Genomic DNA, 72,089 nt, shown 5'->3' with positions numbered 1-72,089 from the left:
CACCTTACTGATCAGGTATATTACTGTAGGAATGATTCCTCAGTTTGTATCATTTGATATAATGATTGGAACTTCTGCATCTGCAATCAACAGGACAAGGACCACCTTGAGCATAAAGAACATATTGAACACTATCCTGTACCTCAAGGCCTAAGAAATGCCATTGCATGAGCAATAATCCCAGTTATGGGGGTTGGTTTGAATTGTAAATCTATTGTAGTATTAGGTGACTGGACAGAGGAAATGTTTAACCACACCATATAGGCTTTTACACAATTCAATAAGGAACAGGGAGAAATAAGGGAAGCAGTGTTACAGAATCACCAAACATTAGATATGGTACTAGCAGCAAAAGGAGCGGTGTGTGCTTTGGTCCACTCAGATTTTTCCCCACTGATTATCAAGTTAATATTAGTCACACCATCCATCGCATGGAAGGAGGAATCAAGAATCGCCCTAAGGATCTGGAGATTTTCACTGATGCTGTATGGGGAGTATATTCTCATTCCTTACCGGTTGGTTCCCGGGATGGGGATGATTTAGGGAACTATTTATTGGTCTTCACTTTGGGGTGTTCCTTGTTATCTTTTTCTATTACATCTTTCAGTACTTGCCCCTACTCACCTCTTCCTGTCCTCAACAATGTGGCCCACATACTGCAGAAGCTTATCCTGTGTCTCTCCAGTTTGATGATCATACTTCTGCGCACTGCTCAAAGTATGAAAGGGGGGATTATGTTGATCTGGAATTAGGGGACAGCATAGGAAGTATCAATTTTGAATATGTGCAAATGGCGATGCTGTCTTTGGGCAATTGCAGAGTCATGGATACGGGGTCATGAAAGGACAGCAAGGAAAACACCCAATGTCCTAACCCACCCGGGAATGTAGGATGTCTTTAGGGAAATACCCAAAAGGGAGCATTTTTAGCTACTTCTGCTTTCTTCCTTCTTATCTTTAGTGTGCCAGACTGGGTGAAATCTTTATCTTATGTGTGTCAGCTTTGCTGGGTGGATTGCTTATGTAATCAGAAAGAATAAATACAAGGGCTTCTGGTTCCGTATCTTGACACTGGTAGATTGCTCCTCCCAACGTCTGGCTTTCTTTCTCCGGGGGACCCCTGAAAGGGGGTCAAAAGTCACCTTGGAGGGGTGACAAGCGGGAAAGAAGATTCTCTGATCGATTGTGGGAGGACAGCGCCCCCCCCTTTGACTTGGAACAGCTCTTTGGACCAACAAAGAAAGGATTGGCCACTCCCATGGCCCATCGTTAATGCCATTTCCAGCTGAGACCAAACTAACAACTTTGCACTTAAAAGCACAGCGGAGGAACTGGGTGAGACCTGCCTTCTCCCCCTCCCAACTTTCTTTTCTTTGCTTCCCCCTGCGAGGAGAGAGGGAAGGGAATTCTTTCTTCTCCCACCCTCTTAAATGGCAGCATTTGAATACATTGGAAAAAAAGCACCCTGAAAAAATATAATTAACTAATTGGACTTACATCCCTCTTACATTTGGCGACCTAAAAAGCTCCTATCTTCATGGGATCTGGCTATTTTATGCATTTGACAAAAAAGTAAAAAAAAAAGACGAAGACGAACTTAAATTTGATAAAAGCCTACTCTTTCTCAAAAGGATTTTAAATAACACTGGGGACATCTTGTAGTTAAGCCTGGTACAGCAAGCAAATATCCCTGGCAAATAAATCTATTTATAACTCAGATCTGTCCTTGGCATTAGCTAAAGATAAAAACTTGAATCAGCTGGGAGATTAATTTGGCTTCTAAGAACTGTGGAGGTGAATATTTACTGACTCTTGTTTAAAAATTAGCCTCCACTAAAAAACTATCTATAACTATACCAGAAATGGAGTGAAACCAGCTACAAACTTTGATTGACTATAAGCTTATACTTGAAAAAATTCTTGAAGCCACTGAGATAATTAATTCTAGATTGAAAGATAAAGGTGCTAGCTTGAAATCACAAATTGAAACCCAGACTCCAACTAAAGAACTTATAACCTAGAAAACAACAAAACTGGAAGGAACCACTACTAAGACAAAGGACTCTAAGGAACTACAACAAGATATTGAAAAACTTAACATCCAAATTTTGACTCCAGCTAAAGAACTTACAACTCCAAAAGTACATGAAGTGGAAAAAAGTAATACCAAAATAGAGGATGCTAGAGATCAACAAAGACAACTTATTGAAAACCTGGACAACCAAGCAATAAATTGACCTTCTACTTAAATCAAGATACCAGAGGAAGAGACCAGACTGAAGAGAAGATAAAGATATTAGAGCAAATACAGATATTTCAACCATCAGCGCAACAATTCAATGATTATAAATGGTTTAGCTTTCCTGGATCATTGATGGCTAGACGGTCTCCCTTGATTCAAGCAATATGTGCTGGAATGAAGGGAGACCTATCTGATAACTCAAAGTTTTGGGTCTGGAAACCTGGTTGGCAGAAAAAGAAAGCTAGTTAGGTTTTTAAAAAAAGAACTGTTAGAGAGCTACTAAAGGCTATTCTTTTAGTAAGGTGTGATCTATTAGGTTATGAAATAGAAAATATCTATGAGATAAAACTAGAATATGTTTATCTATTTGCTAGGCTTATTTTAGATATTATAATTTGTGTAATGAAACAATGGAAATTTGGGTTATGGATGCTATTATGGATGTTAAAGATTAAATTTGAATGCTTTAACTAAAAATTAAGAATTAGATAGAATTCAAAACAGAACATGGATATGCATAAGTAAAAATAGATTGACAAATCTAGGTTATTGTATTAGTAAGTTGTGATGTATCAGGATGAGAATTAGAAATGTTTATGAAATAAAACTAGAAGTTACCTATATAGGTATTAGGTTTATATTAGATTTATATTTATATTAAATTTTGTGTAGTGAAACAATGGAAATTTGGGTTATGGATGCTATTATGGATGTTAGAGGCTAAACTTGAATACTATAATCAAAATTAAAAATTAGGAAAAACTTTAAAACAGGATATGGATATGTATAACTAAAAATAGACTGATAATTGTTTTAACTGAGCATGTTATTGTTAGAAATTTTCTAGTTTAAGCATGTCATATTAAATGTTAAGGGAAATAGGGAAGGATGTTCTGATAATGTAACCTGAGATAGGTACTAAAAACTCTGTTATTGAACCTTTGATTACCCAGTCACCATGATTCTTTCTAAATATTTTGATGTTAAATTGGATAACTAATAAAGCTAATAAAAAGTTTGATGTTAAATTGGATAACTAATAAAGCTAATAAAAAGTTATGCTCATTCCTGGATAGGGAGGCTATCCACTTGGCCACTCATGCCCTGGTCATCTCCTGTTTGACTATTGCAATGCACTCTATATGGGAATATCCTTGAAAAGTATCCAGAAGCTTCAGATAGTACAAAATGCAGATTTTGTATGCCCCAATAACGGCACACATAAACCCTCTGCAATGTAACCTGTATTGGATGCCGTTTTGCTTCTGGGTCCAAATCAAGGTGTTGGTTATGACCTTTAAAACCCTACATGACATGGAGGCAGGTTACTACAGCACCATCTTCATCCTGTTATATCAACCTGTCCCACCCGGTTGGTCAAGGAAAGTATGTTTTGGACCCCGTCAGCCAAAGCATTCCAACTGGTAGAGTCCAGGAAGAAAACCTTCTCTGCTATTGCCCCAGTCCTGTATAACATGCTTCCAACTGGAGGTGTGCACTCTCCTAGCCTTCCACAAAGATCTAAAAACATGGCTCTGTACCCTTGCTTGGGGTGTGCAGATGAGCCTGCAGTGGTGGGGCTGGTTGGTATCCTGAAAGCCCTCCCCTGCCTTTTAAATAATTCTTAACATCTAACCCTAGTCCTTGCCTCTTTTAATTTTACATTTTAATAAAATGTTTTCATGCTTTTAATAGTTTATTGTACACTGTGCAGAGTCCCTCTGTGAGGAAGATGAGCAGTTCTTAAATATGACAAAATAAATAAAATAAATTTATATTTTAGGTCTTTTGCTTGAATACCACAGCAGGTGGCAGCACCTTGTCAACATTGGCTGATCTTGAAAAAGCTAGAAAGAATCAGAGCCAGTCAGTTATTTGCAGGAAAGACAACCGAGGAAATTGTAAGGCCTTGGGCTGATCTTAGAAGTGAGCAAAAAACATCTTGGAAAAAGGAAATGAGAAACCATCATTGCCAAGGGAGGAAGCAAGGCCATATCCATTGAAATACCAGGAGTCGATACCAATTCAAAGGAAACCTTGACTTCTTTAACTTTAAACAAAACATCACAAAATAAGTTTCTGAATGTAATATAATTTACGGAATAGGAATCCCAAGTTACTTCAAAGTGATAGTTTTGTAAAAGAATACATACAACAAGAAATAAATCATATATTTGAATTTATTTTATATGTTCAAATTTTAAATACATTAGTTCAACTGATATATAAATAAACCATATTTTAGAATTAAACAAGCACAATAAATATTAAATTAAATAGTTAGAAGGACACAAGAGTGCAGGTAGCATCCAATGCATGCTAATCTATATTGAAATACCTGCTGATAAATTATTATTGTTATCATAAACAAATATATAATCTTCCGTAGGAATAAATTATTTTCCATTATTTGCCACAGTGCAAATTTTCATCAGCTCCCTGTCTTTTGCAACCTGTTCTCAGCAAATGATATTAAAAGATAATCTAAAGTGATTTGAATTTGATCAAGTGCGTTCTTGCTGTCTTGTTAGCTTTCATTTGTGCCTGACATAAATAGCATTACCCAAAACTAAAAGAAGAACGTCTTTCTCTATGGCTGCAAAATGTCCAAAGTGGTATGTCTACATTTATATTAATTTACTTGATAGACTGAAACTATACATTTTGATAGATTATTTCAATAATTTCATTTAGGCAGCCCATTGGCTTATACACAGGTTTCGCAAAATTGACTCATAAAAAAAATCATGGCATTAAACTGAATATATGGTCATAATGGCATACACTTGGGAAGAACTCTGGGTATAAACCCTGACTTAGAACATAGCCTCATTTACTCAGACTTCCTACCAGGTCTTGCTCCGTAGTAAATAAGTACTAGGATGTAGCTGTGACTATTGCTTTACTATTAATGTGGTCTATAACATGGAAAAACATTAATATTCTTTAAGAATCAAAATCTGCTCTATTAAAAACTAATATAGTCTATGATTTTATTTTAATGGGAAAATATATTAGCCTCAGGAAAGACAACAAGGGAGAAGTAAGAAAGGATTTTCATCTGGATGGGATTTAGTTTATGCTACTTTTAAAATAAGAAAAAATAGCTGAATATGCAATGCATGTCATTGTGGATATTTAATTAATGTTAGTAATTACAGATGGAAATCTATAGTGATTTTTTATCAAAAGGTATACATAGGAAAATGCAATGGGAACATGCACATTTGTGCCCAGTATACCTACTCAAGGTGGATAGCTAATGAAGAAGAAAGACTAAATTTGAATATTCCTTACATTTCTTAACCATTATTATTAATAGAAACTTAAGCAATATTTTGTACACAAAAATGATCAATGTTATAGCTGACTTCAAATACTTGCATAGCTTATTGTTCAAGGTATTGAATGGATACTTCAATACATTTAAAAAATGAAATAGCACATCCCCATAGAATGATTAATTAATCCAAGTTTTTAAATATACTGTATGTGAAACTGAATTTCTTTTCAATGAATTCAAATTGTTTGTTTTTACATAATTTTCATGTACATGTTAGATCCTTAAAAAGAAGTGCTTCATCTAGCATATGTAGATGAAGCACTTATTAAGCAGCTGCAGATTTTTTTCACACTGATGTGACAAACCCTGAAAAAATTCTACTCACATAATTAAAAAACAACAACCCACCCTCAACTTGAAACAACAAATGTATTAGAATGAAAATTTGAGGAATAGATGTTATGTTGCCTTCATTTCATAAAAGTCCTTTGATAGAGCTGTAAAAAATGAAAAGAATTTAAAATGTTAAATTACCATAACAAAATATTTATATAGAAACTATAAGAGAAAATATTAATAAGAATAAAAATAAATCATTACCCTTTGTAGCAAAGTTTTAAAATCCTTCAAAAAATCTGTTTCTGATTTTTTTAGATAATTCCCACAAGGATAACAATTCTGGAAGACAAATAAAGTGATCTTACTAACAGTATTGGTAACATAAATCAATATAACTCATTGTAACACATTTTTGAAGATTTAAGAAAATAACATTTTTGTATCACAAATGGCAAATACAACCATAAATAAATGGCTATGTTCCAATATCATTCATTCATTGTTTTCTAACATTAGCTGAATGACATCCTTGCCCCAGTGTTAATCTTTAGAAATATTACAGCATCTTTCTGAATCTATCAGCCTGTGATGTAGAAGACATTCTCTGTCAGAGAATCTAATGTCTATTAGAAGTTCCAGAATCAAGCCAGACACTAAAAATAGACACAGGTCTATTTCTAGGACAAATGAAAACATGTCAAAAACTTACAGCACATCGCCTTTTCTTTTACATAAAATCAGGAGCTTGATTTAAAAACTAAAATAAATGTGGGAATAGTTGGAATAGATTCTACTACCAAGTTTTTAGAATGAAAACATTATTCATAATGTCAATTCATATCTTAGATACAGTGCTCAGCAATATAATATTGTGTCTGGGATATTTTTAGAAAGTAACATTTCTCATAATATTTCTCTCAGCATTGTTATTGGATTATAGCATTTTTTAAATCAAAATCACTCCAGTTAATAGAACTTGTAGAAGTATGTTAAAAATATGCTAAAACTAGAGATGCTTATAAAATTCGTAAGATTATTATTTTGCATAAAAATACTGTATTGCTTTAGTGTCAGCAGTACTAATTTACCTAAGGCCAGGCTTTCAGTAGCCACAAAAAGTCTCATGTTTTCAAGGCTTCTTATTATGACCTCATGCCACACCAAATATTGCTGATTAATTAAGAGCTCTTTTGAAACATATTCACAAATTAGCAATAAACATGTGTTAAAAGTGATCTCATGATTGCTTGCATGTTTACTGATATTGTGGATGAGCGTCTGAAGAATAGCCAAAAAACACACTAGACCAAGGCAAGGAAAAATGTTTTTCATATTGGTGCCAATAAACCTGCATTGACTGGAGTTGAATTTAAATTGAAGGAAATTTTCCTTTTTATAATGTAGTGGATTTAAGAAGACTGTATCTGTTGTCTGTGAAGCTATTAACCAATTTATTATAAAATATACTGTAAATATAAACCATACCTTGTCAGAACCACAAGCAGAATTAGAACCACAAAGAAAGAGCTGAACATTACGCTGAGAAGAATGGATGCGAGAAACAGTGGTGTTGAAAAGTTTCTCCTTTTGACTATCTGCTGGCTTTAAAAGTAAGGTTTCATTTACAAAGCATTTAAATGCAGACCAGAGACAAGGCTCCTGGAACAAAAATCACATAGATTAGTGTTGCATGGTCTTTCTGAACAATAAATTTTCAATAACAGAGCAAGCAACTTCATACATGTTCTGTGCCACCATTCTGGCAGCTTTCAGATCCTTTGAGCAAATGTGATTATTACTGTGCATAGTAAGAAGTGATTTTTCAACATTCAAAGGCATTATTTTTTCTTCTTCTGATGTTCATATCAGTTAAAATTTAACTTTAACAGATTTGTCTATGGTCAACTATATTTGAAAGAAATCATTCAAAATAAATAAGGGTTCTGCTGAATGTCTCCATAATCATCACCAAAAAAGTCAAAAAGTCTGTCCCATGACTATCACTCTTTAAAACTTGCATTCTGTTTTGCAGTGCTCCAAGAAGGCCTCTCCTGATGCTTTTGCTGGCATACTCATATCACTTAATAGTATGGTGTTTATTTTTAATAGTATTCTGGTACTCTAAGGAAAAAGCATTTAGCATTTGGATAAAAATTAAAACTCTATTCTCAAGAAGTAGCAGACAGCTCATAAGGTGCAGGACAGCAAACATTCTTTATTATCACTGAATGTTGTAAATATGTAAAGTTTAATATCTAGTAGGGATCTGCATTGCTTTGGAAATTAAGAAAAGATGTTCAGAGTGCAGAGGACCACAAATATGGTATTTATGTGCTGCTCTTTAAAGCATCTTCTCCAGGGATTTCATGGGTAGTTCTATTTATCTATATTAATTATTTAGATTAGTAATGTAAAGTAAGGGTATCTATTTCCATTTTTCTATTTTAAGCTAAGATAAAGAAGAAATTCTACCAACATACATTTTTAAAAACGCTGGGGGCAGTATATCAGTATTTAAATTTATTCTTCTGTCACTTGCCATATTATAATCAGTTATTTATTTGGTGAAATGAAAAATTAGTTCCAATCTTTCCATTTTCCAGATAAACTGAGAATATTTTAGTTACTTCTGAGATACATAAACAGTTGTATATTTATCATGTAAAGCTTCACGTATATTAGCTTCATCAATTAGATTTAGATGTGCTAAAAACTGACTCAGCAATTATGTCACTGCACTGTAAATGTACATAGTTGAGTTATATAACTGTTGTGGTCAATAGTTAGAGATATTATCTCAATAGTATCTTGATTTTAACCAATTATACTATGTACTTGCAATATCCTTTCACAAAGCTTTTTTTTTAAAAAAGTCTTCTGAAGGAAATCTATTTTAGAACATAGTATACTTAAGCAAATAGTTCCATATTGCTTACTCTAGCAAACCATGTTCACTGATGTGAAGCAATGCCAAAGAGATAAAAGATTATATTATCTTTGGCTTTAAATTGAATGGGGGGAGGAGGAACTCTGATGATAGACAATTATATTAGGGGTTCTTGGTGCTCTCTGAGGTTGGTTGTTTTCTTGCAGATGTTTCATTACTGAAACTAGATAACATGATCAATGCACAATGTGAATATCTTCATATAAATATTTCACATTTTGAATTGCATGTTTAATGCTGTCTTTAAAGATAGCTCCATGTGGGCATTGACACAATCTAATTCTGTATAAAGATAAAACTAAAGTCTCTCAGCGGTTGAGCTCAACTTTGGTGACTTCACAGACATACTATATCGATGTAGAATTTTTTGGCAATGTTATGAACCTTTTTGCTATTGCCATAACTGATGAGCTGTTGAAAAGAGTGCAGCTACATTAGCCAAGGATAACAAAAGCAGTTTAGCAATGTAAAAGTGCACATACATTAAAATAATACTCCAGGAAGTGTCTACTGTGCTGAAGAAAAGTTGGCCAGATCTTTAAAAGATGTTTGCATGTGTGTGAAACCACTAATTTCCTGAACTTGGCAGACATATTTGTTGAGAAGTTATGATTAAGCAATTAGTTGCTAGCTGTAGATGTTTTGTCTGTGGAACACTGGCAATTTTTAAAAAGTGATAAACAAGACTATTTGATGCAAACACTGGAGCATTCATAGAATGCAATTCTGTTTAAAGATTCTTAAGTTAAAAAAGAAGCATGTCCAACAAAGAAGTGGGATATATATTTTGGTCATATTAGCACCAAAAATAACAACTCTGTAATAATGAATATACTAAAACAGAAGGAGCAGGTGAGTGGAAATTGTTTATCTTGTTTTTTAACTTGCAATTAGATTACAATTCTGAATATAAAGCAATTGCCATGTACTACTGAAATGTCAGCGCATGGAACCAATGATTTTGCATTTTTCAGATTTCAGAAATATCCTTTCTTTTAACATTTCTTTTGATGTTAACAGGAAATTTGCAGGTTTATGGGGCAATGCTATTCTGTTACATGTAATTATCTATGAAACATGTTCAAAACTTCCAGTAAACGTTTTTACCTGCTTCAGAATTCTTGTTACATGGAATTGTTTACTCCATAAAAGCAAACTTTATGAGCTAATGCCATAGTGCTGCCTAATTAGGAGTTTCTATCAGGGCCATTTGTCTGATAAAGCACAACCGGTGTTGACTTAGCAAGATATGTTGTAGATATCTATCACTTCAGAATATTATACTTTGTGATACACACTCTTCAAAATCTTTTATATGTGCCTATAATAAAAAAAAGTTATAGCAAATTTTGAAAAACTCTTACCGGGATATTTCTGGGTGAATGTAGACTTTGCATACCCTAAATAAACGCAAAAGTAAACACATATTATTCTTTGCAATTTCATACATTGTTTAGTATTTCAGTTTTCAGTATTCTAGAAGTGACTTTTCACATAATAATTACAAGTAATTTATAATAAAAAATATAGATATTATACTTACCACTTCCATAATTTTATTCAGAATTTCTATAGTTGTAATGAGTTCATCACACATAACAGCCTCTTTAATGGGTGTAGTGTTTATCAAACTGAATGAAAAGGCACAAAACAAAAAGCAAGCAATCAGTTTCATATCTGCAGGACTTTAAGTGTTCTCTGATGAGTTCAATTAATTTAACTATCCTCAAGTACACTACCTATTTATTAACATTTTATGGAGAGATAAGAAAAAAACCACGCATTTCAGTTTGGAAAGCTTTATTTCATGGATTAATGAGTAACTCTTTTTCTTTTCCACTGGGCAGATGAATATAGGCAAGTGAGTTTGTGCGTAGGAGCTAGGATTTATGAAGCTAGTGAAAATGTGTCCCATTCGCACATTAAAAAGGAAAAAAAGTGAGAGGGTAATTCCCATTTTCAGTATGAGTCAGACACTATAATACAACACATTTGTACACATATCTTGATGTAACAAATCTACTAGCAAAACAAACTTTGCATCAACTTCTAAACTTGAAGGTGGGTAAATGGTTTTGGGATTTTTTCTGCTACTTATGAACACTTAAGTTGGTATGGAAGGAAGCATTAGAGATGGGATATTCCAATATTACTCATAATTACAAATTGATCATTTATATTTTAAGGGGTGGTTTAAATCACCTAAGATATTGAAAAGGAGTCTTCTGCAACTGGTGTCAGATTATTTTTAAAAAAATATAGACTTGAAATGGTCCCATTAGAATTCAGTATCATATCAAACGTTTATAGATCAGAGAGAAGTACAGTAGGCTATTTGCATGTGTTTAATGAATGTTTTGCTCCATTCAAAAAGGTGGTAAATATTGTCACTTATTATTTTACTCACCCAATAATCCTGTAAAGCAGGTTGTGAGGTATTGTGACAGGCCCATAATTGGACTTGAACTCCATTGTGAGCAATCTGGAATTGAAAAGAAATTACCTGAGGGGATAGGGCAGTCACACTCTTTCTTTCTTTCTTTCTTTCTTTCTTTCTTTCTTTCTTTCTTTCTTTCTTTCTTTCTTTCTTTCTTTCTTTCTTTCTTTCTTTCTTTCTTTCTTTCTTTCTTTCTTCCTTCCTTCCTTCCTTTCTTTCTTTTCTTTCTTTCTTTCATCAACCTCACAGGTTATTGTTATGGGAATAAAATGAATACCGTAGAAACAACCTTATAGGATACTATGATGACATGAAGAAAAAGAACATAAATCCAATAAATAAGGAAATAGATAAGCAAACAAAAAACAAATAAACAGGAAAGGCCTAAGTGCCTAAAAAAGGCCTTCACATAGCTACTGTGTGGATATCTGGAAAGATAATTGAATCAAAGAGCATTTTTCATAGCAAATGTGCTTATCAGAAGACACTGTCAATATTTCTTAATATCTATACTCTATCTGAATTTCAGTTTGTTCACTATGTCTAGTTCATCAAGCTTCCTTGTCTATGAGTTGATGACACATGAGCCCCAGTCATTGCAAATATTTGAATCTTGAACTTTTCAAATAATTTCAGCCACCAGTTATAAATATTGAATAGCATGAAAAACAAGATGAATACTTGAAGATTTCTGTAAGATCTTGTCTAAGAAAGATTAGAACAGTAATCCTATTTCTAAGTCCGGAAACTGCTGGGACCATATAAATATGATATAAATCTAATAGTTTTGCAGCATAATACCTAAAATTGTTGGGTGTATAGAATGTTTTCATTTCTCCTCCCCTCAATTCTTCTTTATATTTCACTATATATAATCCACTAGAACAGGGGTTCCCAACCAGGGGGGCTTGCAGCCCCTGGGGGTGTGAGACAATATTTCAGGGGGTATGAAAACTTGGGTTTAGAAGTTTCAAAATTATAGTGTATATGCATAATTCAGGCAAATGAGCAAGTGGGTAGGCAAACACAGGGCGGCAGTAGACAGGGCTTTCCGTTTTCACACCCCGTGCTGCTGCCGCCACTGCTGCCACACCGAACTTCGGGCTGTTTGAAATTCAGGCCATTCAGTGGCAGTGGTGATGTTCAGGCTGTTTGATGGCAGTGGGTGTCAGTGAGGGGTATGCTGGGCGAGGGTATCCCATTTTCACATTTACCCCTGTTGCAGCTGCCACAGGCCATTCAGCATCAGCAATGCTGATTTGGCTGTTTTGGTGGCAGTGACAGTATTCAGGCTGTTTGGCAGTGGTGGCAGTGGGCAGGTCAAGCAACAGGAAGTAGCAATGGCTGGGCACGTCCTATTTTCACACACCCAGCTGCCACTGCTGTGCCAAGCTCTGGGAGTTCAGCACTATGGCAAGTCATATGAAAATATAAAATCCACAGCAGCTTCTGCCACTCTGTGTTCTACCCACCTGCTCACTTGCCCACTATTCAGCTCTCTCTGGCTGACCCCGGCAAGTTGGCCATGTGCAGTGACTTGGCTGCTGTGAGTTGACAGAGGCGACTTGGTGGTGGCAAGATGGCTCACAAGATGAGGTCAGAAGTCAGTTACATGCCCATTCAAGCATCAGTATTTATATTCATTAAGAATTTTAAAGTTCCAAACAAGTGCCTTAAAAGACAAGAATGGGACATAAACTAGCACATGTTTACAATTCTTTAAAGCAGTGACATCTTTTCCTAAGATCATGTGGGAGACAGAAGGGAGGCAGAAGGGAGACAGAGAATTCTAGGAAAGGAGGCAGCTGTTTTAAAAAGTTTCAAAAAAAGAACTACGTCCACTCACCTTGCCTTCACAGTCTTGGTAGTAAATAAGACTAAGGAATGAATTGAGAAAAATACAGGATAAGTCTGCTTACTAATAACCTCCTGGATTTCTTTCATTGAACTGCTGTAACTTTTTTTCATTTTCAGTTCTATGAAACAGTTTTCACTGGTTTAAAATGATGTTGTGGTCACAGTCTTATATGTGTTAGGATTTCTAGACATCCTACAGATTCCCAAGGTGGCTTGCAAAAGTTAAGACATATCAATGTGTTGGAATTAAGACCATTCTGAATGGTGACACCTTTATTATAAAATAAGCACAGCCCATCATTTTGTCTCTCACACATTACTCTCATGCAAGCATACTGAAAATATACATACCTGGGTTACCATATCTAAGCTTTCGGACCCTTGCCAACCTCTAGAAAGCACCAAAGCATTGCAGTTTATGGTATCTCTTTGCTTTCATCTAAAGGTCTCCCATTTTCTGTAAGTCCAATGTGGAAATACCATTATACAGTTACTGGCCAAGCATTTCAAAAACTCATAGTGTACCTTATTTTCTCATGCTGTGTTTACCCAAAAATAAGCTTGGGTCTTATTTATTCTTTTGGACCAAAAGACTCATTAGGGCTTATTTTCAGGGGGGATGTCTTATTTTGCAGCCGCACGCCCACTCCATTCCACCGTCTCATTGCTCGCAGCTACAATGGGGCAGGAGAGTGCACATTGCACTGGTGCGGCTGCCATGAGTTAAGGCAAGATGGGTAGGCAGGGGGGTGGAGCTGCCCTATGTGCCCTGTACCTACCCACCCGCCTGCCTGCCTGCCTATTCTCTTTCACTCCCCTGCCAAGCCAGACTGCCATGCTACGGAGGATTGGTGGAGGAAGCTCAGTCACCTTACCCTGTCCTGCTTCGTTGTTTTGGAGGCAGGGGGAAGCGACAGCGAAAGGCTTCACTGCTTCTGCACAACAGCCATGTCCACCACTGGAGGGGCTTTCTTCGGTCCCAGCTGCCCCTGCTTCACTCTGCAGATCACCTGCCCGGCGGCAGCTTCCTTCTCCTCCACCAACTCTCCCGTGGCTTGTGCCATGATGGGGCAGTGCAAGCCTCTTCTGCTGCCTCCCTTCACCAGCCTGGGTATAATTGCTCCAGCTGCCGCCATCCCCGCCAAGGAGAGAACTGAGAATGGGGAATGGCTTTTGCTGTGGAGGTGGCTGAAGTTTTTAATCCAGACAAATGCAGGTCTCCAGGAGTTAGGATAGAGCCTGAAGAGTGACTTAAAGACACGTAAAGGCACAGGCAGTTTTCTGCCTCTCCCTCTCCCTCATGCAGCTTACTCCACCCCCCTTTACTTTTAGCATTCAGGGAAGCCCATGTCTTTATGTGTCCTTAAGTTGCTCTTTCCCCTTCATGGATTACTGCCTTGTCGTGGCAAAGCGGCTTGCGTAATTCAATGAAGCTATGAGCTATGCCGTGCAGGGCCACCCAAGACGGACAGGTCATAGCCGAGAGTTCTGACAAAACGTGATCCACTGGAGAAGGAAATGGCAACCCACTCCAGTATCTTTGCCATGAAAACCCTATGGACAGTACCAAAAGGCAAAAGGATATGACGCTGGAAGATGAGCCCCTCAGGTCGGAAGGCGTCCAATATGCTACTGGGGAAGAGCAGAGGGCTAGTATTAGTAGCGCCAGAAAGAATGAAGCGACTGGGCCAAAGCCGAAAGGACGCTGAGCTGTGGATGTGTCTGGTGGTGAAAGGAAAGTCCGATGCTGTAAAGATTTTTTCTCCATAGGAACCTGGAATGTAAGATCCATGAATCAAGGCAAGCTGGACGTGGTCAAACAAGAGATGACAAGACTAAACATTGACATCTTAGGTATCAGCGAACTAAAATGGACAGGAATGGGTGAATTTAATTCAGATGACCATCAGGTATACTACTGCGGGCAAGAATCCCTCAGAAGAAATGGAGTAGCCTTCATAGTCAATAAAAGAGTAGGAAAAGCAATACTGGGATACAATCCTCAAAATGACAGAATGATCTCAGTTCGAATCCAAGGCAAACCATTCAATATCACAGTAGTCCAAGTCTATGCCCCAACCACCGGTGCTGAAGAGGATGAAATTGACCAGTTCTATGAAGCCCTACAGCACCTTATAGAACTAACACCAAAAAATGATGTCCTTATCATCATGGGGATTGGAATGCTAAAGTAGGAAGCCAAAAGATAACTGGAATAACAGGCAAGTTTGGCCTTGGAGTACAAAATGAAGCAGGGCACAGGCTGATAGAATTTTGTCAAGAGAATACGATGGTCATAGCAAACACTCTTTTCCAACAACCCAAGAGATGGCTCTACACATGGACATCACCAGGCGGTCAACACAGAAATCAGATTGACTATATGCTCTGCAGCCAAAGATGGAGAAGCTCTATACAGTCAGTAAAAACAAGACCAGGAGCTGACTGTGGCTCAGACCATGAGCTTCTCCTTGCAAAGTTTAGGCTTAAACTGAAGAAAGTAGGGAAAAGCACTAGACCACTCAGGTATGAATTAAATCATATCCCTGTTGAATATACAGTAGAGGTGACAAATAGATTTAAGGAATTAGATCTGATAGACAGAGTTCCTGAAGAACTATGGACAGAGGTTTGCGACATTGTACAACAGGTAGCAACCAAAACCATCCCAAAAAAAAAGAAATGCAAGAAAGCAAAATGGCTGTCTGAGGAAGCTTTGCAAATAGCTGAGGAAAGGAGGGAAGCGAAAGGCAAGGGAGAAAAACATAGATATGACCAATTGAATGCAGAATTCCAGAGAATAGCTAGAAGAGATAAGAATGCCTTCTTAAATGAACAGTGCAAAGAAATAGAAGAAAACAATAGAATAGGGAGGACCAGAGATCTTTTCAAGAAAATTGGAGAGCTGAAAGGAACATTTAATGCAAAAATGGGCATGATAAAGGACCAAAATGGCAGGGACCTAACAGAGGCAGAAGAGATTAAGAAGAGGTGGCAAAATTACACAGAAGAACTATACAAGAATGAGCTTAACGTCCCAGATAATCACAATGAGGTGGTCACTGACCTTGAGCCAGACATCCTAGAATGTGAAGTGAAGTGGGCCTTAGAAAAGCTGAGCAACAACAAAGCTAGTGGAGGTGACAGTATTCCAGCTGAGCTATTCAAAATCTTAAAAGACAGTGCAGTAAAAGTGCTACACTCAATTTGCCAGCAAATTTGGAAAACTCAACAGTGGCCACAGGATTGGAAAAGATCAGTTTACATCCCAATTCCAAAGAAAGGCAGTGCCAAAGAATGTTCAAACTATCGCACCATTGCACTCATTTCTCATGCTAGTAAAGTCATGCTTAAAATCCTACAAGCTAGACTTCAGCAGTATGTGGATCGAGAACTACCAGAAGTACAGGCAGTATTTCGAAGAGGCAGAGGAACTAGAGATCAAATTGCCAACATACACTGGATCATGGAGAAAGCTAGGGAGTTCCAGAAAAACATCTACTTCTGCTTCATTGACTATGCTAAAGCCTTTGATTGTGTGGATCATAACAAACTGTGGCAAGTTCTTAAAGAGATGGGAGTACCAGACCATCTTATTTGTCTCTTGAGAAACCTATATGCGGGTCAAGAAGCAACAGTGAGAACTGGACATGGAACCACTGATTGGTTCAAAATTGGGAAAGGAGTCCGGCAAGGCTGTATACTGTCGCCCTGCCTATTTAACTTATATGCAGAGCACATCATGAGAAAGGCAGGGCTAGATGAATCAAAAGTTGGAATTAAGATTGCTGGAAGAAATATCAACAACCTAAGATACGCAGATGATACCACTCTAATGGCAGAAAGTGAAGAAGAACTAAAGAGCCTCTTGTTGCGGGTGAAGAAGGAGAGTGCAAAACTTGGGTTGAAACTTAACATTAAGAAAACCAAGATCATGGCATCTGGCCCTCTCAATTCCTGGCAAATAGATGGGGAAGAAATGGAGGTAGTGACAGATTTTATTTTCCTGGGCTCCAAGATCACTGCAGATGGGGACTGTAGCCAAGAAATTAAAAGACGCTTGCTCCTGGGGAGGAAAGCCATGGCAAATCTAGACAGCACACTAAAAAGCAGAGACATCACCCTGTCAACAAAAGTGCGTATAGTCAAGGCTATGGTCTTCCCAGTTGCAATGTATGGCAGTGAAAGTTGGACCATAAGAAAGGCTGAGCGCCAAAGAATTGAGGCCTTTGAACTGTGGTGCTGGAGAAGACTCCTGCGAGTCCCTTGGACTGCAAGGCGATCAAACCGGTCAGTCCTAGAGGAGATCAATCTTGACTGCTCTTTAGAAGGCCAGATCCTGAAGCTAAAACTCAAATACTTTGGCCACCTAATGAGAAGGAAGGACTCACTGGAGAAGAGCCTAATGCTGGGAAAGATCGAGGGCAATAGAAGAAGGGGACGACAGAGAATGAGGTGGCTGGATGGAGTGACTGAAGCAGTAGGCGTGAGCCTAAATGGACTCCAGAAGATGGTAGAGGACAGGAAGGCCTGGAGGAATGTTGTCCATAGGGTCGCGATGGGTCGGACATGACTTCGCAGCTAACAACAACAAAGTTGCTCTTTTGGCTTTATCCTAACCCACGGAGACCGGCGTTTGTCTGGCATAAAAACGTTGGTCAGCCCCACAGCAAAAGCCTCCCTGTTTTCCATTCTCTCCAGTGGTGGTGACTGCAGTAGCCAGAGCAGTTATACCAGGGCTGGCGGAGGCAAGCAGCAGCGGAGGCTTGCACTGCCCGGTCACAGCACAAGCCATGGGAAAGTTGGTGGAGGAGAAGGACATGGTGCCTGCTGCTGGGCAGGTGATCTGTGGGATGAAGCAGGGGCAGCTGAGACTGAAGAAAGCCCCTCTAGTAGCAAATGTGGATGTTGTGCAGTGGCAGCAGTGGCAGCAGCAGAACCTTTCACTCCCCCCTGGCTCCAAAATGGTGGCAACCAAGCCTTCCTTGCCCATCTTCCATAGCATGGCAGTCCGGCTCAGGAGCGGAGTAAAAGGGAAGAGGTAGGTGGGCAGCCAGATCATTGAAAAGGCAGGTGGACATTGCTGAGTGGAGAGTGACTTAGCTGTAGCTCCATTCCCCCCCCCAACCTGTCTCACCTCAACTCCTGGCGGTGGCACCGGTGCGATGCATGCTCTCCTGCCCTGTTGCGGCAGCAAGCAACCTGATAGTGGGGTGGAGTGGGCAGGTTCTTAACTAGGGATTATTTTGGGAGGTAGGGCTTATACTAGGAGCACGCCAAAAATCAGGCCAGGGCTTATTTTCTGGGTGGGTCTTATTTTTGGGAAAACGCGGTTTGTTAAAGAGGTCAGTGTTAGCTAAATTTGCACATTCATTAAAGCCATAAATCTTGGCTTACAAATCATAATAGTAGCTAGATTCTAACAGTATACTAAGCCAAATCATTAACCCATATGCAGAAATTCAGTCATAGATCTTAATCTATGCATGAGTAACACATATGTAGTTGTATCAATTTCTATAACTTTAGTTTAATGTATTTATGTTGTATGTGAATTTAATACTTCTGAAATAATTTTACTTTTGTATTTAATAGCCTTCTTTGGTATTTCCAGGGCAATATCCAAACATCCCTCTTTGCAAGATGGGCAACGTATAAATTTAATAATAATAATAATAATAATAATAATAATAATAATAATAATAATAATAATAATAATAATAATAATAATAATAATAATAAATAATAATAATAATAATAATAATAATAATAATAATAAAAATAATAAAAATAATAATAACAATGTTTTTATTTTAAAATCAAGTCTAAACATCAGTTATAAGTACACAAAATATAACCAAAAATCATTCAATAAATATTCAGATAAAGTAGAAATAGATTTAAAACTCTGAATACACACACACACAACTTATTCAGATTGGCAATGGATGTTGTTAGCAATGACTTCCTAGGAACTGGGTTCCCAGAGGGGGTGTCAGTACTGATTTAAAGTAGTACAACAACTCCATAATCCCCTATGTCATACTTTCTGATATACATCTCATCTGATAACAGCAAATGCTTTTTCTAACCTGTATCTTGGAAACATGCTGAATCAACAATTTTCATGCTTTGAAGTTTAATTCCACTCTGGAAAGCTCAGGCAATTTTACTTCACTCCTCCCATTTACTCTCCGTCTCTTACTTCCTGGTTATCTTACCGTCTAACGTTATAATTCATATCTAATTTTCCCCACCCACCCATTTTTAATCTTAAGAAATTATTTTCCTATAGTTTAGTCATTACTGGGTTAGATGCAGTTCATCTGTTAAAAATAACGAAGGGGAAGACTTGCTTTCAAAGAATGTGACCAAATTAGCTTGTGAAATTTCAGTTCCCCTGTGAAGCCAAGTACATTATAATTGTGGACTGTAGATCTCAAGAGATAGTTGGAGGCTTTATTTGAGAGTTTCACCTGTGCATGTCTTGTGCTCATGAATTATGTAAGTGCCAAAGAAAAATGCTTCGGAAATAGATGATTCACCCTTTCTCCCCAGAGCACTAAAAACCAAACAGGTATGATTAACTATCTCATTGTTGAAATTGTCATTGTGTTCCCTCCCTATTTGCATGATCATAAGCATTGCAATTTTGAGGTTACTATTCTGGCAATGTGGTTGCATTTTACTTGAAACTGGTATGCTGTGTTTAGGGACTTTTTTTTTTGGTGTTTTGCTGGTTACCTCAGTTCTCATGACATCAATGAAAACTAAGCTGTTTTTCTTAGTAAAAATTTTCCACAGAATATGCTAAGACTTTAAAAAAATGACATCCTGCAGTTAAAACAAAAATATATAAAAAAATCTATTCATAATTTTTACATTCATACTATTTCCTATCAGTATTTTAGATCAGATATCTGAGGCACATACATTTAAATGGGAACACTAATCAGTATAAACAGCTAGATAAATCTGTGTGAAAGATGAAAATATATTTTCTCCTAGGAAATAGTTACCTTTGGAATCTGCTAAGTACATAAAAAAGAAGACTTATTCAATCAATTCAGTAGTATGGAAATATTTTCAATAAGAGCAAAAATACAAAATGAGTGGCTTTTATATTAAATGCCACAGCATGATTTTAAATAATACTGAATTCCTAATTGTTCCCCTTTTGCTCCCTGCCTATCACCTGTGAATTAAGAAGCTTAATTTGTCTTAAACTGGATGGGCAATTGAATGTCTGGTTGGCATGTGAATGTGACTCAGAGTGCTGAGCAATTCAGAGTCAGAAGGAAGTTTGGAAGGCTGAAAAAATCTTATTTTAAAGAATAAAATAAGATTTTACTAAATCATACTGTATCTAGATCTGAACCAAATATGTCCCTCAACTCTCCTTGTTGTTGTTGCCCTCCACCATTACCAAATGCCTTTCTCTCTTCTAAGATATACTTCCCCTTTCCTTTCTAAGGGTGAATAGGTGTGACCAGAGAAATCTGAACAAAAGGAATGAGGTGAGGATACCTCTAGTTATTTGATAGCCTGAATTCATCTGAAGGCTAAGATCCTATATTATTCAGGAGCCTGTTTTCGGATCATACTATACAATCATTCACCATATGCTATAATAATTTACACAGCACACTAAACCATAAACTCAGATTAACAAAACAGTTCTGCATTCATGTAACAAGCTATATCCAAATACATAAACCACAGAATGATTTAATTCCCTGGTTTCCACATTATACACAGAATACATAGAAGACAACCTAGCCAAGCTGGTGAAAATTCAGTTTTCCTACTAAAATTTAATATTTAACATTTATTTGTTATGTATATGTAGGGGTGTGGGTCTATACATATGTGTATATTGTATGGTTAGGGGTGTGTCATGTATGTGTTCCACTTTGAGAGCGGGCAACTAAATTTCATTTTTGATGTGTGCTGTTGTGCCCACATTAAAAAAATGACAATAAAGGTTATTTTATCTTATCTTATCTTATCTTATCTTATCATCTTATCTTATCTTATCTTATCTTATCTTATCTTATCTTATCTTATCTTATCTTATCTTATCTTATCTTATCATCTTATCTTATCTTATCATCTTATCTTATCATCTTATCATCTTATCATCTTATCATCTTATCTTAAAATGGAAAATAAGAATCCCACTATAGACAAAGGAAGAAAATTTGTCTTTAAAAAAATCAAAAGTTCTCAAACATTTAAAAATAAGAGAAATTTCCAGGGCAAACAATGCAGCACCATCTTTCACAACTTCAAAGATTACCATTTTCTATCTAAAATGAAAAATTGTACAAAGCAATCATCCCCAGCCATTTACTTTTTAGATCACCATGCTGTGAATTCTGCAATTTTATCATTAAATTAAAAAAATGAAATAAAATTTACATAATTGTCAAAACAAAACTTATCAAATATGTTTTCTTTTCAAGAAATGCACATACCAGAGAAAATATAAATACTTGGCAAAACTTAATATTTGTATTATTATTTAATTAGAATAAAATTATAACTTAACAAATATAATAGGAAGAAGAAAATAGGAGACATTCCATATGAACTATGATATTACAGTGCTAATCTGTTAAAACACTGTAATAAAGACAATAGAAGAGCCTTTTCTGCTGCTGCTCCGCCTTCTGGAATATGCTCCCATCAGAGATGAAGTCCATCCCCATAGAAGAGCCTAAAAAACTTGGGCTGGAGGTGTGTGCGACCTACGGGGTAAGGAGATTCTCACCCTGAGGCTGCCCATCACGTTGATTTTTAATTTTTGACTTTTCTATTCAATTTTAACTTATACACTGCTCAGAGCCATCGTATCAGTGATATGGGCGGCATAGAATTAGAAAGAAAGAAAGAAAGAAAGAAAGAAAGAAAGAAAGAAAGAAAGAAAGAAAGAAAGGAAGGAAGGAAGGAAGGAAGGAAGGAAGGAAGGAAGGGAGAGAGAGAGAGAGAGAGAGAGAGAGAGAGAGAGAAAGAAAGAAAGAAAGAAAGAAAGAAAGAAAGAAAGAAAGAAAGAAAGAAAGAAAGAAAGAAAGAAAGAAAGAAAGAAAGAAAGAAAGAAAATGAAAAACGACCCTGGAATTGAATGGAATATACAGTCATAACAATGCATGCATACTTTTTCTAATGAATAGGTATGACTGAAATTTTCTTTCTACATCTCTGTTTGCTTAGAAGAGGATATTATAAAAACTATTCTTTATAATCTCATTCCTACTCCTTTCTTATGATAATTGTTTGATCCAGGCAAATAATATTATATAATATTAGATCAAAAGCCTTACTTAGACAATAAGATTTACATATAATCATAATAAAAAGATAGGAGAAGAAATAACAGACATTTCTATTAGGATAGAAAGCACAATTCTCCCAGAGGTAACATTTTAGAACAAAGACTGCAGTCATGCTGTTAATTTATTCACAATTTTTAGATCATTTTTCTTAAAAGATTATTTGAAGGATTTGTTTCAGCATCGTAAAGGTAAAAGCTAGAAAACAAAAAAAGTTTTAAAATATTCCTACTATTCACGAATATATTGGATTAATTATTGCTGAGAAGGAATGGAAAAAATATTTGAAATGGTTTTTTTTCCAAGTTAGTATTAACCAAAATAACATTTTCAGATATGGTAGGAATGTAAAATGATAGAGTTATAATAAATATTCTAAATGTAATTATAATAATCATATTATATAAAGAAAATAAAAAATCACACAAAGAAGTTTCTTTTTATAATAATAAAGTCAAACAGATTGCAATGAAGTACTAGAAAAAAATCAGTGGAACATTAATAAAATATTGGAAAGAAGAAATGAAAACAACTTGATAGGCATTTTTTTATTATACATGGAAACAGACAATGCTTTGAAATCACCTATGACATGTGGAACATTGTAGAAAGACATCATAACATGATTCTTATTCTATTCATATTATCTAATATTTGCTGAATTGTTGATGACAGTGGAGTCTTAACTTGTCAGATTCTCTTTTAAAGAGAGTGTGATTTGTCATGAATTCTGCTGACAAGCTAATAGTAGGCTACAATGCAATCAGTGACTGAATACTGCCAATTAGACTTTGCAGACAACTTGTTAATATGCCAGTTATCTAAATTTATGCTTCAACTACTGATGTAGAAGAGGTTGTTGAAGATTTTTTTTAAAAGCATGACTTAGATATAAAGGTAAACATTTCCCTTGTCCTGTCTGACTGTAGATGGTCACGTCTGTTTCTTAGCTGAGGGAGCCAGCATTATCCAAAGACATTTCTGTGGTCATGTGGCCAGCATGACTATATGCTGAGGTGCACAGAACCCTAGCTTCAGATATTGCAACCTCAGATATGGAAGAAAATATTTAACTACTTATGGTCATTTTCTATACATGGACTGAAGAATAAGAATGGGACATTTTTTTCCCTCTTTGGGCAGCAAAGGAGACATAAAGAGGGAAAAAAGAGGAAATACTAAGTATGGAAATAAAAGAAATTTTGGCTATTAAATTTAAGGTTCTAAGATATTTGAGAATTACTAGAAAAATAAGAATATGACTTTGTATTATTAATTGGTTGATGCAGATGGTGAGAATCATGTATAGATAAGAGGTGTATGCAGAACTTTAGACTGGGGGAATCGTGATAGAAATTGGGGTCATTTAAAATTTGGAAATGATAAAGATTAAACATTAAATTTAAAATATCAATGGGAAATTAAAGTTAAGAAAAAATTATTAGGTCATGGATTGTCTAAAAGATGGAATGTCAAATTAATTAAGATATGTATAAACTGAAGATTATTGATGAATGCTAGAAAGTTATTTTTTGTTTGATTGATAGAATAAAAACTATGTTGGTTCGAATATGAGACAGTATATATTACGGGGGAAAGAGAGGGAATTAGTTGTTGTAATACTTTGAGATTTGTATTGATAATATTTAAATGTAATGGAATTATTGTACCCAGCCGCCATGTTACTTTTCAAATATGTAAATGTAATATTGAGAAATTAATAAAAAAAAACTTGGGGGAAAAAAGAAAAACGCAAGGAGGTTATCAGTGAAAGATGAAAATTTCTTATTTCCTACTACCCATAAAATTATGTGAATGAGCAAAATGATTTCACAGTAAAAACCTTGATAGAAAGCATCTCTAATCATTTTATCTGGGTACCCTAAATAGAACTAGAATGAGAAATTTTTATAAATTATTAACTAGTTAAAAACAAAGCAAAAACTAGTGAATAAGGATAATTGAGCAATTTGCTTAATGGAAAAAATTAAAAACTAGAGTACGTCAAAGAGCTGTTTTGGGACCAAAGCTTTTTAACTTGTTAATGAATTATCTTGAATTGAAGAGAATGAAAATGCAAAAAGGGAGTGAAAAGAAAACTGTCAACATTTTTATACAAATATATATGTGTTCACTTCTAGTTATCTCAAAAAAGATGCAACAGAACTGGAAAAAGTACAGAACGCACTCTCTAGCTTGGAAAAAAGGCAACAGAATGGGGACATAATCAAGCTGTACAAAGTTATGCATAGCAAACAGAAAGTGTTTCTATCCCTCTCATATAATATTGAGACCAGGAGTCATCCAATGATTGGAAGGAGATTGAGAATACAGCCTATCACTCCCTTTCCACTCTGCCTAAATAATGCTGCCTGTGGAATGATGTGATGACCACTGACTTGGATGCCTTGAAAGGGCATTGGAAAAATTAATGGAGGACAGGTGTACCTATTAATTTTACCTACAGGCTGAGGAAAACTACCACCAAATTCCAGTTGCAGGGGAACAGGAGTGGAGGTATAACTCTTTCCTGCTTATGATGGCTCCCAAAGCTACTATTTAACTTGTGTGAAAAACACAGGGTTAACACAATCCTGATCCAGCAGAGGTATTCCTATGATAGGCAAAATAGCTGCCTGTGTTGCTTTTTATATACTCTTCTTGGAGCCAGCTTTCCTCAGCCCAGGTTACTTTACAAGGCTGTTGCTAGAGGATGGAGCACTAGGTAAAAATTGGATATAAATTTAAGGAAATCTATTAATGACTCAATCAGTTTACTAAGTTATGGGGCAGATTGAATGAAAATATTATACAGGCTTTAGTGAATTATGTTTAATTGTAATTAAACTTCTTTATTAAGAAATCCTTTTTAAGAATTCTTAATTGAATTGTAGCCTTGATTTAGCATTGTCAAAAGCAGCAAAGTCCAGGATATTAATTTCATTAATTAGAAGTAATAGTACTTCTATTACTTCTAGAAGTAATATTTCTAATTACATTCCTGCCAAATATGTTCAGGTTTTACCTCAGTAGTATTTTAACTGGGATTTTGTAAGCTGTTCTAGGTAAATAACGACAATAAATGTGTAAAACATAGAAAGCCAGTGATATTAGGATTTAATTTTTAATTAATTACCCATATATTTCTGCTAAAAAATAGTTCAATTGAGTTAATCTCATTAATTGCAGCTGCGGTATAAATCTATTGCATGTCAAACTTTCCTATCAATCAGTGTATGCAGAAAATGGCCACCTCAGAGTCTCATCTTCCTGTGCTGCATAAGATGTATTTAGTATGAATAAAAGTGACAATAGAGTCATACTCTCTCAAATTCAAAGAGTTCTTACATGCAAATGAACATGAACAGAAATTCCAATCAGAACTTTTTATCCAGTGAATTCCCTGCACTCACCAAGATTTTCTTCCGAATAAAAACATAGGGAACCAAGCTATTCTTGCCATTAAAACCTAATTTAATTTACCGGTACTCTAAAATAATCCTATAAACTGAGTGGGATTTATTACTCTGAAATCATTGGTTATAGGGATTGCTACCTAAATTTTACAGCAGATTTCCTCTTTTGCTACTTGAAATTTCTGTTATGAAGAGATTTAGCATATACTGATTTTCTTTCTTCGTCCATTCAAGAAAATGGCTGCTGCTTTTTGAGCTCCTATACCAAGCTTGGACTTTGATTTATGCCTTTTTTTCTTGAACATTTAAGTCTGCATTTAGTGCTAAATATCTAATTGTGGTTAGTGATTAGCATGGCCTTCTTTACCGGTAGCCCTTCAGTTACAACTGGTCACACAGCAACCGTTCAAAGATACAACAGACCTCCCCACAAAAGTACTTATGATCCATTCTTGAAGTTACGTACACTGCAGCACCCCTGCATTTGTTCGCACTGCGCTTGTTCACACTTCGAAACTACTGCAAAGATGCTGTGTGTATCCTCTGCCTATTTCCCTTCCATCCTGCCCCACTGGATCCCCACAGGCACTGGTCCTGCTTTGTCCTCCCACCATGTTCCACAAGCTTCTCCCCAACCTCTTGCCACTGATTGCTCACTTACCTTTCAAAGCTCAGGAGGTTGGGGTAGGGAAGGAAGACAGGCTGCTCCATTGCTGGGCCACATGGCAGAATCCCACAAGTAGACATCTTTGTCTGAGCAAATAATAATGCTTGTGAAGCTCTCAGTTCACCTTTCCTCACTAAACAATAGCTTTAATTCCCCCAGCGTTAGCAAAATCCTCACTGTACTAGCACTGATTATGTTACTTAGTTTGGGTAATGAAGTATCCGCAAGAAAAGAAACAAGTTCATAGTACCAAGGGCCCATCAAAGAGAAGCATGTTAATTTATACTAACTCAATTCTGCTTTTGTGATAAAAATTAAATTGATCTTTGGAGGTCTCTGAAGTCTTTGTCCAGTTTTGCAATGAAGAGCACTTGCAAATAAACTCATGAGAAAGCAAGATAATAGTTTGTGCCACCATGAGTATATGAAATGGAACAAACTAAATTTCTAAAATTTAAATATAACATAGCAAATTTTGGGTAACCACATGCAGTCTACCAGGAGACAATATTTAGATTATGTTGGCTAATGACTAAAAGCTGATCATAATTTAATTCCCATGTAGAATTGTGTGCTTTGTCATAATCAATTCAATAATGTATTAATATCAAAGTATTATCTAATAAAGTTTGATATTCGACTGGGTTTTGGCTATAAAAATAATAAAGAACTACATTTCTTTGCTGCCAGTTTTTTTGGGTAAGGTGTTGCTGTATGAAGGAGTACAAAGTATTTGATGATTGAATTTATTTTCCTTTATTAGATTTTTGGTAATTTTATAAAATTCTAGTCATCTGATATTATTTTTTCTTCATATTTCAATATCTGTATTATTATTATTGTTTATTTTTTGCACTTTTATGAACTGATTCATAATTTCCTTTCTCTTCATTTGAATCTTTGTGTTTTATATTTGATTTGTACAAAATACTGGTCAGTGACCAAAATAAAGGACTTTTTTGTTTTGCTTTATCAAGGCATGGTTAAGATTAAATGAAAGGAAAAAAAATAAAGAGCAATTTTGATGGACCTAAAGAACTGTTTTGGAAATGGAGGTAAACAAGAACCTTCCGCAGAATGAAGGGTATTAAGAATAAAAGTGATTTGGGGGGGAATGAAACTGGAACAAGAGAATATTAGCAGTATTTTAAAGATTAGTACAGGAAAGGTACCAATATGTCCAAGAGTAGATTAAAATAAATTCCATCATGTTAATGTCCATGAAAAAGAAGTCCTAAATACTGAATCTAGGAAAAAAGATCTGCACATGTAAGTAGTGCAAAAATGGAGAAATGTTTGTGGATGTGGTTTGCTTATACTGTAGTATAGCAACTTGTAGGACATATATAAAATGTCAGTGTCCGTGCTTGGTAATTGGAAGAATACCACATCCACATTTATTCCATTTGCAAAGTGAAAGTTAATAGCAATGTATGAAAAAATAGAAGTAATTAATTTCTTAAATACACCTGAGCAAATGCTGACAGTGAATATTAGATTGTTTGATACAGCAAGCATTATCAATCTAAAAAAATTATCAAAAGACTAAGATAATTGTGTTTGACAGAAAAAGTAAATGATTATATATTATACTAAGGCAGTATGATGTAATGATCACACCAGGAAACTACAAACCATGAGACTATGTATTGTAGTCCTGCCATAGGCATGAGAGTGGGCTGTCAACGCTGCAACAAATTTGGCTGAACCCATTTCCACTTCATTTTCAGTTGCCACAGTATTAGGAGGGGGGATGGGTACTTTTAAGTTTAGACAAAACAATAAATTGTCCTGTGGGAACCAAGGTCATTGCTGCTGGGGTTTTGCTAGGCTGAGGCTTCCATTAGAAAGCCCGCTAAAGTAGTTTATTGGGGAATGTGATTAATGACATATTACTGGGGTGGGAAGTTCAACTTTGTAACCTTTGGGAGGAAACTTCAGTCTTAGTTTCACTTTTGATAGTGCCAATACTTTGTAGCCAATAAATACGTTCTTTAAGGAAACCTCTTGCCTTGGAATTCTGTTTTTACTGGTCTTATCTATAGGAACCATGACACTGGCTGGGAGATTTTGGGCCAGTCACACTCAGCCCAACCCACCTTATAGAGTTATTGTTGTGGGGAAAATAGGAGGGAGGAATATTAGGTATGTTTGCTGCCTTGAGTTGCTAATGAAGTAATAAAGGCAGAATAAAAATAAATGGCAAAAAATAAGAGCAAGTAGATGTGTATTTTTAGTATGTTAATTGTGGAAAGCAGGTGAAGAAATTTGAAGATATGCAAATTCTGGAAGCACAGTGCTGAATAGCGTGTAATTTGTTAAAAAGAATGCATCTTTGTCAAAGGATGTGAAAATAATTATATGTAAGATTGCAATTTCTGCCTGTATCTTGTATACAAGTTGAGAATGTCAGGAGAAATGAAGAAGTTGAAGATAGTGAGAAAGATTAGTAGTGTGTGTTGGTGATTAAAGAAAGATGTAATCAAAAATGGATACTGAATAAATGTGAAGGTAAAAGATAGGACTAGTTGTTGAGGTGGTTTGCACATATAGGGAATGACAATTGGGATGCAAATATTTGACAAGAAAATGAATGTAGAAGACATTGTCAGATGTTGTTCATGAACTCAAAGAGGTGAGAACAAAAACATTACATAGGAAATAATATATGGATAGAGTAGAAGGATTTCTAAGGGTAGAAAGATATGAAAAGGCATGATGAATTGAGTTGTTATAAACAAAGTTGGTATCCATTTTTTCCTTACTGCTTGTCTTCCATTTCTATTACTTTCTGTTTCATATTTTATGCATTTTGTATTTCATGGCTTAATCTTAACAGGAGACTGGGGAGTATGTACTTACTGTACATAGAATAAAATCAAAAGTTATTTAGGTTCAACAGTACTATTTTCAAATAGTTCTACAGAGGAGTTTTGTGTTTTATGTTTTGAATGATAAAGCTGATAATTTTATGCTGTAAATGTAAATAAATGTTTAGAAAAATAATCCAGAGTTGCACGTAAACTTTTAATCAAGCTCAGTTTCGCTATGAATTGCAAAATGAAACTTTAAAAAATGTTCTGTATTGTTACTGTAAACCTAAAGAAAAAATGTAGGTGGGAATCATCTTTCTGAAGTTATCCTTTAATCTTATGTGAAACCACTATATTAGTAGAAATCCCCTTTCGTCTTTGGCAGAGTCCTTATCTTGTATTATGCTTCTTTCCCTGGAGCATCTGGTTATTATTCCACATGATGTGTTCTGATGCACAATCTTCTCCATATTTTCATCTCTATTTATCTAATTTAGAAAAAGGTGGAATAAACAACATCACCACCAGGTGGATTTGTAACTGGCTGACAAACCGTACTAAACAAGTAGTCCTCAATGGTACTACATCCACATGGGGAGAAGTAAGCAGTGGGGTACCACAAGGCTCCATCTTAGGCCCAGTACTCTTCAATATCTTCATCAATGACCTAGATGAGGGAATAGAAGAGGAACTCATCAAATTTGCAGATGACATTAAACTGGCCGGAATAGCCAACACCCCAGAAGAGAAGCTCAAGATTCAAAAAGATCTTGACAAACTGGAACAATGGGCCCCATAAAAAAATGAGTTTTAATGTTGAGAAAAGCAAAGTTTTACATTTAGGCAGGAAAGTTCAAAGATATAAGTACAGATTAGGTGAAACCTGGCTCAAAAAGAGTAACTGTGAGAGGGTCCTTGGGGTTCTAATGGACGATAACTTGACTATGAGCCAGCAATGCAAGCAGCAGCCAAAAAAACTAATACAATCCTGGGACCTTGAAAAACGTTCAGAGAAGAGAAACTAAGATGATCCAAGGCCTGTAGACTAAAACATATGAAAAATGGCTGCAGGACTTGGGCTTGGCTAGTCTAAAGAAAAGAAGAAATAGGAGTGACATGATAGCAGCATGTAATATTTGAGAGGCTGCCACAAAGATGAGGGGGTCACATTATTCTCCAAAGCACCAGACGGCGGGACAAGAAACAATGGTTGGAAATTGATTTAAGGACAAAGTTCCTAACAGTGAAGACAATTAACCAATGGAACAGCTTCCCTTCAGAAATCGTGGGTACGGTACTCCATCACTGGAGATTTTTAAGAAGAGATTGGACAGTCACTTGTCTGAGATGGTATAGGTCCGTGGTGGCGAACCTATGGCACGGGTGCCAAAGGTGGCACACAGAGCCCTCTCTGTGGGCATGCACATCGTCGCCCCAGTCCTAAGCCTTCAGCTAGGTTTTATAAAACCTTTTTGCTTTAGGCCTCCACTGCCATGTGCAAGAAAAAAAAAGGTTCAATCAATTTCAACTTCTCACGGAGAAAAAAAAGATCTCACAAAGATGAAATTGATTGAACTTTTTAGTCCCACCCAGTCTGCTGTTACCACTACAGCCACACCCACCCAATGGGCCACGCCCACCTATAGGGCCATGCCCACCCAGCACCCAATGATACATAAGTGGGTTTGGGGTTGCAGTTTGGGCACTCGGTCTCTAAAAGGTTCGCCATCACTGGTATAGGTTCTTCTGCTTGAGGAGGGGGCTGGACTAGAAGACCTCAAAGGTCCTTCCAGCTCTATTCTGTTCTAATTTCCAGTCTGCCCCAGATGGGTCTAATTTCTGGCAACATAGATCATGATTTTTGTTCTTTGATGGCCATTTCAAGAAGAGAAAATCTGTTTGCCTTAATAATAGATTAGAAACAAAATAGTATACAATCTAATACAAAGTTAAAATAGTTTAGTCTGTGTTAAACATACATATACTTAGGCAGCCAAAAGAATTATGAATACGTTGGACATTATGAATACAGCACACAGATCACCTTTCATAGAATAAATGATTCATACAATCTTAGTGATGAGAGTTTGCTTTCGGCACGATAAGCACAGTCAGAATCTATTATGCTATTTGGAAATCAAAAGCACATTAACTGAATCACCAAATTGCAGATCACATCTATTTTTGATATCACTATTGCATTATTATTGCCACGTATTTGGTTATGCTCCCAAATTAATTTCTTTTAATATTATGCTTATATCTTCAGAGCTATTAGAAAATTCTGAACTTCTGAATTGTCAAGATTTATGAATGGGTTACTAAGTATCAGTTATCTGGTGGAATAGCATTCCTTTTGACTTGTCAATAGAAGACCTGTTATAAAGAATCAGTTTCTTGGGCATAGGGGTCTGTTATGTTAACAGCATGTTTGAAATGCAGAAAAAAATATTAAAGTCACCCTTTGATGTTTGCCATTATATATTAATTCTGATAATCTGTAAAAATATTAACACGTATTTGTAGAAATGAAGACCTTGTATAGCAAATGTATTGAATTATATTAACATCTAACATTAAAAAAAAATCAGAAATGTAAACATGCCTCCTACAAAGATGTTTAATTTTTTTTAATCAAGTTGAAAGACAATAGATACAAAAATTCAAATGCTGTAATAGTTTTGCAAATACACACTTTCCATATGGAGCGGCATGCAAGCTAAGTCCCAGAAGTGGCTTAAACCAACCTGAGAGAACTAAGCAAAATTTGGCATCAAATATAGCAAGTGCAATGTAGATATAAGTGGTCAGAACAGTGAGATTTTTAAAAATTATTTTCATATTGAAACATTGTACTGTCTTATCCATTATAGTTACTACAGTAGGTTTTCATTGTAAAGCAAGAACCGAAATCAAGGAAGGCAGTTCTTTAGCTTCATAGTAAGATCACAGTAAGACAATGCATTGGCAATCCTTCGCAAACTAAGTTTTGCTGCTCAACTATCTGCTAAAGGACACAATGAAAAAATAGTCAAAAGATACATGCTAAATTCAGTTTTTGAATCATTCTTTCAGTGAAAGTTGTTTTCCACTGTTTGGCAGATAATTGTTTAGCTCTGTGTTTTGGTGTTGAAATTTTTCTTTAGGAATTTTCTTCTAATAGAAAAAGCAGTTTGAGTGCGATTGGACAGGAAATTTGTAAGAAAAAAAGTGAAAGACTCTCTGCCACGGGGTTTAATAACAGCCCTTCTCCTGCCAGTTTAAAATACAAAATACAAATACAAAAACTAATCATTTGGGAGACTTCTAGTCTTTTTTCTCACTTATAGCATCAGGTAGTTTGATTATTAAACAGGTGAGTAGGCACTTGAATAACCAAGTGCCAACATATTTTCCTTAAAACTGACTTCACAATTGTCAAAGATTTACTATGTTTTTGAAAACAAAGCTGAAATAGATCTACGAGGACTATTCAGACATATAAAGCAGTTTGGGAAATATTTTATAACTAATGGTAGAGAAAACACAACACGTATTTCAGGTTGCCACATGGATAATGCTGCTAGGGAAGAAAATATTATCAGCATTACACAAATATGAGAAATGTTGCAGATCTTAATTTAATATCCTTTAATTACACATCAGCTAACAAGATCTTGAATGAAACAGCACTATGCTATAGATGCATCAGGAGAAAAAAATCTGATTGGTTTTTATAATTTACATAAGGAACTTTTAGGCTAAACATACTAGTTCCCTTTGCTGTCCATCATACAGTTTAGGCTCCAAATCCACCATCTTTGTTGCTCTTTTCTGCAATCTTTCTAGGGCCTCAGCATCTATTTTGTATCATGGTGACCAGAACTGGAAACAGTGGTTCAAGTGTGGCTTTATTACTGCAGTATAGAATGGTATCACTTCCTGTGATCTTGTTGATGCAGGATAGGACTGCATTGGTTTTTTAGCATCTGCAGCAACTGCTGGCTCAAACCCAGGTGGCCATCAACTAGGACATCAGGATCCTTCTGTTACTGCTGTTGAGCCAGGCACCACCTATTCTATACCTCTGCATTTGACTTTTCTTGCCTAAGGGTAAAATCTTACTTTTCTCACCACTAAATTGCATTTTGTTGGATAGAGTCCAGTGTTCAAGTCTGTCAAATTCCTTATGAATCTTATCTTCTAAAACGTGAGCAATTTCTCACAGCTTGGTGGTGTCTGTAAATTTGATGAGCACCCCTTGTATTCCCCCATCTAGATCATTTATGAAGATGTTGAAGAGCACTGAGCCTAAGACAAAACCTTGAGATACTCCACTGCGTGCTTCCTTCCGTGTAGTTCTGATGAGGACTACATGCTGAGTGCATTTGGTCAGCCAACTGCAAACCCATCTGGTGGTGATTCAGTCTATCCCACACTGTCCTATCTTACCAACAAGTAGGCTGTGATCTGCATTACCAAATGCCTTACTGAAATCTAAGTTTACTATATCCACAGCATTTGCCTGGTCCACTAATGTAGTCATTATCAACAAAGAGAGTAAGGTTTGTTAAAAGCAGGTCATGCCAAACATGATCATGCTGGCTTCTAGTAATCACTTTGTTCATTTCTAGGTGTGCACAAATCCACTGTTTATCTTTTCCAGGATTTTCTCAGGAATCGATGACAGGATGATTGGCCTGTAGTTTCCTCTTTTTGAAGGCGTCTGAAAATATTGCTAAGATAACTGCAGGGACTTGTTCAGCAGTCATCAGGAGTAAACACTGACTTAAAGGGATTCAGACACAGACAGACATATACACATTTACCTAATGTTCCCTAATTTCCTCTCACTATACTTTTTCATAAAATTAGACTCGATGCTTATAGCAATACAAAACAGAAAAACTACTACAGGTACTCCTCGACTTATGACACAATTGAGCCTAAAATTTCAGTTAAATGAGATATTTGTTAAGTGAGTTTTGCCCCATTTTACGACATTTCTTCCCACAGTTGTTAAATGAATTACTGCAGATAAGTTGGTACTACGGTTGTTAAGTGAATCTGGCTTCCCCACTGATTTTGTTTATCAAAAGGTTGCAAAAAGTGATCACATGATCCTGGGATACTGCAACCGTCATAAGTATGAGTCAGTTGCCAAGCATCTGAATTTTAATCACATGATCATGGGGCTGCTACAAAGGTCATAAGTGTGAAAAATGGTCATAAGTCACTTTCTCAAGTGCCATTGTAACTTTGAATTGTTACTAAATGAACTGTTGTAAACTGTAGATTAGTCATTTTCTAAACTTTTCATGGCCGGGTAAAGCAAATTTTTATTCAATTGTAAGTGCCAAGTATGATCCAATGGATGCATATTACAATGTAACTTTATTCTCAAAATAGTTTTATCATGTCCTTCAAATTAAGGAAATAACAGGCCTGGTTTCTTAGGTGCTACAAGCTTTCTAGCATGCATGAATCATTACTTTATCACAATGATATAAACTATAAATTTCTGATTTAAAAAATCCCTCCCGACCAGATACCCTTTTGTACATTATAAAACAGTAAACACGTTTATAACTTTCAAGTCATTGTTAAAGATAAAGAACCATTAATATAGATTCGTCTTCTTCATGATTTTCAAGAATTCTTCCTCATTTATTTCTCCATCTCCATCACGATCAGCTTCATCTATCATTTCCTGGGAAGTAAGGGGAGGAGAACCACTGAAGATTAGGCACTGTTCTAGAAGCATCTGACACTACGTTCATGAAACAGACTTTCAGTGTTAACTTATAACTTTTATGTTTAAACTTCACGTTATAGGAGTTATATATACTGTAAGAAGTTACAGTTATATGTAAAGTTATATGTAAGAATGAATTTATAAGTATTTGTATCACTTAACATATGAAAAATGGCACCACCCTTCTACCAGTGACAGAGACATTAGGCTTGATAAAATCCTCTGTCTGTAGAAATAGTCATATTATTCAGGAAAAACTGTCTAAGGAGGAGGGATAAATACAGGCTATTTTTCACAGAATATATACAATGACCTTGGAATGTTGAATACCACACAGGAGAAAGAAAAAAATAGAAAACTGTCCGGATGGAGTTCATTCTGTAACAGTGTATCGTCTCTAAATGCACACTAAACATGCTCGTTTTGTGTAAGGCATCACATGCTCTTTTTTATTATTCTATAAACTCTGATAAAGCATAACTGAACAACAATATTTAAGCAGGTTATAAGCTTCTGTAATTCTTAACTTGTTGAAAACCTATTAAAATATCAACTCCTGGGACTTCCGGTTTTTTGCCCGCAGCACATGGCCGAGCGAGAGTGGATCTGCTCCCCACAGCTACTTTCTTCCTGCTTGGGGGACCCTAGAAAGGTCCGAAGTTGCCCCGAAGAGATGACCGTGAAGGAGGGGTGCCCCACTGATCACAAAGTGATGGCAATTGCTTCGTTTGATCCGGGGAAAGCACTTCGAACCTGACAGGAGAAAGGCTAGCGTGAGATCAGCGTCTAGCCCAAGCTGCTTGCAGCCAAAGTCCCAGAGCACGAACCCGAACATCAATGAACGTGTTTGGAATTGGTGAGAGTACTGATCTTCTTTCTTCTATCTAATATCTAAATCCTTGAAAAGATCCCCAAAGCAAAAAAACCTCCAGAAGTGAAGGAAGGGGACTATATCCTCCTTCCGACAGAAGCGGCAAATTAATATTAAAGGAGGAAAGATATATGCTAAAATTTGATTTAAAATACTTCACTGGACAAATCTAGGAACTAAAAAATTGTCAAGATTATACCCTAAATTTTTTTTGATGGAATTATAAAAATATATAACAAAAATAACTTTTTGATTGAAAGAAAAACTGAAAAAAGAAATAACTGCTGACATCTAGTGGAGAATCAGAGAATAGAACACTAACAATAAGGACTCAGAAATTGGCAGAATGCCTAGAAACAAAGAAAAAGTTGTTCTTTGCATTGCAAATAACCTTGAAGACAGCTGGGAACAAAGAAAGAGCCAGCTATAAGATTAAAAAGTTTTTGAAACAGAAAAAAACACTTGGAATGTTGCTTAAATCTAAGAACTGTTTATGGAAAAGAAAAACTTTGGCTTTTTGGCTAATCTTTTAGAGGAGAATCTGCAGGAAGGATTTAAAGTGGCTTAACTCACTGAACTGTAACTTTGACTGACTGATAAATTGACTTTTGAATTAAAACAATGATGAAAGATTATTTGAAGGGGGAGACAACATGGATATCACATATGTATTGAAAAATGAAAGGATGTCACATTCAATATTTTCTCCTGAAGGACTTAGCCTGGAAAATCAAGGGCCTCCAGAAGCAATACTTCAAGGCTACATAAATACTTTCCAGGAGGAAATATATGTAATGTTAGGACAAATAAAAATGACAATAGACTCAAACCATGAGGAAATCTGAAACAACTTTGATGATGTAAATAAGCATATTTCCAATCTAAATCTACAGTTAAAGAACACCCAGGAAATAACAACAAATGAACAAATAAATCAGACAGCAGACTACTAATTACAAGAGTATGATCAAATTGACAAAATAACAAAGGAAAAGAATTACAATTTGACACAAGCAGGAAAAAATCCACAAGGTTCTGATACAACAAGAAAAATGGAAATATCAAGAGCACCATCAAAGTTTGGGAGACAGAAAGTCTTTATCTTACTTACTTCATCGTTTGTATTCCCAACAAAATTGGTAAAAATACAAGAACTGCTGGGTAAGTGGATTACATCAACTTGGAAAATTACTCGGCAAAAGACGACAAGAGACAGATACAAGAGATTTGACTCGCCCTACCAGATGGACCATTACCTGAATAAACATTTGTTTGAATATGGCTAAAAGAACATTTGTTTGAATATGGCTAAAAGGGGCCTTATAAGAAGGATAAAAGATTTAAGTAATATAGTATGTTTTATAATCTATGAAATGTTAAAATAGTATGTTATATCTAGATACTATAAGATAGATAAAAGTATAGTATTTCTATAATACATGATATAAAATATTGCGATGATGTACCTAAATGGGAAAAATTGGAGTTAGATGACTAATATGAAGAAATTATGACTGATAAGAATTGGATTGAATATAAGGGAATTTAAGAGAACAAAAATTATAAAAATAGGATGCATGCGGAACTAAAGAAATGATGATTATGAGAATAAAATAAGCTGGAAAAAAGGTTTTATTTATAGAGATTATTATTTGTATAAATATAAAAAATGCCTATATCTAATTATTTATATATTGAAAATATTAATTATATTTTGGCTAATGTTGAAGAAGGAGAATACAAATGGGAGAAGGGAAGATCAAAGAAATGTATCATCAATCAATATATTAATTATGGAATTATCAAATTTAGTTATTATTGTTAATTAATCGTTATTGTCCTTTTTTTGTTAAAATATAAACCAAGACAACACGCTGTACACCAGGCACTGGAGATTGTTAGTTTAAAAACAAATAAAATATCTATTTTTTAAAAAAATAAAGTATCAACTCCTTACTGAGGTGCCCCAATCTAATTTCAGACTCTTCAATGGAACTAACAAGATGTAGATCAGTAACACAGCGTATCAAGAAGATATCAAGAAGATTCCACCTCTACTCCATCTATGCACGAGTTCCTTTTATCAACTTTTATTAATTTCAATATTTTAATTTAGCACCCAATGTTTTGATGTTTTTAATCTTAAGTGTTTTATTCTGTTATTTATGGCATTATAACCTACCCAGTTATTTGATAGAGGGCATATAAATTTAATAAATAAAGCTAAAACTGATTTATATCTTTTTAATTATTCTCTCTTTTTGTTTTGCTTTTATTCACTTTTTAAGTTCTGGTCACATTTTGAATTGTCTTCCACTTTGTAAACTGAAGGATTAAAATAATAAAATTTGCATTAAAAAACACAAATTGTCTATTAGCAGCTAATTCAGAACTTAAGGGAAGTGTACTGAAAAAGTAAATAAAATAAGACTCAATAGTTTAACAACACAGGAAAACAACACTGGAAAGACCAATCACTAAAAATGAATCAAAGGCTGAAGATAAACTTTTATTAGAAACCAATAAAGAGGACGAATTACAACTCTTAGATGGCATGATATAAAAGCCCAATATGCTATGCAAAGCTGAACAGTTACCTGCAGTTCTTCATCTGTTAAATTTTCCCCAAGTTCTTTGGAAACTCGCTTTAGGTTTTTAAAGGAAATCTTGCCTGTACCATCATCATCAAACAGTCGGAAAGCTTTCAGAATTTCTTCTTTAGAATCTTTTTCATTCTTACAAAAACAAAGGTAAGAAAGTTAAAAAAAAAACAAAAAACCAAAACACCCCTAAGCATCTTACATCTCTCTATAATGATAGTAAAATCATGTTACCATTTTTGTGGTCATCATTTTTAAAAAGTCTTCAAAGTTTAGGGTGCTGCTTCCATCTTTCCCAATGTCTGCTATCATCTTTTTAATTTCTTCTTTCTTTGGCTCAAAACCAAGAGCACGCATTGCAACCTGCAATATAAAAGCTAATAACTTGTATATCCAATACACACTTGAAAATTACCTACAAGCCTGTCTGCCTAAAAAAGTTGCTCCTGATTAAAGAAGTGTTAGTCCCATTAGTGTCCCAGGAATTCTATAGGTTCTTAACGTGGTATGCTCCGCCAAATTGAGTTCCACCAGACGTAGAGATCTTTGCAAAGCTTTATTCCACACAGAATAATGTATTCATTTATTTATTTGTTAACTTTATTTGCTGCCTATTTTGCTGTGGGAATTACTCTAGCCTATGCTAAACATCTGTCTGTATCTTTTACACAGTTTTTATACAGTTCTTACAAAGCACATCCCATTAAAGGAATATACAGCCATAAATAATTCTTAAATCTTTTACTGCTTTTACTCCTCGATTCTCACTGTAGGGATAGGGATCTGCAATTAGCTTGTTTTCGGTTTATCTCTAATCCATGGAAATTGTCCTATTGTTATTATATTTCTTATTCTGTTGGTTTAATAATTTCCATGCAATTTCATTTCCCTATATTTTACAAACTCTAATTTACGATTTTCTGTTGCTTCCCTGAGACTGCTGTCTCCCTCTCCCTTTCTCTCCAAAAAGATAGCTGCATCAAGGCTGGGAAAACAGCACATGCTTGCCATTTTGTTGTTGTTCGTGTGTGTGTGTGTATGTAAATTTTTTGGCTTGCTAACAAAGAATAAAGGGAGACAGATATGATCATTTCAAACTTATTTGTTCTCATCAGTCAGCCATACCCTTCTGAGATTTACACAAATATGAGCTGCCACTGCTGTGGCTACTGCCTGTGGATGGCCTTGGGTTAGGCTGAAACAGGAAATAAGATTTGTCCCGTGTTTGGGACCTAAGCAAGTACATTGTTGTTCGTTGGGAAGTCATGTCCGACCCATCGCGCCCCCATGGACAACGTTGCTCCAGGCCTTCCTGTCGTCTACCATCTTCTGGAGTCCATTTAAGCTCACGCCTACTGCTTCAGTGACTCCATCCAGCCACCTCATTCTCTGTTGTCCCCTTCTTCTATTGCCCTCAACCTTTCCCAGCATTAGGGTCTTCTCCAGGGAGTCCTTCCTTCTCATTAGGTGGCCAAAGTATTTGAGTTTTAGCTTCAGGATCTGGCCTTCTAAAGAGCAGTCAGGGTTGATCTCCTCTAGGACTGACTGGTTTGATCGCCTTGCAGTCCAAGGGACTCACAGGAGTCTTCTCCAGCACCATAGTTCAAAGGCTTCAATTCTTTGACGCTCAGCCTTTCTTATGGTCCAAATTTCACAGCCATACATTGCAACTGGGAAGACCACAGCCTTGACTAATACGCACTTTTGTTGGCAGGGTGATGTCTCTGCTTTTTAGTGTGCTGTCTAGATTTGCCATGGCTTTCCTACCCAGGAGCAAGCGTCTTTTAATTTCTTGGCTGCAGTCCCCATCTGAGGTGATCTTGGAGCCCAGGAAAACAAAATCTGTCACTAGCTTGCCATTTACTGTTTTATAAAGTGTTCTATGTTCCAACATGCAACATCAGATTAAGATTAAAAACTTTTAATCTCTGAAACAACAATACCTACAGTATTTCTCCAGGCCAGGGGTAGGCAACCTTGGCTCTTTTATGACTCGTGGACTTCAACTCCCAGAATTCCTGAGCCAGCTGGCTTAGGAATTCTGGGAGTTGAAGTCCACAAGTCATAAAAGAGCCAAGGTTGCCTACCCCTGCTCCAGGCACTCCTGAATATATTTGTAACTGGTAGAACTCAAGATTCAAATAAGAAACAAGAGTTGATCCAGAAAGCACAAAATGTATGGTATGCTCCCTCCATAAGAGGCCATTGTGGACCCAACAGTTTTTGACAATTACTAACCAATCTTCATCCTTCTCTTACTGAAGTATGACCTATGCTTTGTACTATTTTCTTATCGCAGTTAACACAAAGCTTATTTAAGCAATGAAGCTGCAAAATAAAATAAGACAACCTGTATAATGGGCTTCCATGGGCACGATGAACTGCAAAGTTGGATTTTGCAAGCTAGTCCTGATGTAACGCTTAATAGACCACTTTGGGTAATATCATAGGTTTGTAAGAAAATATTGCAGCATAAAAAAACCCAAAGCAAACTAAATTGTTAAAGAAGACAAAGAAAATTAATACATACCTTCAGCTCTTTGATATCAATGCTACCACACCCCTCAGTATCAAACAAATCAAAAGCTTCTCTGATCTCCTGCTTCTGATCTTCAGAAAGCTCATGTTTTAACCCACTACTTCTCCGACGATGGGAGCCACTCATACTTGGTTTCTTGGATCCAGATGCCTTCAGTAAATGCAAGTTAAAATAGAGTTTGAAATATTTATTTCACGGAAGTTATATTCCATATTGCCGAACAAACAGTAAACAGCTCTAAGACAGCCCCACCAACACTGCCAGGGGAAACCACTAGAAAAGGGGTGTCAAATTCAATTTCATTGAGGGCTGCATCAGCATTGTGGTGCCCTCAGGGAGGCCGGGTGGTCACAGCCAATTGGGTGAGCATGGCCACCTCGACGTTGCTAGTGGGGGAGGATGCCTGTGGGGGTAGAGCAGGTTGGGGGAGATCCAGAGGGTCTCTGGTGGGTGGGGCGGTGGGCAGGAGGCTCATCCTGAGGGGTGAGGCGAGGCGAGGCAGGGGCCGGGGCAGCTACCTGACACCATCAGCCCCCGCACACAGAGCCCAGCGAACACATGGGAGCTGATGGTGTCAGTCAGCAGTCACAGCTTGCCGGCCCCTCGACTGAACAGTCTGGGGCTGTGCAGCCAGCTGCAAATACTGGGCCAGTAGCAGGCGGAGATAGGACAGAGTAGGCGTGTCCGGTGGTCCACATCATGTGCCGCCAACCCCGATTGCACATGCTGCTGGGTGCTGCCGCAATGCTGCATATGGAGGGCTGGCCCGATATTCACCACGGGCTACGCAGGTCCTGCTGCCAGACGCCGTCGGCCCCCGCACATTCACTACCTCCTGTGCACGTGCCTTGGGGGCTGCCCAGGTGGCTCAGGCTAGGTTGGTAGGGGACAGTCCCTCACCATCTCCAGGGCATCCCAGGGGCCAAATATCAACCTTGTGTTTGACATGTCTGCATTAGAATATAAACTTACTCCTTACTAGCATTGATGATGTTACCTAGTTTGGGTAATGAAACATCTGCAAGTAAACAACCGAGATGAGACCAAAGACCCTTCATTTCAACCTACAAATATTCTTCTTTATTAATACCACATTGCTTTGAAGCGTATATATTCACTACTATGTGGTACTTATACAGTTCATTTGTACTGCACTCAAGATATAAGCAGAATCAAAAATATTAGTAGGCAAAAACAATTTTCCCCCTTAAAACTATATTTCAATTACTTTTAGCTGACTACATGCAGATGTCATTTGTATGCCCTCTCAAGGGGAACAAATTGACAGATGTGAATAAACTGCAAAAATTTGCAATTTTTAATAAGACTGGGAAACTGGAATAATACATGGCACTAAGCCATGTTTACTTTTAATTGAGCGTGTTGCGGAAATACACACGTTTTATAAACCATGATTTTCAGCCCGCTGGAGTGTAGTCAGCAAGTTATGGCTGAAATCCACGCATGCAGTGCCTTTTTACTACAAGTATTACAACTGCAAAGAGAAAACAAAATCCACTGTATTACTACAATAAATGTTATTTAAATCGCCCCTAGTTTCTTCATAACCCATTTCTTGATTTACGGTATTTATGACTCACGTATACTCACTGGCAAAAAGACACCAGTTCTCTGCACATTTATTCAGGAATAAGTAGAGAAACTTCCCCCCCCCCAGCAGAAATTCAGAAGATCGAGATACAACACTTGCTTTTTAAAAATCTGATCAGTTCTAAAAATATCCGCGAGTAAAATAGGGCATAGATTTACTACAGCCAATCAGGCTGGATTTGGCGCGAAAAATATGCCGAAAAGTCACTGGTTCAGGTTGAATCACTAGAGATTTAATGACGCTGTAACTTAATTCGGTTAACTAGATCCAGAGAGGCTACAAAAAGATTAACAAATATTATTTCCTTTACCAAAATCTGGAGAAAGAAACACTCACCATTATCTTACAATAGCTGGGTTCACTTATTCAAGAAACCACACAAGCCAAACCACCTGCAAAAATTGATTACGTTCCGCCTCCATGTGGCTGGATTGTCCAATGACAGAAAAGATTCCCGCGAAAACTCGCGTCTATTCGTTACCAAGGCCAATCAAGAAACGCGAGTGACGGCCGGGCTTTGTGACGCCATTCGGAGCTCGTGTTGCCGTTTCCGCTGGATACACAACAAACGAGGTGCTGGCGTCCTAGTAACCAGAGGCGCTCCCGAGGACGCTAGGAGGTTGAGTGTTGGTTTCCCTGGGTAGCTGCTGGTTGACGAATTATTTTGCAATAAGCCAAGGAAGTACGTGGTAGCAGGGTGGATTCAATCTGGGCTGAGATTATTGCGGTAGGAATATTCGGAATAAGACGTTGGTTTTTGACCACTTCATGGGATACTTTTCATTAACGAAACAACAAGGTAGCCAAATTGGCCCAGCAGGAACACCAAACAAACCCTCATAGGTAACAACGCAGGGTTCTTGGTGTCTTAACTCTAGCCATTTACCAGAAGCAGGCAGTGAAAATAAATTTATCAAGGTCTCAGCAGGATCAGAACAATAATATTGGAAACTATTGCGATTTCACGAGACTTATTTCTAAAAGTTTTTTTTTTGGCTCCAGCCTTTCATAAAATCCTCCAGAATCATTACTAAGGGTTGTAAAGCCTCTTGTTTATATATATATACTTTTCTATAAGGATCGTACTAAACTGAAGGATTATCGGAAATAATAAAAAGCTCAAGCAAGTGTATGAACTGAAAGCAAAGATTTGGGAAATAATTATTGACATGAATGAGTTCCTAGATGAAATAACCGACAGATAAAGCAAAAGTATATTTTTAAGAGGATCACAGAATAACATTGATTAGTGAACTTCCTGTCGTTTTTTTGCTATTTTTTGCTATTTCACATAATTTACGATTTTCAATGAGCTGACCTGAACATATCAGTACTTTTTGAAGCAAATATTAAAACTACACAACAAAAGATTAAAACATTTAAAATGTAACAGAAAAAAAATATACACCTTTTTCTGAGCTCTTGCTTAGAATGTATTTAAATAATATTGTAGACTTCAAAAATAATTTTCAAAATAATAGGAAAGTAGTGGAAGCCAATGCTGTCATTAGGATCCCACTCCCTGCTTTTATTTAGATCTTTGGAACTTAAGCTGCAGTAGAATTATATTAATGCTTATTCTCCTGTTGGAAAAACTTCCCATGGTCTCAAACCCGAATGACCAAAGATCTATATATATATCTATATCTATCTATCTCTATCTATCTATCTATCTATCTATCTATCTATCTATCTATCTATCTATCTATCTATCTATCTATCTATCTATCTATCTATCTAATCTATATCTATATCTATCTATCTATCTATCTATCTATATCTATATCTATATCTATATATATATATATATATATATATATATATATATATATATATATATATATATATATATATATATATATATATATATATATATATATATCTATCTATCTATCTATCTATCTATCTATCTATCTATCTATCTATCTATATATATATATATATATATATATATAGAGAGAGAGAGAGAGAGAGAGAGAGAGAGAGAGAGAGAGAGAGAGAGAGAGAGAGAGAGAGAAATATATATGTTTCATTTCCATCCCAGAATTCGAAAAATCTTTTCGCTCAGGTAAGGGCAGAATGCGGGCAAAAGCTTCAGATGCTACCGAGCATGCTCAGAAGACATTTCCGTCCGGGTCAAGCATCAAGCATCACAGAGACCGTGATTGCTCGGAATGTCACCGGTGGCGCCTCCTTTGCAAAGAGAGGCAAGATTGGGGCCCTCATGGAAGAAGGATTAGTATAGTTTCTCGGGTTCAAGGCGCGGATTCTAACATTCACAAGGAAACTAAAGCTGAGCAGGTAATTGCTTTAAAGCCGATTCAGTTCGCGGGAGATATTTGGCGCGCTCCTTTGGGAAAACCTCCACCCCAGTTCTTCCCAACTTCTCCCCCACCTTACTGGGCGAAGGGTGCCCGGGGGTGGGGGGGGGGGAGGAAAGAGCAGCAGGTGTTGCTGATTGACACTCTCGCGCTGCGCTGTCCCTCCCTCTGGTGACGCGAGAGGGCTCTGCCTCGACCACGTCTCTGCTTCCCCAGAGGCGGCGTTGAGAAGAAGGAAGGGAGCTTCCCGCGCTATATTATCCTGAATCTGGGGCGACGAAACGCAAGAATTGGGAGCGGGTCTGGACGCGGTCCGAATCGTTGGCTTGTCGCCTCGAGGAAAGAGGGGTCGGGCAAGGCAAGAGCAGAGCAGACGGGACGAAATAGCTGCTTGCTTGGGGATTTCTCGCTTGCCGCGCGGAGAAGCGAGCAGCCAACCCGAGAGTCTCGCCGAGCTCTTGGATTGGCAGGAGGAAGGTTGTGGAGGGCAAGGGGATAGATTTAAGCCAGCGTTTTCCAACCTTAGGAACTTGAAGATGCGTGGACTTCAACTCCCAGAATTCCCCAGCCAGCATAGCTGGCTGGGGAATTCTGGGAGTTGAAGTCCACGCATCTTCAAGTTCCTAAGGTTGGAAAACGCTGATTTAAGCAGCTAACAAGGGCGTTGCGGCGCTCATCTGGGTGAGCTAAGAGGGCGAAGAGCTCTTCCAGGTGGCAGCCAGCAGCTACTTGTTCCTCGGGCAGAAAGTGAAGCCAACTGAAGAAATCCTTTCCCGGATTTCTGCCTTTTCCGTCCCCTGGGCTATGGTGATGGACGACTGTTCTGTCTCAATAGTGGTTGACAAGGCCTTAAGTCAGGGGTCTTCAAACTTGGCCCTTTTATGACTTGTGGACTTCAACTCCCAGAATTCCTCAGCCAGCGTGCCTGGCTGAGGAATTTTGGGAGTTGAAGTCCACAAGTCATAAAAGGGCCAAGTTTGAAGACCCCTGCCTTAAGTGGTAGATTTCCCGGCTTCTGTAGCCCTCCCTTCGCCTGCCCAGGGGGAAGCAAGCAGGCTTTCTTTTTCTTTCTGGAAAGGGACTTTCTGTTATCTATGGGGATTAATAAAATACAAGCTGCGGCTCGCTATTATACCATCAGGTGGTGCTGTACTGTGCCAGGATTGGCGGATAAGTGCCTGGCGGGAAAACCATGTAAAGGGATTGGCTATCTGTGTACCTGGCCAGGTATATAAGGGGGTACAGGTAGCCCCTATTGTCGTCTTCAGTACGTCCACCAATAAAGAGCTGTTATGCTGAACCTTTGTCCTTCATACTGCCATGCGGTCAAAACCCACTACACAATACTTTCCTTTTGTGGAGGGTGGGGGGAACACAATTTGGGTTAAAAGGGAATTGGTCAGTTTCACCTTGTTGGTGGGGAAAAAGGTCCTTGCACTGCTGGCCTTTTTCTCTCTATATATTAAAGTTTGCCCTTTCATACCAGTGGATCATTTGACCAGTGAAACAAGATAATGCCATTTTCTCGTCCACTGATCAAATAAGCAAAAGTGCAATCCAAGGTTCTGAAGCAGATTTTGTAGATCAATCCTGAAATGTTTCCTACTGTGTCAGCAGAAAAAGTTTTAGCAAGTGAGAATTGTGCCCTGCTGACCCTCCCCGAGGACTTTTTATACCAGAGCACCACACGCTTCAGGACCCACTTTAGACCTGTTTGATCTCAAATTGCCTGTTTTGGGGTGCTGAGTTTGTTGGTGACTCTGCTTTAATATATTTGTAATCACAGCATAGCTAGTTTCCTGTGCACCATTGGGTTCTGTGGACCCTAGTGATATCATTCCGTTGCCTGACTAGGGATTTCTGGGAATGGAAGTCCACGCATTTTAAAATTACTGAGGTTGAAATATGCTGTTCCAGAGAGTATAGCATCTGGTCTCTTCCTTATTTAGAACTTCCCTGAACAAGTCACTATAGAAGCATGCAGCCATGGTCTCATCTATTGGAAAAAGTACTTGGTTACAAAATTGCCAACATGCTGACATATCATCATCAGAACTCATAGAACTTTGAAAAGCAACTGAGGAATGGCAATCAAAGCCTTTGAAACATTTCAGTATGGTCCTTTACATAATTTACAGTCAATCCTAACCTTTGGAAATTCCCTACCATAATGACCATCAGATTTTATTCTGCCAGCATAAGATCTGAAATTCAAATAAAATACATGTACAAACTATGACTAAGGTTATCAATTTGTTTTCTTTTGTGTGGAGTGGAGATGAGTCTTTTTTACTGCAGGACTATTGGCAGGTAGGAGATAGAGACAATGGAGGATGATTTTCTGTTGATCAGTTGGGAGAAAGGAGAGTAAGCACTGCACATCTCAGGATGTTCTTTCTATTCATGGCCTGCTGAACTGAAGACAATTAGGTAAAGTTTACATTGTTTTCTAAAGGATTGAAGGGAAGGGGTAGAAATTCAGATGATGTGGATGAGCCCAAGTGGTGATGAGTAGGTCTTACTGTTGCTATGCAACACCAATAGTGGGACATAAACCTTTCCAATCTAGACACTTCTGCACCTTTGCAACAGCTGACAGTACTCTTGTACAGCTGCTTTCTTACGTGAATAATATTTCAGTTATTCAGCTCTCCCCAATATAGAGAAAGTTTCTTCTCATATACTATAATGCATAAAGTGCTAGTCCTGGTTAATGAAATTATTTACCCAGTGCTTCAAGTCATGCAGCCACCACAATGGATTTTTACAACACACTGAGCCACAAACTAGCTGATTGCATTTCAGTGTAGTGTGTTCTGGGAACCCAGGCTAAATGTTGTTTCTTGTATATTCTTTGAAAAGTTTTGTTGGTTCTAAAAAGAGCAATGTAATTTCGTTATTTTTATGTGAAATTAAGACAATTGCATTGACGATTCTGTTTTAAAAAGTTGTCTAGGGAAAAGACTGATAGTACACAGATAGCCAAACAAATCTAGATTATGAGCAAAGAAAGTTGCCAAGAAAAAATGCTAGAAGAACTAACCAGTTTTGTGCTGTATATTTTTTCTTCCTTCTGTATTCATGCATATATCTAAGAACCTTCCAAGCTAATAAAGATGTTGATTACTTTAAAAATATGTCCAAAGCATTTATTAGCAAATGCAATAGATATGACCATGCATAATTCTAATTTTTGGAAGGCTCTACAGGCCTACTCTATTCATCTGCCAGAAGAATGGGAGAAAGAGACTGCACTAACTTTGATTTTAGTACAAAGAGAATCTGCTTGCATGCCTACTCAGAGCAAAACCAGAAATCAAAGCAGCTTTTTTTTCATTTGAGTTAACTGTAACACCATGCATGTATAAATTGTTTGGTTTTTGTTTTTTTAAAAAAGATGGCAGTGTTCTGGAAGCAGTTCTTCCTCTTTGTCTTAGAAAAAGAAATAACTATTTAATTTTTGATGGAGTCTAATTATCTTGTGGTTTAGAGCCATGAAGAGATAGAAACAAAATCATTCATACAGTATATTTCTTCTATAAGCAAATTGTATTGCAGGGATCTTGGTGGCCCAAGATTACATAGGGCTCTTGTAAAGTCCCCAGAGTCTAAGTTAAAAAGGGACATTAAAATTGTGACAGAAGAGGAGAAATAAAGGTGAAATAATCGTATTAGTCTTATTAAATTAACAGCAAATCAAATTTAGTTTTGTCTGGTCCCACCTTGCTGTTGCTCAAAGATCAAGTGCACTGCTAAACTTCCAATGGTTGTGTTTTTCAGTGTAATGGATAATGCTTGAATTAATAGTGCCAATTTCTGGCAATGGAGTCTGGTCTTTATTGCTTCCTATCACTCCACCAATAATAAGCCAATTTCCCAATTAAAGGTAAAGGTTGCCCCGCACATGCATGCTAGTCGTTTCCAACTCTAGGGGCCGGTGCTCATCTCCGTTTCAAAGCCGAAGAGCCAGCGCTTGTCCGAGGACATGTCCGTAGTCATGTGGCCGGCATGACTAGATGCCAAAGGCGCACGGAACGCTGTTACCTTCCCACCGTAGTGGTCCCTATTTTTCTACTTGCATTTTTACGTGCTTTTGAACTGCTAGGTTGGCAGAAGCTGGGACGAGTAACAGGTGCTCACTGTTACGTGGCACTTGTGATTCGACCCCCCAAACTGCTGACCTTCTGATCGACAAGCTCAGCGTCCTAACCCACTGAGCCACTGCGTCCCTAACCCTAACCCTTTACCTTTTAATTTCCCAATTACGGTAAGTCCTTACTAATCCCAATACGAGGGACGTGGTGGCTCAGTGGGTTAGGATGCTGAGCTTGTTGATCAAAAGGTCGGCAGTTTGGCGGGTCAAATCCTGAGTGCCGTGTAACAGAGTGAGCGCCTGTTACTCGTCCCAGCTTCTGCCAACCTAGCAGTTCGAAAGCACGTAAAAATGCAAGTAGAAAAATAGGGACCACTACAGTGGGAAGGTAACAGTGTTCCGTGTGCCTTTGGCATCTAGTCATGCCGGCCACATGACCACGGAGACGTCCTTGGACAAGCGCTGGCTCTTTGGCTTTGAAATGGAGATGAGCATTGGCTCCTAGAGTTGGAAATGACTAGTACGCATGTGCAGAAGAACCTTTACCTTTACCTAATCCCAATACATTTGGTTAAGGTTCATTCCTTAGTGCTAAAGCTAGCATTTCATTTATCCAGTATTTGGCCACATGAACCAACTAATTTCTATGGGATATAGAATTGTCTAAACTGGGTACAGCTTTATCTCTGAGAGACATATCAGCAGTGTCCAAAGGGTAACATAAAAGCCAAAACAATTAAAAGGCAGAAGCAACAAATCTGTGTTTTGTTTGCAGCTTTCGTGGAACATGGCTTTCAGAAATGTGAACAGAAAGAGACATATTGGTCTGCAACAACTTTCAGGTTTGGCTTCCACTGGACGGACACTTTTAGGACCCATGAAATTGTCCAAATTTATAGTTGATGAAAGTATTCCTGGTGGTGTGTTGATTTGCTCTCCACTAAGACTTCTTGAAAACATGGACTTAAACAGTGCTGTGGGGCAGCTTCTTAATGAAGCCATCCAAGCACAGAACAAAGATTTTAAAACAGGGATGACCACTCTGCTCTTTCTCGTTGGTGCATGGAGCAATGCTGTACTTGAGTGCCTTCAACATGATGTTCCACTTTCACTCATAGTAGCTATAATGTCTGAAGGTCTGGATTATTGCATTGAACAAGTGCAGTCTATTACATTATCACTACACAACATACAGCAAGAGCTAAAGGATATTCCTATAGAATGCGGTGACTTGAGCCTTATCAACAGTAGCTTTAGCCCCTCTGGAAGGCAGTTTACAGACATTAAGAAAACAGGTAGCAAGTCTGGCACTAGTATTTTAAATCTGCTTAAAAATGAACTATCAGAAGAAAAATCAGAAGATCATATGATCGAGCAAACAAATGATATCAATCCAGGCACACCCATCATCAACAGTACAAAATGTTTACTATCTGAGTCAATGAGCAGCAATTTTGTTTTCAGTGTTTGCAAGACAATGATTCAGAAAAACTCTGATTTGCGTAATTGTCATTTGGATGTATTGACTTATAACACAAGATCCAAATTAACCCACAGTAGATACTTTAGCGATGTAAATAAATGTCAGCCAGCACAACAAACAATACATCTGGATGGATGCCCAAAACCTTTTGACAAATTCAGTTATTTGGGACAACTAGCATTATCTCTTAGCCATGGAAATGAATCTGCCACAAAACTGATACAGGGCATTCTCAAATTCCAGCTTCCAGGTGCCAATCAAAAAAATGATACCTGTCCTTTCCAATTTAATATTTCAGAAATTGTGACATGCTGTTTATCAGGAATATCTGAAAGTCATTCATGTGTTTACCCTGGCTTTATCACGCTTGTATGTCCAGCAAAAGCTGCTGCTATGAAGCAATTTCAGGATATGCCTATTCGTGTTATTCTTATAAATGGTGATCTAACTGAAACTTGTCACCATTTAGGGTTTAACAGGTTAGAGAATATGAGCATATTTTCAGAAAATATGTCTCATTCAAAGGAAAGCTCAAGCTTATGGGTTGATTCTATACTAGACATTTTGATTCAGTCTAATATTAATTTAATTTTGGTACATGGTGACACATGTGAAATTCTAGAAGAAAAATGTCTCCTACATAAAATAGTGATAATTAATCATGTGGACCATAATGTGTTGAGAGCTTTTAGTAATATTATGAGAGCTGAGATAGTGACTTATATCAGTCAAGTGAATGAGGATTGCATTGTCAAAGGCATATGTGTGAATCTCTATGGAACTCTGGAATTAAATTTGGTGGAGGTCAGTGGCCAAATCCCACTTGCTTTAACAGCAGAAGGACTTCGATTGGTAACAGTTGTGCTCTGTTGCCCTTTTATGTCAAAGATGCAAGCCATAGAAGATCAGTTTTGGACCTGTGCGTATCGTCTGCATCATGCACTTCTTGATCAGGCTGTTTTTCCAGGAGGTGGTGCAGTTGAGCTCCTATGCCTTGGTTTTCTTGAAAAACTGGAAAAAGCAATCCCAAACTCTACAAGCCAGCTTCATTTTGCCTCTTCCTGGTTTACAAAATCTTCAGAACAATATAAATCATTGGTACTTAGTGTTTTGGCAAGTGGTTGGCGCCAGTACCTTTTTGCTGTCATGGGTAATGTAGCAAATTGTACATCAGAGTTTGAAACCAGCACTGTCATCCAGCAGCATCTCAGAAGAGCAGCCATGTATGATTCACTATCAGCCTACATCTTGGAGGAATTTAGGAAGGGAAAGATAGGAATAACCATTGAACATTCTATTATAAGTGGAAGGGCTTTGAAAGTGTGTGACAATATTACTGCTAAGATAGAAGCTTGGCGCAGAGCTCTACAATTGGTGCTCTTGGTCCTTCAGACTGATGCTGAAATTATTGCAGGCCCAAAGAAGGATGAATTGTTGAAATCACAAGACTCAGGTGACTTCCTGTTTTTATAGGACTCTGTTGCTGTTAATGGTCAATTAACACTATTAATAGCTATTAATAGTATTTGTGGGCAAAATCAACAGCAAAAATGTCTCTGAAAATACAGTCCAGAATTATGGAACCTTTGTTTCATAAAGTTCACCCTCAGGGAATGAGTTTAGTTTGTGAAAGACTCATTGCCATTATTTCAGTATAAATTGTAACTCTGGTTTCCTTAAACCCCTTTAATTCTATGAAAATTTTGTCTTATCAAACAGAAATATTAAAGAGCTCAACAGCATAGAAAAGGTACTTTTAAAAGCAATGTTTGTATCAAGATGTTCCTTAAATTTGTTTTAATAAATGCTTACATTTAGAGTGTAAAACAAGGTTTTTAAAGTGGTTGTATGTACAGAATATGTGTAAGCAATAAGCTCTGAAAAATAATCTTTTAAATAGAAATTATACTTCATTTTTTCTGTTCTGTTTTGACTTAAAAGTTTTGAGGTTATTGCTGTTCTGAAAATCTGTATGCATACATAATCTCTTATACAGACCCAGTTTCAAGTCTGAGAGGACTTTCTAGAAACCTGTAGTATAGTAAGGCACACTTACATAGCCTGAGCTATTACAAAACAGTATTCAACTTCTGAGTCTAGCTGATTTTCTTTTCTCATAATCTTCCTAATGTGCTCACTGTAGGGCACTATGATGGTATCTAAATGACACCAAGATCAATGAGAGATGTGAAGGCATGCCCTCCCCCACCCACCCCCAGAAAAACCCTGACAATTTTAGAAAGAAAAAGAGGGGGAAATAGATATTCTCCACTCTTCCCCCATTTTCCCTTTGGATTTTGTATACATATTTTCTTTCTTTTGTGTACTTAGACTCTGCTGGCTGTGGCTGATTAGATAGCATGATAGTCTAGAAAAAAAAATCTAGTAAGCCAAGAGACTGGCCTGTATGAATCAAGAAACCCCTGGTTCAAATCTACAGGATCCTAATGAATTGTCTTTAGATAAAATGTAGTCTCCTTCAAACTTAAAATCTTGCAGTCTATATAGAATATTGGGATAGGATTATTATAAGAGTACTGAAATATGATGCTAAGTTTCTTGACTACCTAGGTAATATATTAAAACCACTATAAATCCTAATTGTGATAATTGCCCTATTAATTTCATTGGGATGGATTAGAGAATTATCCAGGTGTTTTGACTTTCATTGACAATGGTCCTAATGATCTATGTTTGTAAGATTTCTAGGGCAACACATTCAAACCCCCATTGAAACTTTCCCTACCTTTCTTGTGAAGAAACCGTCTTCTTCCTATATCTGTTCTAAGTCCCTAACAGATTAGAGGCCTTCAAGAAAAGGAGAAAAAAATTCGATCTACGGATCAAACACAGCATACCGGAGTGTAAAAAGAACTGACTGTTCTTTTTAGCCAGCAGATGGCAACCTATACTGCTATTTGCTACTCCCTTAAATACAGTTAACCTTAAACATTTAAATTTAAAAAAGCATAATTTTGTTGCACATAAAACTATATTCATTCAGTCTGTGTTCATACAGTGTGAGAAAGGTCAGTTAGAGAATCAAATAAAAGCATATTTGCACATCATCAGGGAAGAAGAGCTATTCTATCAGCCTGCCCCAGGTGCCTGATGTGGACCCAGTAGGTTTTCAGAAGGAAGTTGGGATTTTTCCTGAAGCTCTATGTAGTTAGGAATTAACATGCAGCTGGGACCTTATATTGAATCATATATGTGCAGATGCTTTGGGTTTTTGGATCCTGTAATGTCCACTGTTTTAATGAAAAAACTCTTGGACATGAAATTGTGCAGGAGTTTCCTGGTGCACTGCTAGAGAAAAAAATGAATCCAACTGAACATAGCTGACAACCTTCTTTAGGACATACTTTGTGATAATAACAAGTCATAAAGAAAATGTATTTCTCAGTTCTAAGCCCACCTATCTCATATACATCACTCTGGACAACTTATAACAACTTATAACCCTGTTCCTGGTAACCAGGCCCCTATCTGGTAAGAAGAATCCAAGGAAGTCCTTGTGGGGCCACTGTGTCAGGCATCTGTCAGATAAAAATCACTCAGATTACTGTCTTGGATTTCAGCTGGATAGTCCTATGAACGTGACTAGGGCATGTTCAGTTACCTGAACATAGTTTCAGCCAGTTGGTCCTGGGGAAGGACAGGGTCCTTGCAGGTGGGAGCTCTGCCACCTGTGTTCTGGACCTGTGCCCCTCCCGGATTATCAAACCTTCCTGGGAGATGACATATGGTTGCATCCAAGCAGTGTTTAATGCCTCTTTGCAGAAGTAGGTGGTTCTCTCTGCCTTGAAGGAGGCAGTAGCTCGCTTCAAGAAGTCATTTCTAAACCTGACTTTTTTTGAAAAACTTTGTCCAGTGTCCTATTCTCCCTTTTTAGGAAGCTTGTTGATGTGGTGGTAAGTGCTCAGCTTCAAAGAGCTCCAGAAGAAGATCTTTTTCATTTGGGATTTAGGCTGAGTTAGTAGTAGTGAGAAGATACTGATACCATGGAGTGTGGGAAAGACATTTTGAGACTGGTTGAAGCTGCCAAGATCAGATAAAAGACAGCAAAACCTCAGCTGGAAAGAAGGAAGGGCAAGAAACGCAGAAGAGACATTCCCAAGCTTCTCCAGTGATAAAGGAGATGTGGGAAAGAGAGAATTGTACTTCCAGATTCACAAGATTCTGTCAGTGTACCATTGCAAATAAAGTAGAATTAATTCATCTGGTTGTGAGTCCAGTCTGGTTTATTCCATGAGGCTGACATCAATCTAGATGCCCAGAGTTGCTTTGGATAGTGAGATGGGCATATAAATTTAGTAAATACAATCTCCCAAGTCTGAAATATTTCATGAACAGCTACAATATAGGTCTGTTTGCTGTTCCAGCAAACTAAAAACAATTAGCCAATTAATTATTTTATTAGGCTAGCACAACAATTGTATCCACACCTTTCTGATTACCTTGTTTATATAACTGGTTATATAACTGTAGTTATAAAGCCACTATTTCATTTGTATGTTTGAACATGCTGTGTGAAAAAGATTCTTCACTGAATGCATTTCAGTGGGGATAAAAAGCAAACAGGCAGTTTAGCAGCCTCCTGAAACATTTTTCCTTGATAAAAGGAAAGCTTGTCATAGTGTACAACAGTATGAACAGGACCTATACAAGGCTCTATGTGATGTGTTCCTTGAAATAAACAAGCAAAGAGATAAAGTGCAGTTTCATATTTATGTTTACAAGTTTTATTTTTAATTTTTCACACCATTTCTAGAACACAGCAAATTACTTTTCTTTACACAAAAATAGAACTGCACAATTGTTTTTACCCTAAGTTTCTTTTGGAAAACCACGTTCTGAGTTCTCATAAAATTCCTATCCACATTAAGTGATATAAAAATTGGACAATTGTGCCATACAATACATTTAAACTTTTTGTTTGGTTCGTCATGTTTCTTGAAAAAAGCTGTAATTACTGGGTTTATGTATTGCAATAAATCAAAAATCCTTGTTCACAAACCACAATAACTGGGTTAAAACCACAAACTAAAATCAAGAAACCATATGGTTTGGCACTATGCATAAACAACTTTTCCAGCTTCCTTTTTGCCTGCTTCCATTTCCTATAAGTCATGCACTTCTTGACATTGCTTTTTCTACTCTATATAAAGTGCTTTTTTTGCACTTTTAGATCTGTTTTAATTAGCATCGTATGTAACATAGCATTAGTATATTATTTCCTAGTCTTTATCAGTCTTCAGCCAAAACAAGCATGCCTCAGAATAACAGCTGAAAGAGACCTTGGATGTCTTCTAGTCCAACCTCCTGCTCAAGCAGGAAACCCTATACCATTTCAGTCAAATGGTTGTCCAATCTCTTCTTAACCAACCTCCAGGGTTGGAGCATCCACAACTTCTGGAGGCAGGTTGTTCCACTGCTTAATTGTTCTAACTGTCAAGAAATTTCTCCTTTGTTCTAGATTGGTTCTCTCCTTGATTAGTTCCCATCTGTTGCTTCTTGTCCTGCCTTCCGGTGCTTTGGAAAATAGGTTGAAAGTAAGCAGATTACCTGGGAGAAGGACCAAAAAGGAAGAACACTTGAAAAAGAGAGTAGAGAGATTGATGAAAAAATGTAACCAAAGGGAAGACTAGAAATAGCTGTATGGTTTTGGTGAGCTATTTTCCATGAAAAACAGAAAGGTCAGCAGGAAGAACTATATGTGGTAGGAGGGAAGTGGATCTCTGGGATCTAGGAGGATGTAACTCAAAGCCAAGAAAATCTTCAGGGAACTGCAAAGACCTGCCTGAGCATGAGTATACAGGAATTGGAGAAGACAGAAGGTCCTGAACCATGAATCAGAAACCTCTAGGAAATTAACAGGAGACAAGAAGAAATACTCCCACTAAAATTTGGATTAAGGATTGCAATTTGTGGAAAACGGGGATTAGTCATGACTCATACCTATCTAAATGGAGAAATGATAATTCCTGCTCTTGGAAATAATATAAAAGTTCTAGGCCAGCATCTACAATCAAATCACATTACTTTTAGACATGCAAGTGAGCTTCATGGATTCTGATATTTGAAGATGATTATAACTATTTCAAGAGATTTGCTTCTGAATTTTGTAGCAGAAATTGATTGTCTTTTGAGTTATCTTAGGTCTTCTTAGTTTTGCACCATCTAAACTATTTGAGCCCAGATAATGCTTATAGCTGTGTGCCCCAGTCTTTTCATAGCACTCAATGAGAGACTGATATTTTGAAATATTGCTAACATTTTATCAGCACTAAATACCGTACTCCCATCCCACTTGTAGTTGATTGGGTATTTCTTATTCAAACTAAAAGAAAATATTCTTTTTAAAAAAATGCAACTTATTTTTATTTTACAAGCCTTGCGCTTTTCATCTCTTCCAAAGAAGATTGAATTGCTGTTCTCTGGCCTGACTAGAGGGGTGAGGAAATAATGTTACCAGCAGGAATAGCAGCATTACCATCACCACCACCACCATTGTCATCACCATCACAATTATTACCACTGTAATAGTGATGAGGATAACAACACTCCTAGATTAGATGTGACTATGCGAATATTACAACACTCCTAGATTAGATGTGAATTCAGCCTCTTTCAGATTGAAAGAGACAGGAGAGAGATGGGAATCAAGGGTCCTGACTGAGAGGGTCAAGGGTCATTATTTAGCAAAATTGCAGTCGTTCTTCAGGGATTTTCTATACAAATCACGAGGATCAAATCTAAGTTGGTATACTCTTACACCATGGCTCTCTAGTAGCATACGTAAAGGGTGATTTGATTCCTTGCTTCCCAAAGCAACTGGACTCCATACTCCCAATTTGCAAAGGATACCAGTTATGTGAATTCAGTTTCCACTATGCATAATTAACCTATTCATTAACAGTCCCCCACCAAATAGATAAATATTTTATAGTATAAATCAGGAAGTTAAAATGTTTCTTTTGCAAATGACAATTTCATTTTCATTTTCTAAGAATGCCTCTCTGGTACAGATCACTTACTATATATTTTAGGAAAATTCATGGAAATTAAGAAAATAATTAGGCTGGTATTTTATTGTGCAATTTGTTAACTTATTGATTATTTTTTAATTTAAAAGTCTTTATAAAAGATAAAACACCATAAAGTCATATTGTCCAGGGAATTAGTGGTTATATTGATTTCGGTGTGTGCCATGTTGGGGCCTCAGGTTACAAAGTGATGGCTGCAAATTTTGATGATTTCAAATAACTCCTGTGGTTAAGCAAAGGCAAAAAAGGGCTACTATTAAGTCTTTCCAGCATTTTTGGTTGCTGCTCTATTTAGCCTATATGACAAGGCTTTTCAAATGGTGTCCCATGATGGTTTAAGGGCAAAAAAGAAAGTTCACTCAAACATAGCCAATTATTATCATTAGCACTCTGCCTCTTGATCAAGGGACGTAGGATTTTATTTTTAACTGACAGGTTCCATGGCCTGAAATTGTTAGAAGCCTCCTGCCTGGAGGAATGTTTTTAAAGCATGAACCAGTTCTGAGTTAGTTCTGAGTCCTGCAACATCAGCCATGTACCTGCTGCTGCCTGTTGAGGTGTTCATGTTGTACCATGTCAATTAACAAGACAATTGTGAAGCACAGAATGTGAATGTGAGAATGTAAATTGTATATTTTATGAACAAAGGAATACACATTCCTATCTAACATTATTTTAGTCATTTTTCCCTATAGAAGAACGAACAGGAAAAGATTAGTTTGTCCTTCTGCAATGGCTAGCCTCTGCAGATGAAGATAAAGATTCTCAAAAGGCTCAGTACAGTCCTATTTCACTCCTCATTGCATAAATCACACAAATTGTTAAACAGTACTTAAAGCAGCAACGCAATCTATGAAAAATATTTAGTATTTTTAGTTTGAGAAACTCATGACAGATGGAAAAGAAACTGAGTAGGACAGCTCTAGGTAAAGGTAAACTGAGTAGGACAGCTCTACTGCAGCCCAAAAGGTCATCCTTCCACATAGGGACATTGAACTTTTGTGTAGGGAATATTTACCTCAGGACATAGTGTTTGTTTATTGTCATCTTCCTGAATGTAAGTCCCATGCTGACTATGTTACAATAGCAGCTTTTATTATTTCTCTTCTTCCTTTACTTCAGTTATTAAGACCATATATATTCAGAAGCCAATGTTCTGAATCCTAGATATAAATCTAAAATTGGGACAATCTAATTATTTCTTCTGTATTGTATGACACTGTTCAACACTTCCGTTCTACATAAGAGTTTTTGCTAGGAACTTCCGTATGTTATCAACCATTCTTAACAAAGATAGTTGTCTAGGAGGTCACTATCATTTCTTAATGCAGACACTGCAGTAGGAGAACCAGCTTAATCTATGGTGTGAAAAATGAGAATCTAATAACATGTTTTTACTATTTTTTTTACTATATTTTATTAAAAGGCAATATTTACTATATTTTGTTAAAAGGAAATTTATTAAGAAAAACAATTTTTATTAAAGGGCATTGTGTTTCAAAGTTTATGCAATTTAATAAGCTTTTATTTAAAAATTTATTCATTTTAATAAAATGTGTTAGTCATATAAGATGCTAACAGATTCCTAGGTTTTTTTTTAATATCAGAAGAGTGATATTTAAAACACAAGATTCAGCTGCCAACTTTGTTTTCCTAGAAGTTCTCCATACGATATTTCAACCTGGAACTATTTTATTATAAAATCAACATTGTTTTTCCCTCATTATTTCAAGCGATCCCTGTGGCTTTTGCTGGACTAAAATTTATTTCAATAACAACTCAGAGAGACTGTCAGTATATAAAACCATGCACCTGCATTACCATTGCATCTTCATTCCATAATGGAAGGCACTCTTCTTGTTGCTCTGGTAACATAGGTGATGAGACTTGCAGTGTGGTTATTTGTATCATATTCTGTATGAGTTGGAACACTTTACACTCAAAATTCTTTTTTTCTAGTTTTCACTCATTTAGCAATTACCTATTAAATATCTTTTTTTTGGAGACTTTGAATTTCAGCCAAAGTACTTGACACCTTTCTTTTGGGTATAGTTTCTATTTATTTCAGTTATTATTGATATAGCTGCCAATCCCAAACAGACAACTCACAAACAATTAAAAATTATATAAAACCACACAAAACCCCCCAAATAAAATTCATAAAACAAAATCCATAGCTGAGATGTCCATCAGTAACAATCAACACAGCCTTGCTTGATGGTAAAATTATGTTTTCTAGACCTTATAGAAAGCCAGCAGGGTTGAGGCCAATCTGATGTCTCGGGAGATGTTCCAAGGCTCTCTTCCTGGACCTCATCAGACAAGACTCCCTAGCAGTTGGGACCCAGAGCATGCCTCTCCTGCTGGATCTGATGGGATGGATAGATATGACTGAAAAAAGGTAGACCCTCAAATAATCTGGTCCCATGCCATGAAAGGTTTTAGTAATCACCAACACCTTGAATTGAACCTGAAAGCAAAGTGGCAACCAATGCAGCCCCATCCAGAACGAAAGGGAATGTCCCCAGAAATGGTGGGTCCCCACATCCAAAGCTACTCAGTGTTGCACAGATTGAAATGAAGTCTGATGTTCCCCATGCAACCTCCCACAGCCTCCAGACATCAAGACAGGACTTCCATGGCACCATTTATTTGGCCTAGAGTGGAGATGTAGAGCTAGATACCTTGCTCAATAGTAGTAACTGTGAGAGGGATCCCAGAGTCCTAGTGGACAATCACTTAAATATGAGCCAGCAGTGTGCTGCAGCTGCCAAAAAAGCCAACACAGTGCTAGGCTGCATTAACAGAGGGATAGAATCAAGATCACGTGAAGTATTAATACTACTTTACAATGCCTTGGTAAGGCCACACTTGGAATACTGCATCCAGTCTTGGTCACCACGATGTAAAAAAGATGTTGAGACTCTAGAAATGATAATGATAACTTCATTGTCACTTTGAATGTACACCAATCGGCATACATCAAAATGAAATTTTGTTGCATACAGCTCTCAAAGGGTCACCACCTCCGATATATACTCCTTGTTCGTGGCCCGCTCAAATTTCACATTGTCCATTTTAGTCTCTAGGGAGTGAACGATGGCAAACAGGACAGATGGAAATGGGGCTCCATGTGGATTAGCCCTCAAGTTAGCTTGTATTCTGACAACCTCGTCTTCTTTCCTTTTTCTGATCCCGACTCTTCCACCTTTTCCTTTAAGAGGCCTTGCTTCTTTTCGCCCCTGGAGCACACTGCCGCCGCCACCAACTCCTCCAAAAGCCTCTCTCTTTTCCTCTGGGCCTGCCGACAGCCTCATCCAGTTCCTTCGCTCCATAAGCTCCAGGTCCTCTCCTCCTCTGCCTCCTCTGGAAACAGCCCTGATTTGCACAGAGAAGAGCAACAAAGATGATTAGGGGACTGGAGGCTAAAACATGTAAGGAACAGTTGCTGGAATTGGGTATGTCTAGTTTAATGAAGAGAAGGAAGAGGGGGGACATGATAGCAGTGTTCTAATATCTCAAGGGATGCCACAAAGAAGAGGGAGTCAAGCTATTCTCCAAAGCGCCCGAAGGCAGGACAAGAAGCAACGGATGGAAACTAATCAAGGAGAGAAGCAACCTAGAACTAAGGAGAAACTTCCTGACAGTTAGAACAATTAACCAGTGGAACAACCTGCCTCCAGAAGCTGTGAATGCTCCAACAATGGAAGTTTTTAAGAACAGTCTGGACAGCCATTTGTCCGAAATGGTATAGGGTTTCCTGCTTGAGCAGGGGGTTGAACTAGATGACCTCCAAGGTCCCTTCCAACTTTACTATTATTTTTATTATTATTAGCATACTAATGGTATCTTCTTGTTCAGTTACTAAGTTATGTCCGACTCTTCACGACCCCATGGACTACAGCCAGCCCCACCCCCATCCTCCACTGTCTCCCAGAGTCTCCCAAACTCATTCCAACAGCATTGATGATACTATCTAACCATCTCATCCTCTGCTGTCCTCTTCAATCTTTCTCAACATCAGGGTCTTTTCCCATGAGACCTCTCTTCTCATTAGGTGACCAAAGTATTTGAGATTCAGCTTCAGTATCTGTCCTTCCAAAGAACAGTCAGGATTGATTTTGTTTAGGATTGACTGATGAGTCCAAGGAACTCTCAAAAGTCTTCTCCAACAATGGTATCTTACCCTGTACCATTGAATAATCTCCACCCAGTCACTTTATATAGATATTAACAAGAGTGGAAAAAGTACCTAAGATGTGGCATCCCACAAAACAGGGACCCCTCCCCCCAATCAACATCAACTGGAATAGGTCCTACAGGACAGAAGAAAACTAGCAGAGCACACTGCCGCCCACTCCATTCCCCAAAACCGATCCAGAATGATACCATACTAGATGACACAGTTTTGACTATATAAACAAGGTGGGTTTGTATAAATAAATCTTTTTATCATAATCATTAACAAAACATCTGTCAATATTAAATATTGAATAGCATTTGATGCTTATTTTTGTTTTGTCCTTTTTGTATAAGTATTGGGGTTAGGATTCACTCTTTGTATACTAAATGTTTATCTTTTTCCCATTTCCCTGTCTAGTACATCAGGGCCTTTCAACCAGTGGTACGGGTACCACCTGTGGTACATTGGCACCTGGCAGGTGGTATGCGACCATCCTAGAAAAGTGGTAGCAGGGGAGGGGAATGAGCTGAACCAGGGGCAGCACTGCACAAGCCTGAGCGAGAGATGGCTGGAGCTTCAGGGCTGTCAGGGCTCAGCAGAAGCGCCAGGATCAGCGCTTCTTTGGGGCTGTCAGGGCTCAGCGGAAGCACCAGGATCAGCGCCAGGCTCCAGCTGGAGCTCAACACTGATCCTGGCACTTCTGCTTAGCCCAGAAGAAGCGCCGATCAGCTGGAATGTTGCAGCATCTCCAGGATCTTGTGATTTACATTCAGATGCTTGGCAACTGATTCATATTTATGATGGTCACAGTGTTCCAGGGTCATGTGAAGTGACCAAAACCTGCTGCAACCACCCAGCAGAGGGGTGGGGGGGGAATAAAAACCAAACACCACCCCACCCCCGCTGCCAATCCTCAACAGAAATGCTCACAACAATGAAAACCTCGGACAGGAGGAAGAGCGCCGCCAGGCGGGCAGGCAGGTGTCTTGCTTGGCTGTGGCTTGGGGGGCACTTTTTTAGTGCCATTGTAACTTCCAACAGTCACTAAGCAAATTCTTGTAAGTCGAGGACTACCTGTACTTCATCACTTTTTTCCTTTTTTTTTTGTCATCAAGTTTTTGACACCTTGCTAGACGACTGGTGGTACTCGGATGTTGCCATATCCTAAAAGTGGTACAATGGGTGAAAAGGTTGAAAAGACCTGTACTACATAAAAGGATTTTTCGTTCATTCTGGAGTTTCCTTTCTAAATATGCTTGCCTGAAGCAATTTCTCCTTTAAAAAAAATCTTTTTAGTTTTAGAAACCTTTGGGTACTAAAAGCTGATTATAGCTGCTGTAGCTGCTGTTTAGCTGTTGAGTTGATCTGATGCTTTAGTGTGGTTTTATTTAAGTTGTAGTTTTATTTTTGCTGTTTATTGTGGTTTTATGCAGACTTATGTTTAATTATATTTAATGCTCTTGTGTTTTGTTGTAAGCTAGAGTTTGCTGTAGAGGCCACATGGCAAGATTAAAATGAATAGAAATGTTAAATGAATAACATACAGAAAGATACAAACGTTACTATCAAATTAGAATCTCTCAGCCCAATTCACAGGGTTGTTGTGATGAAAATAGAAGGAGGGAGAATTAGTTGTGCTTGCTGCCTTGAGTTATTTATAAAAATAATAAAGATGAGTATACATAAACAAATACTTATTAAATCATTTTCATATACTACAGTAATGGGAGTGATGAACAAGCTGAAACTTCATGAAGGGGTCAATAAGCTGAAAAGTATGTGGACCCCTGGTTTAAAATCATGTACCAGAGATCAAGATGTATATGTCCATTTTACATCTCCTGACTTTGATTTGCTGAGTTTTGACAACCCATACTTTGTCAATCCAGATGTCATGTTATGCCATAGTGATGTTTCTTTATTGTAGGTACAGGCAGGATTTCGAAGAGGCAGAGGAACTAGAGATCAAATTGCTAACATACGCTGGATCATGGAGAAAGCTAGAGAGTTCCAGAAAAACATCTACTTCTGCTTCATTGACTATGCTAAAGCCTTTGATTGTGTGGATCATAACAAACTGTGGCAAGTCCTTAAAGAGATGGGCATACCAGACCATCTTATTTGTCTCTTGAGAAACCTATATGCGGGTCAAGAAGCAACAGTGAGAACTGGACACGGAACCACTGATTGGTTCAAAATTGGGAAAGGAGTCCGGCAAGGCTGTATACTGTCGCCCTGCCTATATGCAGAGCACATCATGAGAAAGGCAGGGCTAGATGAATCAAAAGTTGGAATTAAGATTGCCGGAAGAAACATCAACAACCTAAGATATGCAGATGATACCACTCTAATGGCAGAAAGTGAAGAGGAACTAAAGAGCCTCTTGTTGCGAGTGAAGAAGGAGAGTGCAAAAGTTGGGTTGAAACTAAACATTAAGAAAACCAAGATCATGGCATCCGGCCCTCTCAATTCCTGGCAAATAGATGGGGAAGAAATGGAGGTAGTGACAGATTTTATTTTCCTGGGCTCCAAGATCACTGCAGATGGGGACTGTAGCCAAGAAATTAAAAGACGCTTGCTCCTTGGGAGGAAAGCCATGGCAAATCTAGACAGCACACTAAAAAGCAGAGACATCACCCTGTCAACAAAAGTGCGTATAGTCAAGGCTATGGTCTTCCCAGTTGCAATGTATGGCAGTGAAAGCTGGACCATAAGAAAGGCTGAGCGCCAAAGAATTGAAGCCTTTGAACTCTGGTGCTGGACAAGACTCCTGCGAGTCCCTTGGACTGCAAGGCGATCAAACCGGTCAGTCCTAGAGGAGATCAACCCTGACTGCTCTTTAGAAGGCCAGATCCTGAAGCTAAAACTCAAATACTTTGGCCACCTAATGAGAAGGAAGGACTCACTGGAGAAGAGCCTAATGCTGGGAAAGATTGAGGGCAATAGAAGAAGGGGACGACAGAGAATGAGGTGGCTGGATGGAGTCACTGAAGCAGTAGGCGTGAGCTTAAATGGACTCCAGAAGATGGTAGAGGACAGGAAGGCCTGGAGGAACATTGTCCATAGGGTCGCGATGGGTCGGACACGACTTCGCAACTAACAACAACAATGACATGTCTGAAATGTCATATATTCACCAGCTGACTTCAAATAAGTTAGCTGTAGATTCTAATTTGTTGAATAAGACATTATGTCTTATTGCTGTACTTTACTTACTTTTTAGGATAGCATTAAATTAATAACATTGACAATCATTGTAAATATGTGATCAGCTTTAATTCTTTCCCCTTAGTCCAATACAGTCATTCAGGGTTTTAACCTGTGGACTGACACTGGAGGCATGAAAGTTGATCAGTTGTGCATAGAATGAGTAGAAATTGTGTTAGAATTTGCTTCAAGCTTTGTTTCTCATTTTACCTGTGCAAACTGTCAATATGTAGTTACAGCACACCAAAATTGGAGAACCTTTGGAATACATTGATGAAAATGTAATTAGTAAATGTGGTATATTTCTTGCCCAATGGAATAATTATATTCATTCATTTGTACTTTTAGGGGAAGATAGTACTCCAAAGTTTGAAAATCAAAATATATACATTGATAAATTTGATCTCTGTTTAGAAATATTCTAATTCTATAAACATATCCTAAGAAAAAAATATCTTCTTTAAATCCTAGATTATGGTGTATATATGAGTTAATTCATATTTAATGCTTATTCCTGTAGATTTTTTTAAATGACACAGTCTGCTCAGTGTGTTTCTAAGTATTGTTCCAGAAGATAATTGGGCAAATGTACAGGGTCTCCCTTCCACAGGCACACATGCAGTAACAAACATACCCCTCTTTAATGTTTCAAAAGAATCCTCCCTCCCTTCTCTTTCTTTCTTTCTTTCTTTCTTTCTTTCTTTCTTTCTTTCTTTCTTTCTTTCTTTCTTTCTTTCTTTCTTTCTTTCTTTCTTTCTTTCTTTCTCTCTCTCTCTCTCTCTCTCTCTCTCTCTCTCTCTCTCTCTCTCTCTCTCTCTCTCTCTCTCTCTCTCTCTCTCTCTCTCTCTCTCTCTCCTCTCTCCCTCTCTCCCTCTCTCCCTCTCCTCACCCTTCTCTTCCTTTTGCTTCCCTTCCCTTCCACATCTTCTCTTCTTTGGCAAATAACTGGGCAATTCATCAAAGGCTGAAAGGTCAGCCAGAATACAAAGTTGAAATGCTAATTTCAAAGTAAGTGTGCTGCAATTTTTCCAAGAGCAGTCATGTTAATTAAATGTGCTCCATATTCATCTGACATAATTTAGTTTACTCTACAGACTTCACATATTATTCATCTTCCAAAAGCATTTCTTTAAAAGAGCTTTAGCTGGAGAAGAGTTAATCAAACATAATTTCAGTGTAAATTCACCTATATGTTTGCTTGCTTTGATATATGGAGAAAAATATTTCATTTCTCAATCAATAATTATCTTAATTAAAATATTGCTTGTTGATATTTTATATTTTTAATTCATCAGTTCTAGCATATTTCAGCATGTTTAAATGAGGCTCTGTTTTGTTCTCACTATAAAGTGGTGCTGAGAATTGCAGCAGTTTTTAGCTCCCCCACCTCAACCTGGCTATAATATCAGGACCAACTGTTGACTTTAACACAGACAATGAAAGATTATTTTTTCATTCCCCTTGAAAATTCAGCTTTGTAACACCTTTAAATGCTTTGAATAGGCCTCTATTACATCTCACCTGCTTTAGAATCTCTTTTGTGTCTTCCAGGTGTTTTGGACACATTTCTCTTTCATGAATCTATCCTTTAGTCTTTTGTTTGTCTCCTGTGGTTTCCTCCACTAAGTTTTCCTCTTCTGAGAATGATGGCTCCAGCCCTTTCTGTCCATTTATTTAATTTCCTAGTGTCCTGATTTTTCTAGTTGGAATTTCTTATAGAGAGTCTAGACAGATATGTCCTCTTATATTTTTCCTGGAGCATCATTAGTTATCCTTTCCCAATACAGTTCTGAGTCAGAGGATCTATTCCAGGTCTCAAATTCCCCTACCATGTTCTGATTATGTTAGTTGGAGGGTGAGAAAGTTTGCTGATTTCTTTTGCCACCTAACTTTCTCCTATGTTTTTCTTCATAACATATTCTAGCAGAAGCACTAAGACAGACATGTCAAACACAAGGCCTGGGGGCCGGATGCGGCCCACGAAGTGGTTTCATGTGGCCCGCGAAGCCATCCTGGAAACAGTGAGGGAACGGCCCCCACTGCCTTGGCCCAGAGACCCTCCTTCTGCCAGAGACCCTCAGATCTGTCCCACTCCTGCCAAGGCACCCATAGGCACCCTTGATGCAAATGATGTAGAGCTGGCCACGCCCACCCAGTAGGCCATACGCACTCTGGCCATGCCCACCCAGTAGGCCACACCCACCCTGGCCACACCCACCCGGCCCCTTGAGGGCAACCACAATGCTGATGCGGCCCTCAATGAATTTGAGTTTGACACCCCTGCACTAAGATGAAGGAAGGCAGTTCTACCTCTTTATTCTTTCCTGTCTGGAATGCTGCTACGAACAAGGGGGGAATGTAGTTTATATATTATTAAAATGGGGATACTACGTCTTCAGTTTTCCTTCTTGTATCCATTAATGATGATATAGGATACAACTAGAAGGGAAAGCTTAGCTTTATTTGTGGCTCAAATTATTTGAACTGAACATCAATTTTGGAATGTTATGTGGACCATATATTTGAAATGAACATTAGGAATTGAATGAATGAATGAATGAACCTTTATTGTCAAAGTACAACCATGTATACATTGAGATTGACTGAGCCTAAAGAAATTGCTGAAAATTAGGTAACTGTAGGAAATTCAGAAACAATTTTAGTTAGGATTACTTCTACTGAATCAGGTAATCTCATATTTTTAAAAAGTGGTTTTTCTGCTTTCGCATCAATTTTCTTCAGCTTGCTATTTTCAACATATTTTTGATTGTGAAGTTTACTCATTTTGGAAAAGCTTGTTTGTTTGTTAAAATGAGTCGTTTGCTTTCCAACTAGAAAGCCCAACATCAGGTTATTTAGAATCTAGTTATGTTGCACTCCAGTCTTTAAATAATTAACCTAGTATATATATAACAATATATGGTTTTCCATGGTGAGCTTAACATCAATAACAACATTTATTAAAAAGGCTAAAATAATTTCTGGTGGTATTATCTGTACATTAACATTTTGTTTAGTCACAATCTTTCACTGTGTAATGTTGCACAGGCAAGTTGTCTGCAGCGAAGGCAGGAACTTTGTACCCCTCCCTGCTGCCCAACTACACCATCTCAACTAGGTAAGTAAGATATTATTTGCAAATAGGATGGCAATAAACAATTTAGGCTGCATTTACATCAGGGCTTTTCAACCTTTTCAGAAATTGTACCACTTTTAGGACATGACAATATTCAAGCACCACCAGTGCTTAACAAGGTGTCAAAAACTTGATGACTAAAAAAAGGGGGGGCATTTTGGGTTTCATTGGTTAGATTCATTTATTGTTATAGAAATGGCTAGTTTATAATATTATAGAAAAGCAAAAAGTTGAGGTTCAGTGTTAATGCTTCCTTCTACTCCTGTAACAGAGGAAGTCAGAAGTCAGTGCCTTTTCTTTTTCCCTTCTCCCCCTCACTTTTCCTTTTTTCTCTCACCCTTTGCTCACAAAAGCCCCCCCACTCACTCATACTTTGCTCACAAAAGCCTCCAGTTGCTCTCACTCACTCCTCCGTCTCTTTCAAAGGCACCTCGTTCAGTCTCTCCCCCACTCACTCTGTCTCTTTCAAAGGCCTCTTGCTTGCTTGCTCACTTACTGCCCTGTTGCTTCCAAATGCCATTTGCTCATTCACTCACTCACTTACTGCCCCGTCGCTTCCAAACGCCACTTGCTTGCTCACTCACTTACTGCATTTGGAAGCGACGGGGCAGTAAGTGAACGAGTGCCAGTGCCAGTGCCATCAGCTGTTTGGCGCCATGAGGAACACAGCTCTGGGTCGGGGTTTGGAGCAGCTCTGGGTGGGGGCTCAGCACAGGCCGCAGCATGGCAACTGCGGGGAGGGGAATCCCCACGGCGGCTGTGGGGAGGGGAATCCCTGCAGCATGTGGCTCCAAGCCACAGGGGTGGGGGTGCAAAGGACGGGCGGCGATGCCATAGCAAGATACCTACATCGCTCCCAGTGACAGCACCTCTGAGTTCCGGCACCTTTTTTTAGAAAAAAAGCACTGCCTTTAACTATCAGCCTTACTTCTTAGGATGGAGATGGCATTCTCCTAAAGATCACAGAGTTTTAGGAATGGTTTATTGGGTTTGATGAAGAGCTATAGTTGGAAAAGGTGTGAAGGAGGACAAGAATCCTTCTATACACCTCAGCCTAAGAGGACTTTTGGATCCAGTGACATATTTTCTCCTATTCAGTTAACTCACAATATTTACGTTTGGAGAAACATCTGTCAAAGTTATTATCAAAGGTTACTTTTTAAAATTCAAATAAAAAAATCCAAATATTTCAGACTTTAGAAGGGAGATGATACTATTTTGTATTGAATCAGAATTTTGGAAGGCCTCCAAAAGCCAAAGTCATTATATTATCTAATGGAATAAAAATCTGCAGAATAATGTTCCATTTCATTTATTATTGGCTTGTTTCCTAAAGTTAACAGAAAATTCAGTATCTGTTCATAAGCTAATTATGTTAAGTTGATGCATTTTTTTCCTGGGCACAAGCATGGCTTTCATTGTGTTTTATGTATCTGGAAAAATAAGGATTTTAGCTACCCAGTGCTGAATATCCCAGACACAGATGATATTCTACAACATCAGGAATGTTTTATATTTTGGGATTTAGTCCTTTGCAGTGTGAGGTGTTACTACCTAGTTTGGCTTAACTAACTAGTTATCTAACCTAGGTATCCCCAAACTACTCAAACCCGCTACCAGGCCTTGAGCCTTTTGGAACTGGGCTGCGGAAGTGGCAGGCAAGCGCACATATGCACGCATCCCCACTCACACAAGCAGTGGGTGACCATGCATGCATGCTCTCCATTTGCTCGAGTGGCGGGCACATGTGCCTGTTGCTTGTGCAAATGGAGATGCACACACATGCGCACATGCCCACCATGTGCACAGGACCATCATCTATCCTCCCCCACTGGTCCTCAAAGCTGAAAAAGTTGGAGAACTCTGAGCTAGCACGCATCTGGAAATTATTCTAAATTACTGTTCCCTTCGCTCCTATAAATTCTATTTATTTATTACTTATAACATTTATTGGCCACTCATCTTAACATAAGGTAACTCTTGGCGGCTTGTAGACATAAAAATACATCCACATTAAAACAAGAGTAAATTAAAACCAAGATTAAAATCAAGGTCACTTGGGGAGAGGGGGCAGAATGGATGGTGGTAGGATCTGTTGTTATTTGATCAACCACCTCCACTGTGTTTTTCCCCCATTGGGTCCCCAGGCCAATTGGCAGAGCCAAGTCTTTAAGCCCTTACAAAAGGACAGGAGGATTGGGACCAACCTCACCACATGTGTGTGTGTGTTTGTGTGTGTGTGTGTGTGTGTGTGTGATGTTCCAGATGGCAGGAGCAACAGCAGAGAACTATTTAATTCTATAGTATTTAATTCTGTTTTCTACCAGGACATTTTCCTGTGAAAATTCTAAATTGGTTCAAAAAGAGGATTCTGTGATCTATGACATCAGTGCTCATCTCATGGGATATCTGATATAACAGTAGAGTAATAGCTTGATGGCTGTTCAGCTCCCCCTCACAAGAATTGCTCAGATGTTTTGGGTTTTTTTTACTTTGGAAAGTATCACATGGCAAAGGGATACATCATGAAATAAGAATGCAGATGGAGTTGAAGAGGTGCAAGGGATTTATATTTTTTTTCCTTTTCTCTGTAATTAATAAAGACATGTTTATGTGAAGTGTGATTTTGTTATTCTAGAATCTCTAATAGCTTAATTTCTGCCTTTAAATATAAATAGTTTGCTAGATAGATTATCTAAAACTGTATTGTATTGATGAGAAAGGAAGGGAGTGTTTCATAGCTGAAGACAGTATCTGGCAGTTCTATAAGTGGAATGTTTTCTATTTAAATACTGACTTGAATAATATTAGACATTTTTAATTTTATGATTGTAATATTAAACATTTTTAAATTTCTGATTATACTACATAAAAATAAAGTAAAACTGAAAAAATTGATTTTGTGCTAGATGAATTCAATAACCTCATGTCTATCATTTGGTTGTCTAGTTGCTAGCTAAGTACTTATTCAGCTGAACAGAAATATGCCAGGGTGAATTTCATTCTTTGATGAAATTATCTTTACTTGAAATAAGGACTGACCTTTATAATTTGCTCTTTTACTCTAAAATGGCCTTCTAATTCTTTCCAAGGAAAGAAACAGCTACAGAGCAGTCTAAGGCATTTCTTCTATTTGAAGCAATGTAGCAAATGATGCCACCCATTCATTCAAATACCAGGAGGAACATTGTGCCAATCATCAAGTAATTTTGTAATATATGGCGGAAAATCCCCCAAATACACTTTTCCATCCCTGGAAGTGAAAATATAATAATACCCAACTTTTATGCCATGAGGCAGCTATTTTACTCTGCATAATCATAAAGCCAACCTAAGCTTAAACATCTATTTAGAGGGAGGATGATAATGGATAAGAAAGGTCAGCATATCAGTCATTAACTAAGAAAGACTGAAGGAGGGAAATATCAAGAAAAAGATGCCAAGCAGAATATAAAATTCAGGGTGATGGGATAATTCTCTCTACTGATGGTCCTCAGCTTACAATCACAATTGGAACTGGAATTTCAGTTGCTAAGCAATTTACTCAGTAGCAAGCCATCACGTGCCCAGCCACTTTTATTGTATACATTAAGCGAGTCACACAGGAATTAAGTATCTCATACAGGAATTAAGTATCTCATGCAGTCCTTAAGTGATTCTGGTTCTCCCAATTGACTTTGCTTGTCAGAAGCCAGCTGGGATGATTGCAAATTGCGATAATGTGACTACATGATAACTGCAACAATCATAAATGTGACCCATTTGCCAAGTATCCAAATAGTGATCACATGACTGTGGGTACAATGGTCATAATTGTGACAATGGGTTGTAAGTCAATTTTTATGGGACTATCGTAACTTTGAACTATTGTTAAATGGTCATAAGTTGAGGATTATCTGAAAATTGCTTCTAGGGCAGACATGGCAAAC

General features: G+C 37.6%; 2 protein-coding genes across 4 annotated transcripts; one reads left to right on the top strand and one right to left on the bottom strand.

Annotated features, from left to right (window-relative positions):
* Nucleotides 1–34,515: 34,515 nt before the first annotated feature.
* Nucleotides 34,516–43,051, bottom strand: LOC308670669 (uncharacterized protein). Of its 2 annotated transcripts, XM_081332278.1 has the most exons (6): nt 43,025–43,051; nt 42,476–42,571; nt 41,068–41,226; nt 38,772–38,900; nt 38,535–38,672; nt 34,516–35,021 (listed from the first exon to the last, which is right to left on the bottom strand). In XM_081332278.1, exons 3-6 carry the CDS (start codon nt 41,200–41,202, stop codon nt 34,932–34,934), a joined length of 492 nt encoding a protein of 163 aa, XP_081188404.1. In that variant the 5' UTR covers nt 41,203–41,226; nt 42,476–42,571; nt 43,025–43,051; the 3' UTR covers nt 34,516–34,931. The 2 variants fall into 2 exon arrangements, with proteins under 2 accessions (XP_081188404.1, XP_081188403.1); XM_081332277.1 differs by lacking the exon at nt 34,516–35,021 and having other exon boundaries at nt 38,352–38,672.
* Nucleotides 43,052–44,832: 1,781 nt separating this feature from the next.
* BBS12 (Bardet-Biedl syndrome 12) lies at nt 44,833–54,783 on the top strand. 2 transcript variants are annotated; one of them, XM_081332269.1, is made up of 4 exons: nt 44,833–44,989; nt 46,959–47,439; nt 49,878–52,038; nt 54,481–54,783. In XM_081332269.1, exons 3-4 carry the CDS (start codon nt 49,890–49,892, stop codon nt 54,501–54,503), a joined length of 2,172 nt encoding a protein of 723 aa, XP_081188395.1. In that variant the 5' UTR covers nt 44,833–44,989; nt 46,959–47,439; nt 49,878–49,889; the 3' UTR covers nt 54,504–54,783. The 2 variants fall into 2 exon arrangements, with proteins under 2 accessions (XP_081188395.1, XP_081188396.1); XM_081332270.1 differs by lacking the exon at nt 54,481–54,783 and having other exon boundaries at nt 49,878–52,459.
* The last annotated feature ends 17,306 nt before the right edge of the window (nt 54,784–72,089 follow it).

Source organism: Vipera berus (assembly GCF_964194415.1).
Source record: "Vipera berus genome assembly, chromosome: 7".
Classification (NCBI taxonomy): domain Eukaryota; kingdom Metazoa; phylum Chordata; class Lepidosauria; order Squamata; family Viperidae; genus Vipera; species Vipera berus.
This window is presented reverse-complemented; position numbering and strand designations above follow the sequence as displayed.

Bases quoted from the DNA above. Each gene is read 5' to 3' on its own strand.
- LOC308670669 (XM_081332277.1), bottom strand. From the start codon at position 41,202: ATGAGTGGCTCCCATCGTCGGAGAAGTAGTGGGTTAAAACATGAGCTT. The intron at 38,901-41,067 runs GTATGTATTAAT...TTTATATTGCAG, and splicing joins TTGATATCAAAGAGCTGAAG to GTTGCAATGCGTGCTCTTGG. The intron at 38,673-38,771 runs GTAACATGATTT...TGTTTTTGTAAG, and splicing joins AAATGATGACCACAAAAATG to AATGAAAAAGATTCTAAAGA.
- BBS12 (XM_081332269.1), top strand. From the start codon at position 49,890: ATGGCTTTCAGAAATGTGAACAGAAAGAGACATATTGGTCTGCAACAA. The intron at 52,039-54,480 runs GTGACTTCCTGT...CTCCCTTTTTAG, and splicing joins GTTGAAATCACAAGACTCAG to GAAGCTTGTTGATGTGGTGG.